At 54.0% G+C, this 69,177-nt stretch overlaps 3 protein-coding genes across 3 annotated transcripts in view; all 3 read right to left on the reverse strand.

The window, feature by feature from the left end:
• DTX1 (deltex E3 ubiquitin ligase 1) overlaps nucleotides 1–3,645 on the reverse strand; it is a 34,409-nt gene extending 30,764 nt beyond the window's left edge. The window contains exon 1 of the mRNA XM_049619583.1: nucleotides 2,736–3,645. Within this exon, the coding sequence (XP_049475540.1) occupies nucleotides 2,736–2,994 (259 nt within the window). The 5' untranslated portion in view covers nucleotides 2,995–3,645. The remainder of the gene's footprint in view (nucleotides 1–2,735) is intronic.
• A 17,812-nt stretch (nucleotides 3,646–21,457) lies between these two features.
• Nucleotides 21,458–43,820, reverse strand: OAS2 (2'-5'-oligoadenylate synthetase 2). The gene is made up of 11 exons (XM_049619315.1): nucleotides 43,597–43,820; nucleotides 41,431–41,701; nucleotides 38,281–38,459; nucleotides 37,035–37,270; nucleotides 36,177–36,318; nucleotides 34,473–34,646; nucleotides 31,529–31,811; nucleotides 28,934–29,121; nucleotides 27,629–27,867; nucleotides 26,093–26,246; nucleotides 21,458–25,192 (listed from the first exon to the last, which is right to left on the reverse strand). Exons 1-11 carry the CDS (start codon nucleotides 43,771–43,773, stop codon nucleotides 25,109–25,111), a joined length of 2,127 nt encoding a protein of 708 aa, XP_049475272.1. The 5' UTR covers nucleotides 43,774–43,820; the 3' UTR covers nucleotides 21,458–25,108.
• A 3,268-nt stretch (nucleotides 43,821–47,088) lies between these two features.
• On the reverse strand, nucleotides 47,089–68,437 carry OAS3 (2'-5'-oligoadenylate synthetase 3). The gene is made up of 16 exons (XM_049619313.1): nucleotides 67,926–68,437; nucleotides 64,728–65,010; nucleotides 62,956–63,131; nucleotides 61,420–61,658; nucleotides 59,981–60,134; nucleotides 59,214–59,558; nucleotides 57,829–58,111; nucleotides 57,317–57,492; nucleotides 56,250–56,500; nucleotides 55,698–55,842; nucleotides 54,798–54,971; nucleotides 53,191–53,476; nucleotides 51,965–52,140; nucleotides 51,423–51,661; nucleotides 50,514–50,661; nucleotides 47,089–50,338 (listed from the first exon to the last, which is right to left on the reverse strand). The coding sequence occupies exons 1-16, from the start codon at nucleotides 68,100–68,102 to the stop codon at nucleotides 50,327–50,329; spliced, it is 3,264 nt and encodes a 1,087-aa protein (XP_049475270.1). The 5' UTR covers nucleotides 68,103–68,437; the 3' UTR covers nucleotides 47,089–50,326.
• Between the last annotated feature and the right edge of the window lie 740 nt (nucleotides 68,438–69,177).

Here is a 69,177-nt window from a genome sequence, read left to right on the forward strand (position 1 = left end):
ATGGATACTGAGGCCTAGAGAGCTGAGGACACCTGCTTGGGGCTCTTTTCTGGGCCATCAACAGTGAGGACAAGATGTCCTTTCTTGACTTGTTTTACTTCTGGGAGAAGTGGGGAACACAGAATAATGTGTCTGCTGGGGAGGCATTTTGCCCCTCCCTCCAGCAGCTTTCCACAACCAAGGTGCCCCCCTCCACCCCACAGGTTTCCAGGCCTTCCTCCCTTACTGGGGGGTCTTGGCAGGCTCCCAGGAGCCTGCTGAGGGACGAGTGGTTTTTTCCCTTTTCCGGCAAACAGGGGGTAGGTGTGGGTGAACAGCCCTGGGGAGGAGGCGTAGGGAAGTAACTGAAGCTGCACTTCTGGGGGATTCAGCAAAGCTGAACCATAAACGGGCTGCCACTGAGACTAAGGGGCCTGCTGAAAGGGGGAATGGAGGGAGTTTGGGGAGCTAGGGGCCCAAGTGGGGGTGCTGGGATTAGGAAAGGAAAGGGGCCCGAAACAGCGGGCCAAGGACCAGGGGGCCAAAGTGGCAGCCTTGGGTGGGGTTATCCCTGCCTCCAAGTGCCCGTCCCCACCCCCAGCCAGGCCCTGGAAAATGTCCACACCCGGAGCTGGCTCTGAACCTGCAGAAAGCCAAACACCAAGCCAAGGAGAAAACCCACTTCCTCCTGATGTCAGACCCCTGCCCTCCAGCAGAGAAGGTTAGAGGATAAACCAGATGAATAGGGCAGGGAACGCCTAGCATTTCTCACTTCTCCATCTGGGGCTCGGCGCCTCTCTGGAAGAATGGGCGTGAGGGTTAATGGTGATTTTCTCTACCGTCAGGAGAAAATTCAAAGCCCTTTTCACGGCCGTCCAGGCTCTGCTCCAACCTCGGCTTGCACCACTTCTCCCTCACTTACTGCACTCTTAACACAGCGGACTTGAATGTACTCAGCTCCTTCCTGCCACAGGGCCTTTGCACGCACGGCTCCCTCTGCCTGGAACATTGCCCCACTCACTCATTCTTCATATTTCCGTTCAAACATCACTTCCTGAGGTTAATCTTCTGTCACCCCCCCGTACACGGGGTTCATCTCATGTTCTCAGACCTGCAACCGCTCATCTGTGCGTTACGTGACTGCTCGCTCCCTGGGACCTCCAGTGTGGGTCCTCCAGTGAACCTCTGCCCGGGACCCGGTCTGTCTTGCGCCATGTGTTTTTCTAGTGCTTAGCACAGGGTCTGACGCCCAGCGAGATCAATAAGTGATTGTACGACAGCATGAATGAATGCCTGGCACCACCAGTGACCACACTCAATGCCTGGAGCTGTGGAATCACAGATGTGCCGAAACCACGTATTATGAATTCATCTGCGTCCCCACACTCGGTTAGCACCACTCGGTTAGCACCAAGCGATGTTCTAGTGCGTAGCTACCCACTAGAACTTTCTGTGACAATGACGGTGCTCCGGACCTATGCTGTCTGTCCAATATGGTAGTTCTGAGACACACGTGGCCACGGAGCACTTGAAATGCGGCTGGTGGGACTGAGGAACTGAATTTTAAAGTTTAATTTTAATTAGCATACATTTAAATAGCCGCATGTAGTTAGCGGCTACCGTCTTGAACAGCTCTGGAGGGCAGGGAAGTGTCCTACTATCTCCACGGCTGTTACGTGCGGTTCTGTCACGCAGGGATTCGCAGGAACTCCCCCAAACCTCCCTCAGCCGGTCCCTGGGGTCAAAGGTGCCAAGGATTCTCTGGCAGCTTCCTTGAGGCAGGCACTCACCACCCCCCACTGCCCACCAAGCTTGTCGGAGACCAGCGAGCGACGACTCCCAGAGACCTCCACAGGGATGGCGTGCTTCCAGAACATGAATGCTGAGCGTGGACCTCACCATTTTTGTCACTATCATTACCTATCACACGACCACCAAGACGGCCACCAACCTCATTCTCTCCATCATTATTGCCCCATCACGCTACCCCTCCCCCCCCCAAGACAACCACCAAGTCCACAGTCAATACTATCATTGACATCGCCACCGACGCTGTCTCCATCACGGCCACCTCACCCCCTCCCTCCATCATTACCAACCGCCCTCACACCCATCCCAACACCACCAACACCTGCAGCCAGTACAGGAAACCAGCCAAGAGTGTTGGCTCTGGAACTCAATTGCCTGGGCTTAAATCCCCGCTCTAAATTTTTAAATCACTTGGTTTCTGTGAGACTCAGTTTCTTCATCTGTAAAATGGGACTAATAATAATAATAATAATAATAATAATAATTCAATAGTATTAGGATCTGTGATTGTTGGGAGAGAATCCAATGAGGAAGTGCATGGAAAGCCCTTTCCCGGAGTGCTAAGGTTTTCTAGGTTCTGGGCTCAGTGAGCGCGATTTTACTCGATCCTCACACAGCTGTGGGAGACACTGACCCACCAATTTTACAGGCGAGGAAACCAAGGCTAAGAGAGGAGCTGAAGCTCAGCCAAGGCCCTACCACGCATAGAAGAGGCTGGACTGGAACCCAAGTCTTGAGCTGGACTAGGCGAGACTATCCCTTTTTGGGGGGAGGTGAGCAAGGCTGGGTCAGCAGAGCAGTCTCCCAGGCTCCCTCCTCGGGGATGCTGAGGGGATTTTAGCATCCCACCACCACGAAAGGCGGTGTTTTGCAACAGTGATGGTGACACTGTCGGTCTCGGCCTGGCCAGCGGGGGGGGGGGGGGGGGGGGGGGTGGGGTTGCTCACCTGTGTCCTGGCGAAACTGGTGCATGGACTGCAGGTCGATGATGTAGGGCACCAGCTGGGTGTCCACCTGCCCCAGGACCACAGAACCACGGGAGTCCTCCTTGAGCACGTTCTCGATGTGGTGGCACACGGTGGCCGTGTAAGGCCGCCAGCGGCTGTGCTCATTTAGCCACTCCCACACCACCACCCGGGCCACATTCTGCGGTGGGAAGCCCAGCCCGTTCACGGGCATCATCACACCCTGGCCTGGCCTTGACATGGCCACTGCTGCAGCCGCAGGGGCCGGGACCCCGAAGGCCTCCTTGCGAACCCGGGGTCCTCTGTGAGGCCCAGAGGCCCCAGTTAAAGGAGCGTGGGGTGAGGTTCCAGGCCCCAAGGACCCCCGCCCCCAGCGCTGTCTCAGATAAAGGGTGCTGCTCTGGACAGCAATCGTCTTTTTCAGGATGGGGAAACGCTGCTCTAAATTCCTTGGTCCCCGGGGCTCAGCAAGGACAGCGAGGCAGCCGCCCCTCCTCTAGGTCCAGTCTCTTTCCTGCAGGTCTCCAGTCACTTCTTCCCAGCCAGCCACGCAGGGCCTGTCACCCAGGAGGCCCGGGCCAGCCTGCTGGCTCTGCGGCGCCCAGCCGGCCCTCTGCGCTCCCGACTGCGTCCCAGACCCTGAGCCTGGCTCCTGCGGGGCTGCTCGCCTGGTCTCGGGTCCGCCCCTCCGACGGCTCCTGCTGAAGGGGGCGTCCCTGTCCCCCCTGTTCCTGCTTCACACGGCGTCCTGGTAGGCCTGGCTGGCTGAAGAACGCAGCGGAGAGGGTGCGCCGCGGACCCCTGGCCCGCCGGCCCGGCTGCGGCTCCGGAGCTGGGCGGGGGGGACGAGGGGGGCGGGGGCCCGTGGGCACGCCCCACCCCACTCGTGCTCGCGACCTGCCGGGAGACAAGAAGGGGAGAGGGCCCTTTAAGAGGAGAGCGCAGCACCCCCTCCCCCTTCCCGGGAGAGCGATCGGCTGAGAACAATGGGGAACCGATGGGGGGGCTGGCAAGGGGGGCTCGAGGGGTCACCGCCCGCGTTCCCTCGGGGTCGGCCCGAAGGGAGGGCACGGGCTGCGGGCGCGATTTTCCGAGGCTCCACGCCTGCGGCGCCCCCTCCTCAGCTCCCCGAGCGCGCCCCTCCCCCGGGGCCCGCGCCGGGGCCGGGATGCAGGGCGCGCGGGGATGCGCGGGGATGCAGGCGCGGCCCAGGGCCCCTCGGGGGTCGCGTCGCCTCGCAGGCGAAGCCCGGGAGCCGGATGGTCGCGGCTTCCCGCCCTGGGGGTACCAGCGCCCCCCTTCCCCAGCCCAGCCCTCCCCCGAGCGCGCGGCCGGCCCCCCGCAGGAGCCGGGGGTGGGGTCCATAAGCGCCCCGCGCTCTCACCGCCTCTCCGCTGTGCTGCCTCCTTCTCCGCTGGCGCTTCAGCACCGCCGCCTCCTGGGCTCCCCCCGGAGTGGGAGGGAGCCGCGGTCCCGCCTCCGCGCCCTTTCCCTCCCAGGCCCCGCGGCCGCCGCACGCCGGGGCGCTGGGCTTTCCGCGCGGACAGACTACTCGGCCGACCGACGGACGCACGCGCCGGCTCTGGACGCCGGGATCCCGCGGGTGGGAGGTGGCCGCGGCGGAGCTCCGGGGAGGGGCGGGGAGGGGGCGGAGAAGGAGGAAGGGGAGGAGACAGGCCGGGCCCTAAGCGCCGAGGGCGCTGACAAGCGCAACCCGGGGGGGGGGGGGCCCAAATCCTTGGCTAGCCCCCCCTCACTTTGGGACCCCAGGGGGTCTCCTGACCCCATGCGCGAAGCCAGGCTGGGAGAGGGAGGTGTCTGTGGGTCGCCTGCTTGAATCCTAGTCGCCTTCACATTCCAACTGCCCAGTCCAGGGCCTGGCACCCAGTAGGTGCTCAATAAATGCTTGAATTAATGAATGCGGTCTGCCTGAAGGAAGATCTTTGCACATTCTAGGGCATAGCTTTCTCTTCTCCTCCCATTATTCTGGGGGAGGGGAGCGGGGAGGGCTAACAAGGCCCATTTCAGAGCCGAATGGAATCTTTGTGGAATGGGAAGTGTAGATGCGGGAAGACTGAGGGCCAGAGAGGACAAGGAACACGGCCAGGATCACACAGCCGGTTCAAGCAGTGCCCAGACACCAACCCGGAACTGACTCTTCTTTCCGCACCCATTAGCTGGTTCAGGGCTCACTTCCCCCAAACACCCACCTGCTCCGGGTGAGTGGGATAGCAACAGCATCTTGCCCCCAAGGGGGGTTTAGGGGCCCCAGGCCGGGAGGCAGAGACCTTGGAGGGAGGTAAGATGGGGCCCTCCACCATCTCCTTCACAGATGTCTGCAAACAATAGGTGCTTCACAAATGCTGGGTGAAGGTTGGCCGGCTGGAGAGGAAGGCCAGCTCTCCTTCCTCTGGCAGGCTGGATGCAGCTGAGGACACGCATTAGCGGCGAAGGGGGTGGACCACCCCTGTGGCCTGCGGGTGTTTAGATTAGGGAAGATAATGGATGTGTCCGGGAACTCCAGCCGGGGGGCGGCAGACGGGGGGGGGGGGGTCAGCGGCCTGTTTGGGAGCCTGCCCAGAGCGGCCCACACTCCTCTTCCTCCCCAGGGCTGATGGCGATAAACTAGGTGAGGTCAGGGGCCGGCTGCTCAGGGGCGCTTTCCCAGAATCAAAGGCCGCTTCCCCAGCCAGCTGGAGTGACCTCCCCTCCCCAGGCCCCTGCTCTGTCCTGCAGCCCAGTGTCTATGGACTTTCCCAGATCGAGTCAGTGACTGTCTGCTTGGGCCTGCCATAGACTAAAGGGAAAAAGCTCTCTGTGAGGTGCTGATGATCCAGGAGGATGACTGGGCTCTGGGATTTAGTCTAGGGTGGCTTTATGGGGGTCCATGAGGGCCCCCCTCCCCCGTCACAGACCGACCGATGTGTCTGTGCCTTTTTCTGGGAAGCAGGGCTCTGGCTTTCAGCGAGTTTTCTCAAAAGAGACTGTGACCCAAAAGATTCCGAGCCAGTGCTCAACAACCTTTCTGTTACAGAAGGGGATCTGGGGACCCCAGGGTGGGGAAGCAGCTAATTCAAGGTCATATGGAAATTTAGCAGCAAGTCAGTCGCATGACTCTGGGACTGTACAATGCTCTTTAAGATCTGATTGAATGCCACGTCCTCCGGGAAGCCTCTCCTGAACCCATCCTGTCTTCCTCTGTGTTCCTTTGCCCCTGCCTTGATGTGACCAGTCTCTATCGCAATTAGCCACTTCAGTGCTGTCAGGGAGACATCCATGAGATCAGGGGCCGTGTCTGATTCGTCGTGTGTGGTGTGGCTGGTGCCCATTACATAATGGTTAGCATTTATTGCGTGCCTATTATGTGTCCGGCACTTGCATAATGCTAGTCTTCATAATTGCCCCACAACGTAGGGAATATTGTCCTCCTGTTACAGATGGGGAAAAAAAAAAAACCTGAAGCTCAAAGAGGTTAAGTGATCTGCCCAGGTTCCCACAGGGAAGAAGTGGCAGAGCTGGGGTTTGAACCCCAAATCCTTTTGCAACTCCCACAGCACCGCGCTGCCTCTGTGTTTGTTGAGTGCCTAATGAATGGCATCCGGCTAAGGATCCGGTGCGGCACCGCCCTACAGGCCCCTCTCCACTGGGCTGTGGAAAACCCGAAGGTGCAAAAGCCCTGCTCCCAGGGAACCCTGGGAGAAAGGGATTTCAAGGAGGGGAAAGGAATTTGGCCTTCCGGGAGCCACCATCCACTGGGGAGGTGGCTCAGACACCAGTGGAGAAGCCAATAGGACAAAAGCAATTAATCACAAGCTCTTTCAGGAAAAAAAAATTTGTATGTATGTATTACATCCCTCGAAAAAGCATTCCAGCGTTTTCTCTTCTGCGTGTTTTTGTCTTGCGTGCTCACGGCCACGATCCTAGCCGAGGTTGTCAGCACAATGAGATCAAACTGATGAGTTGGAGGACGTTATTCTGCCACTTTTCTAGATCTCCGAGTTGTACATCAAGTTTCAGGCCAATCGCACTTAGTTTAACCTGCGCACGAGGTTCACCACGATTTCCTCCTTCTGTGATAACTAGGATTTCAAGTTCTCCGACACAACCGTGCTTCACCCTCACGGTTGGGAACCAGACGATGACTCTGGAGCATGGCAGGCAGGAACTTGTGCTTTGCCTTTCTTCTTCGCCTTGTTGGCGCTCTTGAGAGCACCATCCAGGATGTTCTTGCGCGCCATTATGGTGGCACGGGAGGGTGGCAGCTGGAGTTGAACTCAGTTTTTGTTCTTCCCGTCATCTGTTCATCCATTCACCCATCACTCTATCTATCTATCATCTATCTACTTATCTATCCCTCCATGCGTCCTATTCATCCATCATTTGTACATTCGTCCCTGCAAGTCTTCCTTCCTTCCTCCCATCTTTCTTTCCTCCCCTCCTCCCTTCCTTCCTTCCTTTCTTTCTTTCTTTCTTTCTTCCTTCCTTTCCTTCCTCCCTCCCTTCCTTCCTTCCTCCCTCCCTTCCTTCCTTCCTCCCTCCCTTCCTTCCTCCTTTCTTTCTTTCCTTCCTCCCTTCCTTTCCTTCCTTCCGTCCTTCCTTCCTTCCTCCCATCTTTCTTTCCTCCCCTCCTCCCTTCCTTCCTTCTTCTCTTCCTTCCTTCCTCCCTCCCTCCCTCTTTCTTTTTTCTTTCTTTCTTTCTTTCTTTCTTTCTTTCCTTCCTTCCTCCTTCCCTTCCTTCCTCCTTTCTTTCTTTCCTTCCTCCCTTCCTTTCCTTCATTCCGTCCTTCCTTCCTTCCTCCCTCCCATCTTTTCTTCCTTCCTCCCATCTTTCTTTCCTATCTTCCTCTCTCTTCCTTCCTCCCTTCCTCCCTCTTTTTCTTTCTTTCTTTCCTCCAATCTTTCCTCCCTCCCTCCCTTCCTTCCTCCCATCTTTCTTTCCTCCCTCCCTTCCTTCCTCCTTCCCTTCCTTCCTCCTTCCCTTCCTTCCTCCTTTCTTTCTTTCCTTCCTCCCTTCCTTTCCTTCGTTCCATCCTTCCTTCCTCCCTCCTTTCTTTCTTTCTTTCCTCCAATCTTTCCTCCCTCCCTCCCTTCCTTCCTTCCTCCCATCTTTCTTTCCTCCCTTCCTTCCTTCTCCCCTTCCTTCCTTCCTCCCATCTTTCCTTCCTTCCTCCCTTCCTCCCTCCCTCCCTTCCTTCTTTCTTCCCTTCTTTCTTTCCTTCCTTCCTTCCTCCTATCCACCTGTAACTCTATCCATCTATCCACTCTGTCCATCCATCTGTCCAAAAATATTCGCCCCTGCCTATGGGGCAGACACTGGGCTATGTGCTAAGACACAGGAATAACCAAAACAGAATTGGTTCCTGCTCTCTTGCATCTCGGAGTCTAGGGCAAGACTGAGACATGAAGCAGAGAATCATACAAAGTGTGATCACAAAATTTTGCAAGAGCCACGAAGGACAAGTTCAGGATATCATGAGGGTCTCTCACAGGGGTTCTACCAGGTCTCAGGAGCCAGGGAGGGCTTCTCAAAGGAGGTGACATTTTCAGCTACTCCCTGAAGGATTCAGAGTCTTAATGTGGTTAAGTGGGGTGGGAGGGGGAGCAGAGGGGACACGGTTGTGCAAAGACCCAGAGGTGAGAAAGAGCTTAGTGTGGGTGGGTTGCGATGTTATTTTAGACCAACAAGGGTGAGCGGGAGGCAAGAGGAAGTGGCAGGGCCATGATGTAGGGCCTTGTAAGCCCCAGCATGGGGAATTATGGGAGGGGAAGCCCCACCCTCAGAAGCTCTGACTTAGGTGGCCTGGGGGCCCAGGCATCAGTAGTTTTGGCCAATGGTCGTTTCCCTGGACTCAGGGGATTGAAGCAGAGAGATGAATCAGCCTATCTCCAGGAAATTAATAATAATAATAATAATAATCCAATAATATCTAATATTAGTCCTCAGATCTGATTTTGGGCCATCCATTTGTTCAATCAGAAAATATTTATTGAGCACCTCCTATGTGCCAGACACCGTTCTAGGCACTGGGGAAAGAATAGTGAAAAAAGAGACAAAAATCCCTGCTGACATGGGGGTGCAGGTGAAGAGAGCTAGGGAACAAACACGCAAGTAAAATACATAGTATATCATGAAGTGTAACTACTATGGGGAAAGAGAAACCCCTCTTAACACCGCTGGTGGGGATGTGAGTGAGTGTGAAAGCAGTCTGCTTTTATCTTTCAGAGTTGAGCGTGTGCAAATCATAATTATGACCCAGCCTCCTCCCGCGAAGTATGCACCCCGGGGAAATTCTTGCCCGTCTTCAACAGGAGACACACGGCAGAATATTTCTAAGGCCTCTGTTCACGGTGGCCCAAACGGAGAAACCTCCAAGCGCCCGTGTATGGGAGAGCAGACGAATAAATTCTCACAATGAACTATCACACGGCAGTCAAAACGAAGGGACCATCACCCCACATCGCGATATGAACGGATCTCTGAAACAGAACAGCCGGTGAAAAATGTCCCATCACATAAACGTGGTTTCCTTTTCATAAAGTTAAAAGCAACTCAAGTTCTCCACGCGTATTTGCAATACTACATTATGAAAAGGAAACGTGGGAAGAATAAATATGGGATTCAGGGTGAGGATTTGGGTGGCGGGATAGGACGCTGGGATGGGGGACGTGTGGTCAGATGTGGGTCGCCATCGAGATTCTAGTTTTTGTCTTGGGTGGTGAGTTCATGGGTGTTTGTTGCATTGTTAAAAAGGATCATTAAAAGCTGAGGAGAGTGGGTTATGAAGTCTTCTTGGATTTCGTGAAACACTCCAGTCTCCCTCGGGTGGTACCACATACACAGTGAGCAGCTGAGCCAGAGAAAGCCCAGGTCTGGTTGACCTTGAGGCCGTTGGTCTGGGATAAGGGGTCTCGACCCATTTCCGTTGTGGTGTCCTCTCGTCTTTGGATAACCTGGGGCAGGTGACTCCTGGCCACCTTTCCCTCTTCTCCAGCCCCTGGGCAGTCTGGAGGCAGGGCGGGCACACTCCACCCACCAGTCACTGTGTCCCCAGCACAGAAGGAAGGGACCCAGAGGAAGAACGAGGTCAGAGTCAAGGGTGAGCGGTTTGTGGTGGGAGGGCGGTGCAGCTCTGGGGCTGGTCCATCGGGGAAGGGAGCAGGGAAGAAAGAGCTCTAACTTTCTCCAAGACTCTAGTGTTCTTGGTTTTTTGGGTTTTTTTTTACCCCTCTAGAAACTGCCAGCTCCTTCTGTGGAGGAGAGAAGGGGAATGGCTACACAGCGCCCCCTGGCGGCCCGTTTTGGGCCGTTGCTCTCCTGCTGGAAGGACTCCCAGGGAATTCATTTTACCTGTTTTTAATGTATTATTATTGCGGTAAAAATGCACACCATAACATTTATAATCAATCATTTCTAAATTTTTTAAATGTTTATTTCTGAGGGAGAGAGAGAGAGAGAGCAAGCATGAGTGGGAGAGGGGCAGAGAGAGAGAGAGAGGCAGATACAGAATCCGAAGCAGGCTCCAGGCTCCCAGCTGTCAGCACAGAGCCGGGCGTGGGGCTCGAACCCATGAACCCCGAGATCATGACCTGAACCGAAGTCGGTTCCGGCCCTGGCAGCCCCCACTGTACTTCCTGTCTCCACGATTGTGACTGTTCTAGGCTATTTGTCCTTTCAAGACTGGCTTTTTATCACTTGGCATGATGTCCTCAAGGTTCATCCCCGTCGTAGCCTATGTCAAGCTTCCTTCCCTCTCAGGGCGGAAGAAGATTCCATCGAGTGTATACGTCGCCTTTGATGTATCCGTTGGGCCGTGGAGGGATCCTGGGGCAGCTTCTACCTCTGGGCCGTTGTGAATAAAGCTGCCCCGAGGGCAGGTGAGCCACTATCCCTGAGACCTGCTTTCAGTTCTTTCCAATATACACCCACAAGTGAACTTGCTGGATCATTTGTGCTACGACTGAACTGTGCTCACCCCCCTCCCAGGTCATGTGTTGAATCTCTCACCCCCCAGGAGAACGTATTTGAGACGTGGCATACCTAAAAAGGGGGTACTCAAGGTTAAATGGGGCCATGGGGGTGGGATCCTCATCAGACAGGACTGGTGGACGTTTATATAAAAAGAAGAAACAGGGGCACCTGGGGGGGCTCAGTCGGTTAGTCGTCAAGACCGGCTCAGGTCCTGATCTCACAGTTCACGGGTTCGAGCCCTGCGTCGGGCTCTGTGCTGACAGCTGGGAGCCTGAAGCCTGCTTTGGATTCTGTGTCTCCCTCTCTCTCTGCCCCTCCCCTGCTCGCCCTCTGTCTCTCTCTCTCTTTCTCAAAAATAAATAGGAACATTCCAAAACAGAGGAAGAAACAGGGTTCTGTTTCCTCCCCTGCCTTCAAGTGGAGGAAAGAACACGAGTGTACCCCGCGAGAAGGGGGCCATCTACAAACCAGGGGGAGACCCCTCGCCAGAACCCGGCCACGCCGGCACCCCAGTCTCAGACTTCCAGCCTCCAGGATGGCGAGATCAACGTCTGTCGTTTAAACCACCCAGCCTGTGGTATTTTCTTCTGGCGGCCTGGGCTGACCGATACGATATGGGGGTTCTGTCTTTAATTTTTCGGGGAGCTGCAGCTACACCCATTTCACATCCCCACCAACAGAGCACAAAGGTTCCCATTTCTCGGCACTCTCACCAACAATACTTGCTATTTTCTGTCTTTCGGTTTTTTCCTTTTTAAAAAAATAACTTTGTAAAAATGCTTATTTATTTATGGAGAGAGAGAACAGGGGAGGGGCAGAGAGAGAGAGGGAGAGAGAGAGAGAATCCCGAGCAGGCTCCCTGCGGTCAGCACCGAGCCCGATGTGGGGCTGGAACCCACAAACCGCGAGATCATGACCTGAGCCGAAATCAAGAGTCGGACACTTAACCGACTGAGCCACCCAGGCGTCCCAGGGGTTGTTTTTTTTTTTTTTTTTGATAGTAGCCATCCTGGTGGGTGTTCCAGGGAATTGTTTCTCCCGACCCTTCAGTGAGGGCCTACTGTGTGACCAGCACCGGGCTAAGTGCCTATGTCATTCTTGTCACGATCCAATCCTCACCGGACCCTGCTGGTGAAAGCGTTAGCGCTCGTCCACATTTACGGATGAGGACACCGCGGTTGGAAGGGACAAGTGACTGAGTGCTATCAGCCAGCAAATGCTAGGCACGTCGACGGTTCGAACTTGGGTCCGTGTGACTCTACAGCCCAGGGTCACGAGGACAGCTGGCGGTCACAGAGCATCACCCCTGTGTGGGCACCGCCCTCTGCTCCTCACAGACGTTCCTACGAGAGAGGTGCTATCATTAGCCTCGTCTTCCAGATAAGGAAACTGAGGCGCAGAAAACTCAAGGGCTGCCTCAGGGCCACGTGGCCACTAACTGGTCCAGCCGGGATTTGAATCTAGTGGCCCCTCTTGCGGTGACATGAGCGCACAGAGCTTCGCGAGTCTCACCTACAAAAATCCAGATTTTCCCGAAGGAAACACGAGGGAGGCTCCGATGTTGAGTAGGAGAGGGACTGTAACTGACCCGAGGTGGCTTCTGGGCTTCCAGGAGCTGGTACTCTGGTCCTGGGTTCCCAAGGAAAGCCCAGGCATTACATGAGATAAACCAGATTTGAACCTGTCTGCCTACCCCGCCCCCCCCCTTTTCGGGGGGGGTTAACTTTTTATTTTAAATTCATTTGGGGCATACAGAGAAATTGTGAACGATGTAATAAATTCTTGTATACCCTTCACCCAGATTCTTCAAATGTTAACATTTTTACCATATTTGCCTTCCCCCCCTCTCTCCCCCCCCCACACCTTCAGCTGATTGGATCAGGCCCACCCTCATTATGGAGGGCAATCTGCTTAGTCAGTCTACTTATGTCAATGCTAATCACATCTAAAAACGCCTTCACAGCCACGTCTAGACTGGGGGATCCAAACATCTGGGCATCATAGCTCCAGAAATCACAACCTCAGACAACAGTGTCCAGAGCAGGAGGGGAGAAAGAGGATTAAAAAACTCTTTTCCCGGCCCGTCTCTCTCTTAATAAGAGGAAGACAGTCTTCCCAGAGTCCCTCAGCAGACTTCCCTTGCTGTTTAATTGGCCAAGCCTGGGTCACATGCCCACCTCCAGACCAATCACTGGCAAGAGGGCACTGGCTTAGACCAATCAAGACGTATCCCCTGGGACTGGGTGGATGGTTTGGGGAGCAAGGAAGAAGGGGGAAGTGACTGCCGGGTGGGCAACCAACAGTGTTGTGAACTTAATGCTGTGAACTTCATCACGTACTTGGGGGGCGAACAACGGATGACGGCTGAACTTGGTAGAGGCAAGGGTCCCACAAAGGAAGACAAGCATGGAGAGGGCTGGCTTGGGTCTCCTCAGCGGGATTAGTTTTCCTGGCTTGCCCAGTGCCCTTGGTGGTTACCAGGATATCTGGAGGTCTCCACCTGGTCGGGGAGGCGGGGCAGCCCAGCTGCAGACAAGGAAGTGGCCGCCACCGGCTGTCGTCCTCTCTGGCGTGACAATCTGATTCTGACCCACGGCCGCCCCGCCTGGGCTCTGGCCAACCCGCTGGCACCTGGCCGGCCACCTGCTATTCATCTAGAAGCTGAGTCTGCAGGGGGAGACCATGGAAGACAGATCGGGAGACTTTCCCAGCACGGAAGCGGGGGTGGAAGGAGAGAGGAGAAGGGGCTTTTGACCCCAAAGCTACCAGCCAGAGAGAGAGAGGTCGAGGATACACCGAAATGGCGTGAAAAATCCGATTCTCATTTACAGGACACTTTCCTTTAGGTGTCCCCCTCCCCCCCCCCACCCCTTCTCAAGAGCCCTGACCGCATCACAGGGTCCCTTCCACCGTGTAAGGTTGCATATTCATAGATCGTGGGGATCAGGATGCGGACAACTTGGCCCCACTATTCAGCCTATCACCGTCACCCGGTGAGGAGCGGCGGAGACCTCTGAGCCCCCACGCTGCCCCCTTTTCCTTCCCAGCAGGGCCACCGCAGTTTCCGTCACTGACAGATCCCACGTGGCCTTGCTCACGCCAGCGGCAGCGTGTCCGTGGATCCCGCACTTGCCATCTTTAGGGGAGGGATGGGCCCGCGGGTCTCACAGTCTGGGGTCTGCGTTGAAGTCCTGGCTTCCACCCTTCCTCGCTGTGTGACCCGGGGCAAGTTACTGCACCTCTCTGTGCCTCTGTTTTCTCACCCGTAAAGTGAAAACACCTGTCCCATCGGTGGGGCGCGTGAGGACCAGGTGGCTGAATGAATGTAGGGTTCTCGGGACAATGTCTGGTTCACAGTAACTGCCGTAGGTGTTGGCCAGCTTTATGCACGCGGGCACTTACTCATTCAGTCACAAAAGCATGACCTCCTGTCACTCCCCGTCTGCCTCTGGGGTGGGCAAGTGTCAGGGTATTCAACCCCAGCTGCCACAACAGACAAACCTGGAATCACGGGGGCTGAACACACTCACGGCTTGCCTCTCGCTCACCTGAAGGCCGCTGAGGGCGCGCACCCCTCCTCCCTCCGTGGACAGCACGCGTCCTCCGTGCTGGGGGCGGTGCGGGGAAGAGAGACACCGGACAGCTTTCCTCCATCGTGACCGGCTCTCATCTTGGAAGCGACACGTGGCGGGGGGGGTGGAGCCTGGGAGGGACAGAGGAGGCACCTGATGCAGCCCGAGGGGACAGGAGGCTTCAGGGAGGGGGGGACTAGCAACCGCAGCCTTGGACAGAGACGCGTCTGTGATGATCCCGGGCGTGGCCAGGGAGAAACCTTGTAGGGCGCCCAGGTTTCTTCAACTTTCAGGCTGGGATATGGAATCGAGGTTTCGTCTGGAGAAAGAAGGATGGGGCAGAAGTGGGGCGATTCGTTGAGGTTTGGTCGACCTGGAGACCCTGGCGACCGGGTCCACTGACCCCTTGAACTTGGATCGGAAAACACATCTTTACTCTCATTTACCGCTAACTGCAGTGTGGCGTTTCTGTCCGCTACGGGCGACATAGCACAGACGTAAGTATAGCGGGTTAAGACTGTGGCATCAGGGGAGATGGCAGATGGTTTATAGCACATTTCGCCTGTCGGAGCCACGTCAAAAAAATACCGCGTTTACTCATCACTACGTTCAAATCATGAGAGTCATGAGGCTAGAATCTTCACTTTAGCCAACAACGCCCGATGGTGGGGTGAATCGGCGGGGGCCCTGGGAGCTGCAGCTGAGGGAATCTGCCGGGCTCTTGGGTGGCATTGGTGACCCCTGTGGGTGGGCGTCTTTCCCCGGGACCTGGGTCATTGTAGCTGCGGAGGCGGCCACCCGGCCCAGGTCGAGTGGGGGCTGCAGCCTGGGTTCAAAGCTCAGCTGGGAAGTGAGTTTGTTACCACTCGAGGAGAATCTTTGGCTTTTGATCACCCGTGGCCGTTGGAACCTTTGCTCTGTGCGAGCGGAGATCCACAGTGGTTCGCTAGCCCCCCAAAGCGGGGTTTTCAGGAGTTCCTGCGATCAAGGGGTTGAAAGCTTAACATCTGGAGGCAGACTGGCCCCGGGGTAACATCCCACCAGCCCACCTACTGGCTGCAGGCCCTTGGGCCAGGGAAGTGACTTCCCTGGGCCTCAGTTTCCTTGTTTTATTTTATTTTTTTTAATTTTTTAAATGTTTATTTATTTATTTTGAGAGACAGAGACAGAGCATGAGCAGGGGAGCAGAGAGAGAGACACAGAATCCGAAACAGGCTCCAGGCTCCGAGCTGTCAGCACAGAGCCCGACGCGGGGCTCGAACTCCCAAACCGTGAGATCATGACCTGAGCCGAAGCCGGACGCTCAGCCGACTGAGCCACCCAGGCGCCCCGGGCCTCAGTTTCCTTATTTGTAAAATGGGAACGGCAGTATCCAGCCCAGAAGGCAGTGCTGAAGCCTTAGGGTGACAAGGCGCTTACCTCATTTCTTGGCCCGAGGAGAGCGGTGCTCAGTACATGGTGGCCGGTGGTTGAGAATGTCCTTTCCCCCGGGGGCCAGACAGAGCCAGCAGCAGGGTCCCTTCCCCTCCTGCCCTCTTTGCTCAGGCTTCATACTGCAGCAACAGAGCCTCCTTCTCCAGGCTCCTAAATCAAGCTGAGCGGTGAAGCGAGTCTGGCCCATCAGCAGGGACATTTCCACTCGGAGCAGCTTTGAGATAGCGGGGTTTGCCGATGGCGTTTCTGCTTGGGCACTGGGCCTGTCTGGGCTGTTTACTGCAGGACGCCTGGAGGATGTGAGCAGGGAGCGGGGAGAAGGACGTGGAGCCTTCTGTTGCCTTCAGGAGCCCCGCAAAGGCAAGGGGACGGCAGGGCTCCGGGAGTAGAGAGTCCCCACCTGTGGGGCCCTGGGTGTGAGCCTGAGAATGCCTCCTGGCCACGACCTGGGCGGGGGCCTCCGGCAAGAGAGCGGTTCTGAGCCTCGGTTTCCCCCTCTGTCGGACGGAGGGAAAGTAGGCAAGAGTCCAATGAAATGGCCAAGGAAGAGCTCCGTGCCAGGCACACAGAACACAGGAACGTTGGGCAGCTTCCTTAGCAGACAGGATGCACAGAGCTGAGCCCCGCGTGGCCTCGGCCGAATGCAGACTGGGGACGGGGGTGCGGTGCGGTGCGGTGCGTTTGGTCCATTTGGCCTGCCTTGGCTAGGCCGCCCCCGCTGGCACCTGGGGGCCACCCACCTGCGTCTTCTTCTCTCTTCTGTACTTCCGGCCGCAACCCGAGATTCTCAGCAGCTGTTGGCCACCTGCTGGTTCCCAGCTATAGACGGGGCCGGCCGCGGGGGCCCCTCGCTCGGAACTGTACGTGGTTCAATGCTCTGATGTTCTAGTCTTGAAACTCTTCATGTGTTTTGGGCAAGGGGTCTTGCATTTTTATTTTGCGCCGGCCTCTGCAGATCATGAGGCTAAGGTGAGGCTAAGGTGACCGCTCACCACGAGCAGAGCTAAGGTGACCGTTCCTTTGAGTCCACGGCTTCTTCCGCTCTCCATGTATTTACGATCTTATCGGAGCAGAAGCTTCTAGATGGAAGAGCATTCGCCAGTGACTGGAGTCTTAAGGAATTAGTCTGTATTCAAATATGCCCCCAGGCCTAACACTAGGATGTAACCGTGTGTTCAGGCTTACATGTCTCTCTCTCTCTCTATTTTTTTTTTTTTATCATTTTTTAAAATGTTTATTCATTTTTGAGAGACGGGGGCAGGGGGGTGGCAAGTGGGAGAGGGGCAGAGAGAGAGAGAGACACAGAACCCGAAGCAGGCTCCAGGCTCTGAGCTGTCAGCCCAGAGCCCGACACGGGGCTCGAACTCACGGACCGCGAGATCATGACCTGAGCCGAAGTCGGACGCTCAACCCACTGAGCCACCCCGGGCGCCCCCAGGCTTACCTGTCTCTAAGTGGGAGAGAATTTTATTGGGAACATGGAGGAAAGAACACTTGATCCTGCCTCTCTTTAAGAGTTAGCGATGAACTGGGACACAACGTGGGGCGCGTTAAATGTCACGTAAGCTCGTCTTCATTCTTGTTTTTCAAGAGAGCCTCACAATCAGGCCTGTCCTCTCCTCCCCAGTCAGTACAAGAGTTTGGGTTCTTGTTTCAAGGGGCTCCGTCGAAACGGTCTTTTTCCCAGTTGTGTTTGCATCTATTTATTATGTTCTCAGGGCGGGAAAACAGACATTTCAGCCGCTTTCAAGTGCACAGCTACTCGTCACGGCTCACACCATCCTCTGCAACCATCGCCTTGATTTCCAAAACGTTCTCGTCGTCCCGGACGTGCGCTCTGGCCCCCTCAAGTTATAACCCTCCTCTGTGGCTTCCCCCCAGCTCCTGCCAACCCCGTATCTACTTCCTGTCTCCGAACTTGCCTTTTGTAGGTATTGCGCGTAAGTGAAACCGCGCCACGGTCGGCCTTCTGGCCTATTCTGGCTTCTCCCACCTGGCGGACTGTTTTCGAGGTCCGCCTGCCGATGTCGCACGGCGCCGCGCTTCCTTCCTCTTCCGGCTGACGACGATTCCTCTGCGTGGCGAGCCCACGGTGCGCTCATCGGTTTGTCTGTTGGTGGACACGTGGCTCGTTTCCACTTTTGGGCTGCCGGGAACCACGCTGCTGGGGATATTTCTGTGCGTGAAGCGTCTGCCTGGATGCCCGTTGCCGATCCTTTGGGGTGTATGCCGAGGGGCGGAACCGCTGGGTCATGGGGTGATTCTGTGTGTCGCTTTTTGGAGAACGTGTCAAACGGTTTCCCCAGCGGCCGGGCCACGTTACAATCCTGCCAGCCGGTGCATGGTTTCCGGTTCTCCACATCCTCCCCTACACGTGTGTTTTGTTTTTGTTTGTTTCCTTGTGTTTTTTTTTTGTTTTGTTTTGTTTTGGTTTGTTTTTGGGGTTTTTTAATGATAGGAGCGTGCACTTCCCTAGTGACGTGGGGCATCTTTTCATGTATTTATTAGCCATTTGCAGTATATCTTCTTCGGAAAGATGTTCAAGTCCTTTGCCTGTCTTAAAATTGTTTTTTTTGGGGGGGGGGGCGCCTGGGTGGCTCCGTCGGTTGAACGTCCAACTTCGGCTCGGGTCATGATCTCACAGTGCGTAGGTTCAAGCCCCGCGTCTGACTCTGCGCTGACAGCTCAGAGCCTGGAGCCCGCTTCGGATGCTGCGTCTCTGTCTCCCTCTGCCCCTCCCCCACCCGTGCTTTGTCTCTCTCTCTCTCTCTCTCTCTCTCTCTCAAAAATAAATGAAAACTTTTAATAAAAATAAATTGAGGGGCGCCTGGGTGGCTCAGTCGGTTGGGCGTCTGACTTCGGCTCGGGTCATGATCTCACGGTCCTTGGGTTTGAGCCCCGTGTCGGGCTCTGTGCTGACAGCTCTGAGCCCGGAGCCTGCTTCGGATTCTGTGTCTTTCTCTCTCTCTGACCCTCCCCTGTTCATGCTCTGTCTCAAAAATAAATAAACACTTAAAAAAATTTTTTTTAAATAAAATAAAATAAATTGAAAAAATGCAATTGGGTTTTTGTCTTTTGTTGTTGAGTTGTTGAAGTTCTTTATATATTGTGGGTATGCAACCCTCACTGATAGGATTTGCGAATGTTTGCTTCCGTTCTGTGGGCAGCCCTTCCACTCTCTGATAGCGTCCTTTGATGCACGAAAATTTTTAAATGTACTGAAGTCCGACGTATCTATTTTTTCTTCGGTTGCCTCTGTTTGGGTGTCACATTTAAAGAAAACCATTGCAAAATACGAGATCGTGCATGCTTTCATCTGACAGCTTTATAGTTTTAGCTCCTAAAATCTGGGCCTTGGGCCAGTTCTGTTAATTTTCGTCGATGGTATAAGATAAGGGCCCAGCTTCCTCGTGGTATGCATGCATCTGGTTTGCTCAGCACCCTGTGCTGAAGGGACCGACTTCCACAGAATGACCTTGGCACCCTTGTTGAAACCACTGGACCAGGGACCTGAGGGCTTATTTCTGGGCTCTCAATTCTATTCTATTGGTCTGAATGTCTATTCTTAGGCAAATACCACACTGTTCTGATTACCGTAGCTTTGTGTCAAGTTTTGAAATCGGGAAATACGAATCCTCCAACTTTGTTCTTATTTTTAAAGATTCTTTGGGCTATTCTGGGTCCCTTGAAATGCTGTGTGAAGCTTAAGACGAGTTTTTCCCATTTCTGTAAAATGTACCATGAGGATTTTGATAGAGATTGCTTTGAATCTGTATACTGCCTCGGGTAGTATTGTCATCTGAACAATGTATATATATTTTAAAAGGTGGCCTGGGGGCGCCTGGGTGGCTCAGTCGGTTAAGCGGCCGACTTCAGCTCAGGTCACCATCTCGCGGTCTGTGAGTTCGAGCCCCTCGTCGGGCTCTGGGCTGATGGCTCAGAGCCTGGAGCCTGCTTCGGATTCTGTGTCTCCCTCTCTCGCTGCCCCTCCCTCGTTCATGCTCTGTCTCTCTCTGTCTCAAAAATAAATAAAACGTTAAAAAAAAATTTTTTTTTAAATAAAAAAAAAAATAAAAGGTGGCCTGTCTTTTTTTTTAAAGTTTATTTATTTATTTTTGAGAGAGACGGCGAGAGAGCACAAACAGGGGAGGAGCAGAGAGAGGTGGGGACAGAGGATCCAAAGCAGGCTCTGTGCCGACAGCAGAGAGCCGGATGGGGGGCTCAAACCCACAGACTGTGAGATCATGACCTGAGCCAAAGTAGGATGCTTAACCGACTGAGCCACCCAGGCTCCCCTGTCTATTTTTTGAGAGAGAGAGAGAGTGAGCAAGGGAGGGACAGAGAGACAGAGAGAGAGAGAGAGAGAGAGAGTGTGCATGAATGGGGGAGGGGCAGAGAGAGAGGGAGAGAATCCCATGCAGGCTCCACGCTGTCAACACAGAGCCCCCCCTTCACCGGGCTCAAACTGGTAAACTGCGAGATCCTGACCTGAGCCAAAATCAAGACTCGGACGCTTAACTGATGGCACCACCCAGGCGCCCCTGTCATCTGAACGGCATTCAGCCTCCCAATCCATGAATACAGTTCCAGCAGTGTTTTAGGATCTCCTGCATTAATCTTTTAATAGGGAATTCTTAAAAGTGGGAAAGCCGACCAGCCTCGAAGACTTGCATCCCTGTTGGTCACACTCGAGGTCAATGGGAAAGGCGTGTTTCTCGCTCGAATGCACTGCACAGAATGATTGCAGAAATACCTCAGCGGATTAATTCAGTAGCGTCCGTCCAGTGTCCCCAGGCCTGTTTTGGAGCCATTGGTCGCCTTTCCCTTCTCTGCTCCTCGTGAGTAGTTAACGAACGGGATGTGGAAATAACAGATTGTTTAAAGAGGCCTTATTGCCTGGATCGAGGTTCAAAACGAACCTCCCTCCCCAGGCACTTTCACTGACTTTACGTAAAGCACACCTAACCGGTTTCTGGGACTTTCCTGCTTCCCGCCCGCGCGAGGTTAATTCTCCCGATCACCACACGATGGCAGCAAAGAGCAAAGGGTGCGGGAGCCGCGAAAGAAAAAGGCGCGGGAGGAAGGAGAAGGAGGGGTGGGGGTGTGAGCGGGACCCCGGACGCCGCTCAGGGCGGATGGCGCCCCCGTCCCCGCCCCGAGTCCCACACCCTGCAGGCCTGCGATATTGACCGGGAGTGTGAAACCGCCCCGTGCAAGTGGGTTGACACGCTCCAAGTGAGATCACAGAGACAACTGTAAGAAAACCAGTATTTTCCTTTCGCAGGGGGAGCGGAGGGAGCACGAAGAAATGAGGCGCACATAGCAAGCCGCTCTCCCTCCCCGCCCTGGTGCGGGAGCTCCCCCACATCTGGTGTGGAGGGCGGAGGAGGAAACCAGAGGGGTGCCTCTCCCACGTGACCTGCCTTCCGGGGCTGCAGGCTGGGCAGATACAGCCCCCAGGGCGCCCGGTCCCCGGCTGCTTACCTGTCCGCCACCTGAGATGGCTTCGACCAAAACAAATTCCCGCAGATTCAGTGGCTTAAAGCCATGTGAGTTCATTATCTCACCGTCTGTAGGTCAGAAGGCCAGCAGGCCTGGCTGGTCTCTGCACTGGGTCTCCTAAGGCCGTGTCCCTACCTGCCGGAGAACCCGCTTCCAGACGCCCTCAGGTTGCCTGCTTGCAGGACTGAGGTCCCCGTTTCCTTGCCGGCTGTCAGCGGGGCTCACTGGCGGCATCTAGAGGCCATCCGCCTTCGCTGACTCAGGATTCTGCATCTCCAAACCGGCCACAGTCACTCCTGTCCTGCTGCTGCTGCTTTAGCCGAATCGCTCCAACTTGGGTGGGAAAGGTGCTCTGCCTTTTATCTTTTGATTTGGAGAGAGAGAGAATGGGCAGGGGAAGGGCAGGGAGAGAGAGAATCCCAAGCAGGCTCCGTGCTCTCAGTGCAAGCCTGACCCGAGGCTCGAACCCGTGAACCGTGAGATCATGACCTGAACGGAAATCAAGAGTCAGACACTATGGGCCCCTCAAGGCTCTGCTTGTAGGGGCTCCCGTGATGAGACTGGGCCCACCTGAGCACCCAGAAACCTCTCCTCCTCTCAAGACCTTTACTCAGTCACATCTGCGGGGGCCCTTTTGGCAGGCCAGGTTATGTATTCACAGGCTCCAGGAAGGAGGGTGCGGACATCTTGGGGGGGCTCGTGTTCTGCCTGCCACATGCATGCTGGCTTTCCCAGGCCTCCCGTGGTTTGGGTGGGGTCTGCTCTTCCCTCTGTCAGAGCTCACAGTGGCCCCTGCTGGCTCTCCCATTATTCTGGCCATCGCCGTGGCCAGGCCTTGGGGAAGGGTCCCCTTGCCTGACCCCGCCACCCCCAGCCCGCATACGCTCTCACAACAACTGAGCCCTTCCCCTCCTCCTGGCCATGACTCCCTGCTCTGGCAGCTGGAACCTTGTCCCTCAGAACACCAGAGGTTCTCCCTTGGAAGCCCCATCCCGGTCCCACAGCGAAGGGAAAGGGAAGAGAGAGGCCTCGGATCCAGCACATCTCTGAGGAACTCCCTCCGAGGCACGCGTGCCGGGTTGGGTTACTGGAGTCCTCCTATTCTGCTCCCAGGGCTTCTCTCCCGGTCTACACCCCACTCTGGGCGGACCCAGGCTAGCTCTCACGGGTCTACACCCCACTCTGGGTGGATCTAGGCCAGCTCCCCCAGGGCAGCCCCAGCAAAGACAGAGAGTAAGTTTTCTTCATCTTCTCCTTGTATGAGATTCACCGCGGGCACTGATATCAAGAAACAGAACGAGAGTGATAAGTTTTACCTACTCCGACCCGACCAAGCTTAGCCGGAGAAGCCTTGGTTCAGAGCAGCTGAAACCCTCCGGCAGACAAGGCCCCAGACAGTCCTTTCATCTGCAAATTCTCCCCATTGGTGGCCTGACTTGTGGTCTGCCTTTCACACTCTTCCCAAACACTTCCTGGGCCTTTGGCCATTTTCCCTGCTTGTCAACATCGCTTACTTCCTTTGGGGTATGTGGGGGGCCTCGTTGCCAGGGAAACTGAGAGCGGATGACGGGCCTGGGATCTTGACCTTGCACTGTGCCTAACTGGATTCTTGCTATGTTCTTGGCTCATTTCCCTTTCACTTGTTTTTTTTTTAAACTTTTAATGTTTATTTTTTAAGAGAGAGAGAGACAGAGAGACAGAGCACGAGCGGGGGAGGGGCAGAGAGAGAGGGAGACACAGAACCGGAAGCAGGTTCCAGGCTCCGAGCCTGGAACCCCTGACGCGGGGCTCGAACTCACGAACCGCGAGATCGTGACCTGAGCCGAAGTCGGACGCTTCACCGACTGAGCCACCCAGGCGCCCCCGTTAGTTGCCAATTTCTGAAAAAAGACTTGGTGCCCTCGTTCCTCCCAGTGCTGACCCATGGCCGTCGGTTTCTTGATGGTGACGAATGAATGCTCTCTTTGCTCTTAATGAACTTAAATGTCTGCTGAATGCTGAGAAGACATTGGCAGAAAAGGACCAGGGTGGTTCCTTCCTTTGGGACTCTGCGAGTCGCTTGCCTTATGGCTACAGGCCTTAATCCGCTCCATGCTGACCGCTTAGCCCGAGGTTGTCAATAGTTCTTCATCTTTATTTGAGGGATTTACGAGATGTACCTCTAACTACGTCATAAGCTCTGTGAGGAATGCAGCAGGGTCTTATGGTCTCCTGTCTATGTCTCCAGTGCAAGTTCGGGCGTCTAGAAGGGTCTGGTAACTAGCTGTAGACTGCGTAGATGGGAACTCAGCGGTCGTTCTTTCTTCAACCTCGGTCATCGCTCGTTCCTTTGCCCTTGTCCTGGGACAAGAACGGTGGTATATCCCGACACCGGCTCACTGGCATGACCGTCCTGCGGGTCGGTCCAACTCTGACGTTACCTGGAGCTGGTGCAGACCCCATGGGGTAGAGGGCCAGGTCCCGGCAAGACCGCCCCCTCCTCAGATGCCAGCTGCAAGAGGCGGCCTCAGACTACTCGCGCTCCTGTCGGACTTGGCCACAAATTCAGGGCTTTCCCATGACCCCCTGTAGGTTCAATAACCTGCTAGAATGACTCACAGGACTCAGGGGGAACGCCAGACTTAAATCACCATCTTATTATAAAGGATACAGACGGACAGCCACAGGAAGTGAGGGCTGGAAGGGTCCCCAGTGCAGAAACTCCCTTCCCCACGGAGTCAGGATGCACCGTCTTCACCACACCCTGATATGTTCACCAACCAGGAAGCTTTCCAAGCCTTGTTGTCCAGAGTCTGGACTGGAAGTTTCATTACAGAGCCACGATTAATTAAATCGTTCGCCATGTGCTTGAACTCAATCTCCAGCCCCCTCTCCTCTTGGGAGGTTGGGGGGGGGACGCGGCTGGGGGTTGCAACCCTCTAATCACACGCCTGGCATTTCTGGGGCATGGCCAGTCCTTCCCATGAAGCTGTTACCTAAGGGCCCAAACCTAGTTAGCATAAACTCAGGGATGGTTGGAAGGGGCTCCTTATGAATGGAAAAGACTCTCCTATCAGATAATTCCAAGGGGTTCTGAAGCTCTGTGCCAGGATCTGGGGACAAAGACTAGATACATTCCTTATTATGTGACAGTTACTATATGTGGTAGTAATAAAACTTTAAGTGGATGGATGAGGTTAAAACGCTTAGACATTCAAGTATCTCTGAAGCTAAAGCCAGAGCATAAAGCCTTTAGATTTGGCAAGAAGGCACTCATGGATGGGGGGAAATGTAGGCTCAGAAGGAAAAGACAACATGTATTATATTATACATGTAACGCATTATTATATTATATATATGTATTATATATGTAACGCAACAGTTATAATCCAAGCCTTTGGAGGGTTTAAAGGGCCAGAGAAGACATTGGCTCACTACTGGCTGGGGAGACCTTCAATTCAGCAGGTGCAGCAGGGGTGGAGGGAAACAGACAAGAGGCGGGCAATGGGGAGGAGCGTGAGAGCACGGTCATGGAATTATAGGAACCGAGCGGCCGGTGAAGGGCTTCCTTTTGGGAACACGGAGAGATCCCTGTGCTAAGGCCTGAAAGAAAAGGAAGGAGCGACTTGGAAAACATATAACGGTTGACAGAAATATGGTGCCCATGAAACACAATGGCTGAGAGAAATATGGCGCCCACGAAGCTGGATGAGAGCAGGTATTTTTGTTAAGGTGGGTCACTTACAGAGCAAGAGTTCAGCAGGGTGACGCTATGAAGGACTGAGTGGTCTTGATTTCAAGAGGAGCCGAAGAAGCGAGAGACGGAGTGGTGGAGATTGCCAAGGATTGCGATTCTACGCAGCGAACTGGTTCTTTGAAAAGCAGCTGCCAGATGACCTCTAGAAGTTTCTTCTAGCATTAGCATTCCAGGATCCTAGGACTTCTGAGTGAGAACATCCACAACTTCCTGGAGTCTGCACTGTCTAGAAAGAAAGAAATACACGTGCGAGAATAACACATAGGCTAAGCCGTTACAAGCGTTGGTTAAAAAAGTCAGAAAAAAAAAGAAGGAAGTGTATCTGAGAAGGTCAGTATGCCCAGGGACAATTTTTGCGGACTGGCCGTAGTGGGGATCTTGATCACTGAAGCAAACTCCAGAGTTAGCTTCTAAAGCTGGGTTCTCACCCGGGGGGTGGGCATTTTGCTCCCCGCACGGCATGAGGCAAATGTCCAGAGACATTTTTAATTGTGGCGTCGAGTGGGTAGAGATCTGGCATGTAGCTCACTGTCCTACAATATACAGCCATGAGATGTGAGAGAATTTACTGGATGAGGCTTCTAATAAGATACCCTGAGCGGTTATTATCTTCCCTTTGGCTGTTCTTCCTGTTGGGATGGGACCTGCCACCTGCCGGTGCGGCACTAACAGAATTAAACTCGACAAATAAAGAGGGTGGAGCCTGAAAGAGCTGGTGATGCCCCAGGGGACATTTGGCAATGTCTGGAGACATTTTTGGTGGTCGCAATGGCGGGTGAGGCTACTGGCCTCTAGTGGGTAGAGATCAGGAATTCTGCTCAGCACCTTACACAGCCCAGGACAAGTCCCAGTGCCAAGAACCGTCGGACCCTTAAATGCCAACAGTGCCGTGGGGAGGAGACCCGCTCGTAGGAAAGCACCGTGGGGCTGCTGCATGAGCCCTGGATGCCCTGCCTTAGGATTTCTTGTAACGGGAAGGAAAAAGCCAAACTGTGTCAGCTCCTGTGTTGGGCTCTCTGTTACTTGTGGCCGAATGAATTCCAAGTTGCTATGGCAGGAGAAGCTCTTTGATTTAAGCTTGTCACAGGGTAATCTCTGGATGACACTCCCTTTAGATTATTCTTACTGGCACTTTCCACGATCGTACAGGATATCCAGTCCCATCTTTGAAGCAGAAAGAGGACAGCCATTCAGTAGCTTCTTTTGCCAGAAGATGCCAACACCATCGGTCCCCTCCACCTACGTCACCAGTGGGGTCAGCCGGGTCCAAGATCACGGGCCTGAAGAAGACGCAGGAGCATTACACGCATACTTTTTAAAACCAGTGGCCTCAGGGGCGCCTGGGTGGCTCACTGGCCCAAGCATCTGACTTTGGCTCAGGACGTTATCTCACGGTTCATGAGTTCAAGCCCCACTCTGTTCAAGGCTCTGTATTGACAGCTCAGAGCCTGGAGCCTGCTTGGGATTCTGTGTCTCCCTCTCTCACTGCCCCTCTCCTGCTTGCCCTCTCTCTCTCTCTCTCTCTCTCTCAAAACTAAATAAATATTTAAAAAATGTTTTTAAACCGGTGGCCTCAGAACGGGGGCCCCATTCTACTCTTAGCTGTAAAATAATGTGTCCTATGTTTTAGACGCCAGTAACTCAAATATTCTGATATAGCTCAAAGTAATTTTCTAGAATTCAACTACATTTGTCGGAAGTGTTTTTGAAAGGTGTCGCTTAGTATACACAGTATACACAGGATGGCATAATATACACATTTCCTTCACGTTAGGGCAGTTGAAAAATGACGCGGAATCGAATCAATTATGATGTCATGTGGGCCACACCCACAGGAGGCAGCCCATGGTATCTTGCTCTCTCCTTCTTCCCCTCTATTCCTTCTCAAAGCTTTTTTTTTCTCTTCTTTCTTTTTGCATCCTCTGTTTTTGTGCTCTGCTGGGGGCACTGAATGGATACACTAAGGTTCCCCGCTATTCTTGAAGGATAGCGGTCTTGTGGGGTACAGATCTGAAAGGGTAGGTAGAATCTGATGTAATAAAACTCCCTCTGGTAGAATGAATCGGCCATGAAGGAATGACAGCATTATTTCTCAGGGATGCATTTCCACTTCCACACCTCTAAGATCTGCTAACGAATCCACACTTTCCCTTCGACCTGGAAAGATGGACGCATCCCAGGCTCCTGGTACCTTGGTCCTTCCTTCTCTGCTCCTCCTGGATGACATTTTCTCCCATCCCCAAGCCCCGAGGAGTTTCTCCCCAGAGACTATGGCAAGTTCTGTTGGTCGGCGCCTTTCCACCCCCACCAAACTCCCTCTTCTGCTTCAAACATGGGGAATCACGAATCACGACCCCAGGGAGGAGAATCCGGGTCGCTGAAATAGCATTGGAGGGAGTCAGGTTAAGAAAAGGAAGGGGCAGGGGGCGCCTGGGTGGCTTAGTTGAGCGACCGACTTCGGCTCAGGTCATGATCTCACGGTTTGTGAGTTCAAGCCCCGCGTCAGGTTCTGTGCTGACAGCACAGAGCCCGGAGCCTGCTTCAGATTCTGTGCCTCCCTCTCTCTCTTCCCCTCCCCTGCTCATGCTTTGTCTCTCTCTCTCTCTTTCTCTCAAAAATAAAGATTTAAAAAAAAAAAAGGAAGGGGTAGGGTTTGGAGCACCTGGTTCTCTGGATCTGGGTCAGTAGGAAGTTCCTCACGGTCTCATCCTCAAAGTTGTAATTGACTGTCCAGAAGACACAGAGCTGCTGGTATTTTGTGACCAATTCCAGGACCGTCCGGAATCCCTCGGCGGTGTCGAAATTCTCTGCCCCGCTCCCGTGCTCCCAGGCGTAGATGGTGAGCAGCTCCAAGGCGTACTTCGGGGGCAGAGACCCCTTTTGCTTCAGTTTCCTTTCACACTGAGGGAAGAGGGGGACGTCAGACGATACTGGCGAGAGCAGGGAGGTGCAGTGAGCTCAGCCAGCCTGCCGGAGACCGCACGCTGATGACCGCTGGGGCCCCAGCAGGGCAACTGGGTCAGGAGCCGCAGGGCCCACGGGATGGTCTGGGGGAGGTCTGAGCAGGGTAGCTTTGCAGGGGCTCCCTCAGCAGCACATGCAGGTTTCTGCCTTGTGCTCCGACCATCTAGAACTCCCTGGAGTTGTAATACAGCTACCGTTGAGAAAACCCCTGCCGTGTGCTGGCTGTGGGCCGGACATTCTACGGGTCATCCCTAACCCTCTGGCCACCCCACCAAGCAGGCACAGATGGACGTTTCTGATGAAGACAAGCAGGTGAGGGAGGGGAAGGGACTTGCTCAAGGTCACAGCGCAGCCTCAAGCCCTCTGAGCACCCCGGGGCTGGGGGTGTGGCCATTTCTCTGAGCTTCTGGGATGGAAACCACGGGGCCCAGCGTCCGCCTCAGGCTTCAGGGAGCTGGACGCAGGCAGGAGGCGTCTCAGGAAAGAGCCGGCACTGTGCCGGAGGTCTGCTGTCATGGAAAATCTCGGACACTCCCTTGTGTGCGAGACAGGTGACGGAAGCGAAGGCAGGCTAACGGTTAGAGAAAATGCAGCCCCTGGTCCCGCCTGTCTTCCAAGGATGGCATCTGTGCCTCTTATGGGCGCGGAGCAGAAGGTCAGCCGTGCCGCTGACCTGTAGGCACGCAAATCCCAACTTCATCCGCCCTTTGTACGCAGAGTAACCTGGGGTCCTGCGGAGTTGTCTGGGTGTCAAAGCAAAGGTAACATAAACCACCCGCGGCAGTGTTGATGGGAGGGGGTGCTCCCTACCTCGCCCCACTTAATGGGGGTTGGTGACGGGACGCACAGAGACAGTCAGGATCAGTGGACAGATTCCCGAAAGTGGCTCAGCCCCCCAGTGTGGGAGAGCGTGGGCACACAGAGCACTGGTTACGTACTGATGTGAAGGTCACAGAGCATGATGAAAATGATAACCGGATCGCTGGAATGCGAGCAGTCGTACCTGTTTGTACCAATGCTTCACCAGACGAATTAAACCCTTCAGCTTGGTGGGTCGGAAGGCCACGAAGTTGCACTGCAGCTCCGTGAAACAGGTGGAAAATTCTCCCCCCTCGGCGTCTGAGGATTTATACAGGTCAATGAGCTCCGCGTAGACCTTGGGGCTGGGTATAGAGCCGGAGTTCAGCTGACCTAGCACGGGGGAGATATTGAGATTGTGCCTTCCCATGTGGATGCACAACATCACTCGTCATCAGGGAAACACAAATCAAAACCACAATGAGATACCACCTCACACCTGTCCGATGGCTAAAATTAACTCAGGAAACGACCGATGTTGGCGAGGATGCGGAGAAAGGGGGAACGCTTATGCGCTGCGGGTGGGAGTGCAAACGGGTGCAGCCGCTCTGGAAAACAGTGGGGAGGTTCCTCAAAAAGTTAAAAATAGAACTCCCCTACGACCCAGCAATTGCACGAGTAGGAATTTATCCAAGGGATACAGGTGTGCTGTTTCGAAGGGACGCGTGCACCCCCATATTTATCGCAGTCCTATCGACAATAGCCAAAGTATGGAAAGACCCCAAATACCCATCGACTGATGAATGGATAAAGAAGGTAGGATATATATATTCTACTCGGCCATGAACAAGAATGAAATCTTGCCATTTGCCACAACATGGATGGAACTGGAGGGTATTATGCTGAGTGAAATACGTCAAAGAAAGACAGATATCCTATGATTTCACTCCTATGTGGAATGTGAGAAACTTAACAGAAGAACATAGGGCAAGGGAAGGAAAAATAAGATAAAGACAGAGAGGGAGGTAAACCATAAGAGACTCTTAAATACAGAGAACAAACTGAGGGTTGCTGGAGGGGGGTAGAGTGGGGGAGTGGGTTAAATGGGTGACGGGCATTAAGGAGGACACTTTTTGGGATGAGCACCGGGTGTCCTTTGTAAGACATGAATCAGTGGGTTCTATTCCTGAAGCCAAGACTATACTGTATGTTAACTAACTTGAATTTAAGTTTTAAAAAGTAACCATTTTCAAACATTTTTCACCAATATAATTAATCCTGGGAAATGACTTGGAACTCTATTAGTATATTTGAATGACTGATGTCTAAGATACTGGGAGCATCTCCAGAGTAATGAGATATTTTTAAAAATTATACAGTCTATATGAATGCAGCTGCTATTACTAAAGTATTATCTAGAATTGCACTGTCCAATGTGGTTATATGCATCCAAATTAATTAAGGGGAAACAAAACTAAAAATTTAGTTCCTCAGTCCTACTGGCCACATTTCAAGCTCTCAGTAGGTATATAACATTCTCATCACCCCAGAAAGATCTTCCAGACTGAGCCGATGGGCAGTTTGCTAGCTATGGCCTGTAGGCCAAATCTGGCCCACTTCTTGTTTTTGCAAATAAAGTTTTATTGGAACGCTGCCATGCACTTTGTTAACGTCTTGTCCCTGACTGCTCTCAGGGTACAGTGGCCGAGTTGAGTAATTGTGACAGATACTGTATGGTCCTCAAAGCTGAAAATACTTGCCACCTTGCTTTCACTAAAACAACAACAACAAAAAATTTAGCCAAACCCTAATCTATATTGTTATTTCCTCTCTAGAGACACTAAGAACCATTCAGAGGGAAGGTACCAGAGTCTTCTTGATTCTGATTTGAAGAATGTCTGAAATAGCCTTTCTTTTTTTTTCTTAAAAAATTTTTTTTGAGATTTATTTATTTTTGAGAGAGAGAGCATACGCAAGCTGGAGAGGGACAGAGAGAGGGGGACAGAGGATCCAAAGCAGGCTCTATGCTGACAACAGCGAGCCCGATGTGGAGCTCAAACTCGCGAACTGTGAGATCGTGACCTGAGCCGAAGTTGGACGTTCAACCGACTGAGCCACCCAGGCGCCTCACCTTGGTTTCTGTTAATACAAAGTGATGTATCTGTCATTCATGAATTGGATTTCCAAAGTAGATTTTTTTCCTAAGATTGACGGCACTCAGATTTCTTGCCTTTGCTTCAGAATTCTTCCCACAGTCTGTTTGTTAATTTCCTTCACTAATACCTGAAGCGTTTTATCTATAAATGTGTACAGAACGCCTCTGTACCCCATTCTTTGATAGGTATTATGAGTCATACCGCAGGACCCATATAAGATGTGGGTGCTGGACATCCTCGGGATACTTAAGTGACCAAGGAGAATGAAAATGTCCATGATGGGGATGGGGGTGCTTGAGTGGCTCAGTCAGTTAAGCGTCCAACTTCGGCTCAGGTCACAATCTCACAGTTTGTGGGTTCGGGCCCCGCGTCGGGCTCTGTGCTGACAGCTCAGAGCCTGGAGCCTGCGCTCTCTCTCTTTCTCTCTCAAAATAAACATTAAAAATTTTTTTTAAAAAGAAAAGAAAAAAAAAAAAGATGTCCACAGGGGTAAGGTGTTGTTGCTATGACTCCTGCTACCTGCTGGGGGCACTAGACCCGTGAGTCATCATCACTAAGTCACCTGGCTTTCCCTCCACCCGCCTGGCCCCATCACCCCAGACCCCATCGTCCTCCTCCAGAAGCTGAGGTCTGGGGGGTCTCACCTAACGCATTAAATGCAGGCAGCACATCAAAGTCAACCCTTTCGTTGAGCACTCTGGATTTTAGAGAGAAGCTCAGCACCCTGGGAGCCTTCCATTTTGAAATCTCAAACTTCACTTCGAGCTTTTTCTCCTGCTGACAGGCTTCTAGCTGTTTACGGATTTCCTTGATGATCCTGCACCTCTCACTTTTTTGGGAGGTGTAGCTTTTAAGCGAGTCTGGGAACACCACGAGGTCGGCATCGGAGCCCGTCTTCAGAGCTGTGCCTTTGCCGGTCGACCCTCCCTAGTGAAGAAAGGCAAGCTGAGTTAGAGCATTTTCTAGACCCTGAGCCCCTTGCCCCCGTGGGCCGGTGCCAGTGAGGTTGCCAAGGGGGTAGTTCCAGGTTAGGGTCCAGTCAGGGCTGAGTTCAAAGCAGGATGTTCACCTTTTCCTGGGATAGTTTGGCTCCAAAGGTTTTCTCATGCCCTTCGATATACTTATTTGCACACAAACAACGGATGGGCTAGTTGCAAATTACCTGCTGCTCAAGTCAACTTTCTAGAGATGCCTCCTAAAGGGTATTTAGCTTTGTCTGGATTCCTGTGACCTGAGAGAAATCAAACTGGATGCAATCAGTACGCTAAAAGTTCTCATTTGTTCCCTCATTCGTGTTTCCTCTGGGGATCTGGGGATCCCGGGATGAATATTCATGATTTAGGTACAAGGGTCTGCAAACTTTCTGTACGGGGTCAGATAGTTAAGTGTGGGGTATGTATGTCCCTGCCACAGAGGCTTCTCCACTTCCTCCTCCCTCCTCCTCCTCTTCCTCCTCCCCTCCCTCCTCCTCTTCCTCCCTCCTTCCTCCTCCTTCCTCCTCTTTTTCTTCCTCCTCCTTCCTCTCCCTTCCTCCTCCTCCCTCCTCCTCCTCTTCCTCCTCCTCCTCCTCCCTCCTTTCTCCTCCTCCTCCCTCCTCTCTTTCTTCCTCCTCCTTCCCCCCTCCCTCCTCTCACTTCCTCCTCCTCCCTCGTCCTCCTCTTCCTCCTCCCCTCCCTCCTCCTCTTCCTCCCTCCTTCCTCCTCTTTTTCTTCCTCCTCCTTCCCCCCTCCCTCCTCTCCCTTTCTCCTCCTCCCTCCTCCTCCTCTTCCTCCCTCCTTCCTCCTCCTCCTTCTCCTCCCTCCTCTTTTTCTTCCTCCTCCTTCCCCCTCCCTCCTCTCCCTTCCTCCTCCTCTTCCTCCTCCCCTCCCTCCTCTTCTTCCTCCCTCCTTCCTCCTCCTCCCTCTTCTTTTTCTTCCTCCTCCTTCCCCCCTCCCTCCTCTCCCTTCCTCCTCCTCCCTCCTCCTCACTCCTTCTCCCTCCCTCTCTCTCCCTCCTCCTCTTCCTCCTTCCCTTTCTACTCTAACAACTCTGTAAAACTGTCAGTTCATTTTTTAGCTCCCTGGCCCTGGTTTGGCCACCCCTGCACGAGGCAGCCTAGGCAGTATGCCGGCTCAGCCTATTTGGAAGGGCTCAGCCTGTGGGCACAGCTCTTTAGCTTATCGGCATCTTTGAGGGCGAGTTGGAGAGAAGCCAGCTGCCTCACGGAGAACCATCCTAGTGCACGTGTGGTGGGGTCTGCTCAGGGCACCAACCTCCACACTTGCTGCCCTGGTTGTCCCCAGAAAGTTCACCTGACATTTGCAGGGAAAACGTTTGTTTTACCCACGATTAGTAAATGCTCGGCAGCGGGTTAGGGGTGAGGGGAGGGTGTTCGGTTTCCTGTATCAGATGCTCGAGCCTGCTTCATTCACGCAACTGGTCTGCAGGTGTTGGCCTCGGCCGGCCTCTCCCGGGTCACAGCCCCCTCCTCACCTTCTCCAGGTGACACCTTCCTTCCCTGTCACCCAGCAGACAACACTTTCCAGCTCGCAACCAGCTTCAGGAAGAAAGCAAGCACCTTCCTGTGTGCCCGTGGTTCTCTCTTCTTCTTTTTTAGAGTTTATTTTTGAGAGACAGAGTGCATGCAGGGGAGGGGCAGAGAGAGGGGTAGACACAGAATCTGAAGCAGGCCGCAGGCTCCGAGCCGTCAGCCCAGAGCCCGACGCGGGGCTCGAACTCACAGACCGCGAGATCGTGACCTGAGCTGAAGTCAGACGCTTAACCGACCGAGCCACCCAGGCACCCTCCTATGTTCTTCTCCTTCAGTGTGCCATCGTACCTTTTCTTATTTTCTACCATTGTGTTAATGGGGATCTCGGGAAGGAAGGGAAGAACAGGCCTTGACAATTCTAACGTTGCCCATGAACTCAGCCTGTTTTCACCCCGATGAGCCTCTGTGAGACATCTGACTGACTCCACGTTTGGCTTATGGGATATTAGACCTGTCTCGGGGCAGCAAGCACCCAGGTCTGTCTGGCAGCATATGGGCGCTTCCCTGCTCCCTTCGGGTGGGACGGAGGGGGCGCCTGGGTGGCTCGGTTGGTTATCTGGTCGCTGACGCACAGACGGAGGGAAGCGTGTTAGCCCGTGGCCTTCGAGCCATGGACAAGAATGACCCAGTCTGCTGAATCTCTAGCTCAGTTGACAGGATGAATCAGACTCGGGTGATCAAGGCAAGAAAGAGGTTACTCTTCGGTTCAGCGTACACGGAGCTTGGGACCTGCCGGGGTTTGAATTGTAGCCCCTGTGCTGGGAAGGTGAGAACGTGACAGAAGAGGAGACCCACGGAGAAGGTGATGGGGAGGCAGGGGCAGGAGACGGGCAGGTACCCAAGAGCAGGGGCGGCCCAGGAAACCCAACGGAGTGCTGTCAATGACGTACGCAGCGCACGGGCGCCCCCTACTGACAGCCAGCGTCCTAGGTGCCCACCTCCCCGGCTTGCCTCCCGCGTCCCTTGCCCTCCAGCCGCTGGCAGGGCGGGCCTGCCGGGCTCCGGAACCGCTTCGCTCCCTGCCGGTCAGACCCCGTGGGAAAGAGGCCAGTACTCACCTTGACAGTTTTCTGAACTCTTGTAGCTGAATGTGGAAAGCAATTTTTTTGAAGGAATCTACAGATGATGTCAACAGCTGTCGCAATCTGGTCCAGGAAATTTCTGTCGGGCTGGAGAAAGTCCTTGATGAACTTATCCAGAAGGTGGCCCGGTGTCGCATACAGTGGTGCTGGCTGGGAATGGGGAAGAACGCTCAGTGCTTGCATCCACACACCCCAAGAACGTTCTGGAGAGTTTGGGGTGGCAGCCAGCCCCCAGCCCCCGGGAGCTGCGTGCGGTGAGCTAAGAGCACGTCCTTCTCTGGCAGCAAACTCAGAGGGCTCAGTGGAAACAACAAATACAACACCGATGATGGGGATCACTGGGACGTAGCTAAAGGGGTAAAAAGTTAAACATTTGGGCGTCTACATAGACACAGGGGTTCCCTGAACCATTTCTGCAACTTTCTATACGTTTGAAAGTTTTCAGAATAAAAGCTGGGAGGGGGGGATGGTTTTTTAAAAGCTGTTTTAGGAAGCCGGGAAAATCGAGGTCGGAGAGCAAAGACCAGAGTCCAGTGAACGTCGGGACAAGGACTGGGCATACGACATCCCTTCTGGATCCAGGCAGGGAGCTCCCCGTCCGCCGGGTCCTTCCTGTCCAGGGGCCCTGGAATTTGGGAATCTCACTTATATCCTACTTCCTTGCTCAGGTGGCTCTCAACTTCCTGTGCCAAACGCAGTGGTAGGTTCACGCCTACCGGACTTTGGGTGTAAATCAGTCCCGCGTCTGTGAAATGTGGAATTTGGTTGGCCTCTAGCCGGCCTCATGGGCACCCCGTGACCCCCAGAAAACTGAGTGGATTCCGTGGCCTAGACTGACAACGTTCTCGTTGGACTGTCCTTCTCCGACGAGCTCTGAGAGCGCAGGGGCATCCCGTGTTGGTAGATGTGCTTCCCTTTGGGGGATGGGAGGGGAAGCCAGTGTGTCTGCCCCACAGTCGGCCGCTTGACCAGCTCTCCAGTTTCTGCCGGGGCGGCTGCCGTATATCTGCCTGGGGCTCCGCTCCGTTACGTCCTAAACAACCTAACCACCTGCTCTCTCACCTGCAGCCATCGATTGAGATCTCTAACCTGCAGGGGGGCCCAGGGGGGCTCCGTTGGTTAAGCATCTGACTTCGGCTCGGGTCACGATCTCACGGTTCGTGAGTTCGAGCCCCGCGTCGGGCTCTGTGCTGACCGCTCGGAGCCTGGAGCCTGCTTTGGATTCTGTGTCTGTGTCTCTCTCTGCCCCTCCCTGGCTCACGCTCTGTCTCTCTCTCTCTCTCAAAAGTGAATAAACATCAAAGGAAAAAGAAGAAGACAAGGAGGGAGACGCAGAGACAGGCTGTGAAGACACAGCAGAGGAGGCCGTGTGAAAATGAAGGCGGGGACGGGAGGCATAGGGCCACAGGCCCAGGAGCACCAGCAGCCACCAGGAGCTGGAAGAGGCAAGGAAGGACCCTCCTCTGGAGCCTTCGGAGGGAGCACAGCCCTGCCCCCACCTTGACCTTGGACTTCTAGCCTCCAGATCTGTGAGAGAATGAATTTCTGCCGCTGTAAGCCCCTTTGTCACAGCAGCACGAGGACATCCACATGTGGTGCTCTTGGGGTCCGACTCCAGTCTGGGTGTCGGGCCGCCCTCCCTGCGGCGCGACGCGAGCTGCCTTTGCGAAGCCCCCTCACCAGAACATTCCACGACGGCCCAGGTGGCTCGTTCGGGCTGAGACACGACAACCAGATGTGAGCTTCCTGTTGCAGCATTTGCCAGCACGCCTTATCTTTGCCCACGTTGTTGGTCGGGTCGGCTGGGTCCAAGATGACCGGCCTAGGAATTCCGTTAGATGAAAAAAAAAATCAGTTGGGCTGCACGCAGAAGAAGAAACCCGTGTTGGGGAACGAGGCCTGGACGGGGCGTCCGGGAACCTGGACTCAAGTAGTCAAGCTTCCTTTCGTCTCCTGACGTGCTTCGTCTGAGAGTTTCGACCCTCAGCTCCTGCCGTCTCTGCTTGGCAGAGATGTTCTACGAATAACATAGTAAAACGGGGGCGCCCGGGTGGCTCAGTCCGTTAAGCGTCCGACTCTCAACTTCAGCTCAGGTCACGATCGATCTCACGGTTCGTGAGATCGAGCCCCGTGTTGGGCTCTGTGCTGGCAGCGAGGGAGCCTGCTTGGGATTCTCTCTCTCCCTCTCTCTGCCCCTCCCCTGCTCATGCCCACACACACACACTGTCTCTCAATAAACAAATAAACTTTAAAAAATAACATAATAAAGGGGTTAGTCCCTTCCTTCTATATGGGAACCCCCTCTTGAGCGTTTGTTTTGGGGACAAGACAAAATAGGACGATGGTTTGGAATGCGAAAAAACGTTGGTCAGGCTCCCCCTTTCGGACAGACCCTGCTTTGCCTCCCTACCCACAGCTGCCGGCATTCTTCTGGTGCATCTTTGGCCAGGAAGAATGGGGCTGAGCCCTCACTCTAAAGGACACAGCCTGACGTGCAGGCCAACAGGCAGAGAGAGAGGGTGGAGGCACGCTTGGTACCTTGATGACCGGAGCTGGCTCAGCAGAATGTTCCGGACCGTGTCATTCTCAAAGTTGTAGTTGACAATCCAGTAGACACACAGCTGCTCCTGCTGTTTGATTAGCCCCAGGACGGTTCTGAGGCCTTCCACGATGTCAAAGTTTTCTGCTCCGCACCCCTGTTCCCAGGCGTAGACTGTCAGCAACTCCAGAACATACATGGGCAGCGGGGGTGACTCTTTCAGCTTCGCCTGGCACTGTGGGAGAAGAGAGGGGGCAGTGGCTCATCTGGGGATCCAGGCCCCCCATGCTGGGGGCCTGAAATCAAGGAGTCGAACATCTATGGGAAGTCGCCATCCCCCCCAGTGACGAACATGACGCCATGCCTAAAATGTGGTGGAGGGACAGTGTCACGTCCTGGCAAGGATAAGGGACACCTGAAGCTGTCATACGTTGCCGATGGGGGTGTCATTAGGTACAGCCATTTGGGAAAACTCACGTTGGCCATGCTTACTAAAGTGAAATGTATATGTTATTACATACGTATTTAATATTATATAACGTTACGTATTGCATATGATATACTTATGTAAATGCTATGTGTTTTATATACTATGTAATAATATATAATATAGCCTACGTATGTGTTTATTATATACACACGTACATCTACAAATACGTCGTGTGTACGTGTATCTATCTACACATACGTATCCATACATATAGCTTATACCCTGTGTGTTTATTCAAGAGAAATGAGTGCTGAAACTCACGAAAAGACGTGCAAGGGACCATCTGTGGCAACCTGATTCGTAATAGCCCCGATGTGGACGCGGCCCAAACGCCCACTAGCTGGGCGGATACAAGCGCTGTGGACCAAGAGAACAGAATCCCACGAGACGGCGAGCGAGCGCGAGTATAGGCAACCGCGGAGACGAACCTCTCGGGCATCACGTCGACCCCAAAGTGGCAGACACAGAGCGCCCGTGGTGCCATTCCATTGATATCAAGCTCAAAAAAGAGCCCAACTGATTTGTGGGGACGGACGTCAGGACGGTGGCCGTGGGGGGGGGTGGCATTCACTGGGAGAGGGCTTCAAGCGGCTGCTGGGACGCAGGGAACGCGTCCTATGTCGATCTGGATGCTGCTTACGGGGACATAAAGACGCAGTGGGCTGTATACCTGGGGGTCCTACTTCGCTGGACGGGAGTGCTCTCACTTGAAAGGAAACGGATGCCGGCAGTAGATGACGTAATTGGAAAGTTACCTGTTGGTACCAGTACTTTACCAAGAGGATCAAATCTGTCAGTTTTCTGGGACGGTTGTGAAAAAACTTCTGCTGGAGTTCTGTGAAGCAGAAGGAGAATTCGCCGGGGAGGGCTTTTGTCATATCCAGGGCTCTTTTGAGCTCTCGGTAGATCTGGGGGCTGGGCTTCTCACTTAAGCCTGGAGCGACAGAGAAGCACAGACCTTCCGGTGTTCAGGGAGCCAACCGCGGGGTCTGTCGTGAATCGACAGCACACGTCCGTCGCCTCATCTGTAAGGGAACTGGTGTGTTCCCCCCAAAAGGCGAGGGGCGGCTTGCCTCGCTAGGTAACAAAACGTGGTCTAGCATTCACCGTCGTGAAAACCGCTGGCCCAAGACAAGGTCAGCAGAAACAGAGGGATCGAAAGCACGGTTATAAATGAGGAAGGGAGAATTCCAAACTAGCAGGGAACGACGGCTTCTTTAACAAGTGCTCTTGGAGCCGCTGGCATTCACCTGGAAGAAAAGAGGGTTCCTGTATCGCAGACAATATATTCTGCTGTTGAGCCCAGCCAGGGAATGTTCTGTTTCAGAGAGCCAAGCGTGCGGGGACTCTGAGGACGCAGGCGAGGTGAAGGCAGGGTACTGGAGGCTGGGGTCAGAGGCCAACAGGCAGGCACACTCCCCTCAGAAGCAGATCCCATGATGCCAGAGAGTGGCTCTCAAACCAGCCGGAATTCTGCCGCACAGCTTCTCTGGAATAGGGCCCAGGAGCCTCCTGAGTCAATGAATATGGGTCTCTCGATCCCCAATTAGCTCTGCGGGAGGTCTGCAGTAGAGACAGCTCGGGACTCTGGTTTGTTTTGTTTTGTTTTGTTTTTTGTTTTTAACTAAGTTTCAGGTGATTCTGACACCCACTGAAGTTTGAGAACCACTGGTGTGGGGTGAGGAAGGAAATGCAGTGGGAGGGGAATGTCAGTAGGTCCCAGGATTTCCTCAGGGTCTCCACTCTTGCTACATCGAGCCCTACTGCTTACAAGCACTTTGTACAAACACGTAAACAAGGGGAGCCAGTAGCCAGCTTGTTCCTTTCATTCGCTCTGACAGATAGTTACTGACTTCCTACTTTTAGCCACACGTGGTTCGGGGCTCTTGGCACCCGAGGGGGTCAAGGGAGAGAGCATTCTACGCTCCTCGATGATGGCAATAATGTAGCTGACACTCGCTGAGGGCCTACTCTATGCCAGACACAGTTTAAGCCTTTTCAGGTAGCGGGAAATATGCCAGGGCCACAAAAGTCCACGTGGTTGGCGCGATTAACCACTAACTTAACAGGTGAGGAAATGCAAACACTAGGAAGTCACGTAAGAGGAAGAGTTCGCCTTTGGGTTCGAAACCCTGGGGAGACAGCCGTGGAGCCGGACAGCAGTGGAAGTTGGCCTGGAGCTGGTGTGCAGAACAGGCCACGTTAGTTGGGCAACTATTTAGCAAAGAAAGGAATTTAAGAATTCACCCCTAAGTTACTTTTCTCAGAAAGCAATCATGGTTTCCTTTCCCAAAAGGATCTCGGTTTGCAAGATGTAAGTCTAGCGCCATCTGGTGGCAGCCTCTGGACACCACATACAAGGAAGAGCGTATTTCTCGTTTTCACACCATCCTTGCAGGTTGGGGTGAACCCAGCAGAGGGCGCTCTGGCCCAGTCCCCAGCCACCATGCTCTGAACAAGAGGAGAGCAGAGGATTTCCTAAGAATTCTGAGTTACAATGGGTCTCTTCACGACTGCAGCCCTTGTTTGAGGTAGGCACGTCCTCTCAACTCTTGCCATCCTATAAAGGCCCCGTAAACTAGCCATTTCTAGTCTGATCTTATAGTGGGCAAAAATGGGTAAGGGGTGGGACCTGGATAGGAACTGAGAGCTGCCTACCTTCCAAATATTTTTCTCTAATTTGGTTGCCTTTCTGTGAATATGAGTCACCGAAGTGTGTGTGTGTGTGTGTGTGTGTGTGTGTCCATCCTAAAAGCATCCTGGCTTGGTGTTTAGAAGATCTGGGCGTTTATTCTAGTTCTGTCAGTAACTGGCTGTGTGTCCCTGGGACATTCCTTTCCTTCGGTTTTCCTATTTGCTTAAAGAGGGTTTAATTTCAGCTGTGGCATTTAAGTTTGTGATTATATGTACCTGTGCTTGAGACTAAGTGGAAACCATGCTGAGCTTTTTCTTTCCTTCCTTCTTTCCCTTCTTTCCTTCCATTCATCCATCCAATCTATCATCCATCCATTTGTCCATCTGTCCATCTGCCTGTACATCTATCCATCCATTCATCCATCCCATCTATTATCCATCCGTCTGTCCATCTGTCCATCTGCCTGTACATCTATCCATCCATCCATTCATCCATCCATCCATCCATCCCATCTATTATCCATCCATCTGTCTGTCCATCTGTCCATATGCCTGTACATCTATTCACCCATTCATCCATCCATTCACCCATCCATCCATCCATCCATCCAATCTATCATCCATCCATCCGTCCGTCCATCTGTTCATCCATCCATCCATCCATATGCCTGTACCTCTATTCACCCATCCATCCATCCATCCATCCAACCAAACAACCAACCATCCATTCATCCAACCAGTTGCCTTTGCCTCGATGTTGACCTGGTCAGAAAGCAGACTCCAAATGCTGCCCCAGCTGAACTTTTCCCAGATGTTTGCCCCGTCCTCTCCTCTAACCAACATTTACTCCACCCAAATCCCCAAGCATGGTTGTGCAGACCAGCAGCATGGCCCTGGTTAGAAATAGAGTCCTGGGTCCTGCCCCAATCTCTTGGATCGGAACCTGCATTTTTCACAAGGTTCCCTGCTGATTTGTGCGCTTGTCACGGTTTGAGAAACTCTGCTCTAGATTCTAGAGTCTAGGACATTCTCTCCAAACTCAATTAGGAGATGGGGGCGGGGGGGGGACGTTCTAGAGAAGAGAGGAAGCCTAGGGCAGGAGGGACCTCCTCTCTTGAAGGTATGTGGTCCCCCACTTTGGAGCATACCAGTGGTATCTATCTCATCCCCAGCCTAGAGGACCCACATGGCTGTCTGCCACCCCTTTCTTTGGCTTCGCTTTCTCAACACACCCCTCCCGACCAGTGCCCTCCATACCCAGGAGCACTCACCCAGAGCGTTGTAAGCAGGGAGCACCTTAAAAGTGATGCTCTGCCATTTTGTGGACAGCTGGAAGATGAGCCTACCATGGAGCTTCTGGATCTCCATTCTGGCCTCCAGCTTCGTTGTGAGCTGACAGGTTTTCAGCCCCTGCCAGATCTTGCTGAGGATTTCATCTTGGCTTTTTTTCTGATCCTGAAACTGCTCAAGGTCACTCACAAAGATGACAATCGTACCATCGGAGTTGCCCCTCAACACCGTTTTCCTGCCATAGGAACCACCCTGCCAATGATGGAGAAGCAGACGTGAGAATCTGGACCCTTGGGCGTCACAGGGCGCCCCCGTAGGCGATAACACTTCTCAAATCAGGCAAAAGCCACAAATGTCACCATAGTCCTAAAATTGAGTGGCTGGCCACCATCTGACCACCCGGAGACCTGAATAGGATGCTCACAGCAGCACTTTTCACACGAGCCTCTGACTGGAGGCCATTCAAACGGCCATTGATGATAGAACGAACCAATGTGATGTATTCGCACCTTGGAATACTGTTCAGCAACGAAATGATAAACACATGCCTACATACAACATCAATTTTGTAAACAGGATGGGTCAGAGAAGCCACATGCTAAAGCCCCACCGTGCGTGATTTCATTTATATCAGGCAACCTGATACAGAGGAGGGTCGGGGGGTAGGTGTAGGTTACACAGGTTATGTTGTTTGTGGCAATCCACCGGACTGGGCACTCAGCTCTGTGCACTTTGGTTTTCTTACATTTTATGTTAATTAGAAAAAAAGTTAACAACACCGAGAGGCAGGATGCATAGCGGTTCAGGGGGCATGCTCCCGGGGCGCCTGGGTGGCTCAGTCGGTTAAGCGTCCGACTTCGGCTCAGGTCATGATCTCATGGCTTGTGGGTTTGAGCCCCGCGCCAGGCTCTGTGCTGACCGCTCAGAGCCTGGGGCCTGCTTCAAATTCTGTGTGTCCCTCGCTCTCTCTCTCTCTCTCTGCCCCTCCCCCTCTCATACTCTGTCTCTCTCTCAAAGTCTCAGAGTCTCTCTCTCAAAACTAAACATTAGGGGCGCCTGGGTGGCGCAGTCGGTTAAGCGTCCGACTTCAGCCAGGTCACGATCTCGCGGTCCGTGAGTTCGAGCCCCGCGTCAGGCTCTGGGCTGATGGCTCGGAGCCTGGAGCCTGTTTCCGATTCTGTGTCTCCCTCTCTCTCTGCCCCTCCCCCGTTCATGCTCTGTCTCTCTCTGTCCCAAAAATAAATAAAAAAATAAAAATAAAAATAAAAAATAAAAAATAAAAAAAAAAGGTTCATGCTCCCAACACTATCTGGGCTTAAAGTCCAGCTTTGCCTCCAGCTAGTAAATAACTTCCTCGTGCCTCAGTTTCCTCATCTGGGCCAGGGCGAAAGGACACCGAGTGTCCAGGTATCTTTCCTGCTGGGGCTGTTGGGCATGCGTAAGGCAGAGGCCAGAAATCACTGTGACTGAAGAGAAGCGGGGCTCCAGGGCTAGTGAGCGTGAGGGGGTTGCTGGGGGATCTCTAACTCCCTCCCACCCTAGGGTCCCAGCACCTTCCCAGCACCTTCCCAGCACCTTTTCCTCCCCAGAGGCCCGGAATCTCCAGCCTCAGCCCTGGGATTTACGCCCATAGCACCAAACATTTCTACCCGCTGAGAGACGCCCCCTGTTGCCCTTGAGAAACCACAGAGCCACCTTCGGGTAGCTTTACCGAACTCAACCGGCCTCTGTTTACTCCTCTGTAACATGGGGAGGATAGAAACGATAACAGTGGGTAATCACAGCTCATTTATTGACCACCAACTATGTACCAGACCCTGTACTAAGAACATTATATACTTAAGCCTCATTACAGTTTGAGGTGCGTATTATTCCTCTCCCATTTTACAGATTCAGAGACTGAAACAGAGAGGTTAAGCAACCTGCTGCGGGGCGCGCAGGAGTAAAGGCAGAGCTGGACCGTAAAGCTGTGCCCCTAGGCGCCACACCCTATCCATCACCCCCACTCGAGGGCGCAGAGGACAAGGCAAAGCCCGCCTCACCCAAGGCCTGTCACCCAGAAGGTGCTCAGCCCCATGTCTCTCTTCCTTCCGGTGGCCACGGCACCTCCTGGCTCCCAGAAGCCCTGACCCCAGCCTTCCTCTCACTTTAGCCACACATATCACTTGGGGGATCTGCCTGGTGTCCTCTAGGAAGGCACAGACGGCGTTCACCGTGTCATCGATCTGTTTCTGACATTCTCCATAGGGCCTCAGGGAGTTCTGAATCAACTCCTCCAGCTTCTCCGGCTCCACAGAGTACAGATGCGACCCCCAGATGCCCATCGCTCCCGCCGGCTGCTAACCGTAGATCTCAGATCAGCAGAGAGGAGAATGCGCCACTCCCTTGCCTAGAGCCAGGAAACGGCAAAACACCGGAAGAGAGTCTAGAAACCGAAACTCACAGGGTGAGTTTCCAGCTGACTTCCTCAATCCAGATTTCTGCCCACCCCCACAGCGTGGACGTCGGCCGGCGGGCTCCTCGGGAGGCAACCCTATGGTCAAACAGGCAGACTGATACGTGCTACGTCATCTGCCCGATTTGTGCCTCAGTTTCCCCATCTGTGAAATGGCGATGACAACGGTACCTCTCCGGTAGGGTTCGTGTTAGAATGGGTGGCCACTTGGCAAATGCTGTTTGAGAAGCTGTTAAGGAAATAATACTTTACAGGTGATAGAGGTCATCCTTGGAGGCTCTTTTCCTTTTCCCCTTGTTAAAAAACAAATTCAATGCTTGTAAATTTGAAGAGCGAATTGGCTTTATGAAGTGATTCACACATTGGGCAGTATCCCACCTAGCAAGTAGAAAGAGCTCCCGGGGTTGTGCTCAATGGAAGGTTTTTCTAGGAAGGAGGGCGGGGCAAGAAGCTTGAGCAGGAAAGAAAGGACTGTCTCAGGCCAGGACATCTGCTTCGGGCAAAGAGACCGGGCTGGCAGGGTGTTTATCCTGCAGATGATGTCACCAGCGCTGATCGGGAAATTTCAGACTGACTTTTCAAAGGTCACATTCCTAGTATAGGTTAAAAGTTTAATTCAGTCTTGGTTTGCTGTCACGGGGCGGGGGGGGGGGGGGCAAGTGACTCCATCTGGGGCTTGGGTTTTCCTTTTTAACACCTTTGTCTCCATGGCCTGGGAAGTCAGAGTCAACGAGGGCAGCAAGGAGAAAGAGACCCAGAGAGGGGATTTATTTGCTCAGGGACACACAGCAAGGCAAGGGCTGAGCCAGAGTCAGGTTTTAGTTCTACCACTGGGCACATTCCAGAGTGTTCAGCAGGCATATGCATGTGGATACCTGTAGGTCCTCAGCAGGTACGTCCCCGGCCGAGCAAGGATGGGACACCGGCCCAGGAGTGCAGAGGCCAGGGGGAAGACAGACGCACAACTCCATCCAGAGCTGTGCAAAATGAAAACCCCAGAGGGCTCCCACTGGCTGCCTCTGTCTAGCAATAATAAATCATACAGAAGGCAAAAAAAAAAAAAAGTCCCTGAGATGGGGAAAGAACGGGGCCCTTCTCTGCTGTGATGATTAGCTTCGTAGGTCAACCTGGCTGGGCCATGGTACACAGATACTCGGTCAAACGTTATTCTAGATCTTTCTGTGAAGGCTTTTTTTTTTTTTTTTTTTTTAAGATGAGATTAACATTTCAATTAGTAGACTCTCAATAAAGCAGAATACTCTTCCTAGCACGGGTGGGCCTCATCCAATCAGTTGAAGGTCTTAATAGGAAAAAAGGCCGACCTTTCCTTAGGAAGAAAGAATACCACCAGCAGAAGGCCTTCAGACTCAAGCTCCAACATCAGCTTTTTTTTCCGGGTCTCCAGCCTCTCAGCTTACCCTACAGACTTTGGACCTGCTAGCCTCCACAAATAGCATGAGCCAATTCCCTACTTGGATCTATCTATCCTATGGGTTCTGTTTCTCTGGAGAATCTTAACTACTACACCTGCCCAATAAGGGTCTTTCCTCGTCCTTATGACTGTTCCTACCACATCTAGAGGTAGGCTGGCCAGGGGTCAGAAGGCTCCTTCTCTAGATGAGAACACGAGGGCTCAGTGCGAAGGTTCACACAGCTCGTAGTTTGTCTGGATCGGTTCTACCTCCGAATGACCTGATTCCAAAGTCCCTGCTTTATGATTGTTTTTAAAACATTGCATTTTGCAATAACTCGGAACACATTGCATTTGCAATAACTCGGAGAAAATGTGCAAGATGAGTACAAAGGAATCCCCATACCCTTCCCCCAGAGTATTTTACCACATTGGTTCTTTATTCTCTGCATGGGCATCCCACCATATAATTAGTACGGTATTGCCATTTGAGGTCATGTTGAAGACATTAGTCTCCTTTACTCCTTTTTTTTTTTTTTTAAATAGACTTTATATTTTAAAGCAGAATTAAGCAGAAAGCCCAGAGATTTCCCAGATACCCCCTGCCCTCCCATGCACAGCCTCCTCCATTAGCAACATTCCCCTCCCCCACCCCTGCCTCCAAGACTGTAGCATTTGTTGGAACTGATGATCCTACGTTGACATGACCTAATCATCCAGACCCCTTTCCTCTTAAATACTCCAATATGTATCCTCTAAGAACACGGATGTCTTGTTACATAAACACAAAGCAATAACGTGATTTAGAATTTTCACATTGATATAATGCTATCATTTCTTATAGCACATATAATGAATAGATTCTTATATTCAGATTTTTAAATTTTTTTTAACGTTTATTTATTTTGAAAGACAGAGCATGAGCGGGGGAGGGGCAGAGAGAGAGGGAGACACAGAATCCAAAGCAGGCTCCAGGCTCCGAGCTGTCAGCACAGAGCCCGATGCGGGGCTCGAACCCATGAACCGTGAGATCCTGACCTGAGCCAAAGTTGGACACTTAACCAACTGAGCCACCCAGACGCCCCTGAATTATACACTTTAAAAGTTATAATTCATGGCATGTGAATTATATCTCATATTTTTAACTTAAAAAAGTTAAGTTAAATTGAAAATATAGCCCGTCCCCCCCCCCCCACTTTCTTTGGACTCCTACATTGGATGGGGCCCATTTCTTGACTGGGTCCTCATTTTCCTCTGCCTCCAGGAGATGGAACCCCTTTGTGTGTTACCCAGGAGGCCCTCTGGCCCTTGGTTTAGCTTTTAATTGCTGACTGATCACATTTAGCTTTTTGTTATTTTCGTCCCCTTAGGCTGTGGTTTCCTAGTAAGTTTGTTTGGTTTTCATGTTTATTTCTGAAAGCATGCCAGTGGGGGAGGGGCAGAGAGAGAGGGGGACAGAGGATCAGAAGCGGGCTCATTGCGACAGCCACAGCCGAGTGCCCCATGCAGGGCTGGAACTCAGGAACCTGTGAGGTCATGACCTGAGCTGAAGTCAGATGCTTAACTGACCCTAGTAAGTTCTAATGTTGGTTGGGGCTAATCCCCCCTCCGAGCTCTTTTTTTCTGCATTTTCCAAGCTTTCCTTGCACACATGTGTGTCCATAGAACTTTAGTATCAATTTGTCTCTTCCAGAGAAAAGTGCACGTGGACATTTTTGTGGTTATCCTTGTTGCATCCACACGACTCCTGAAACAGAATGCGACGGGCACCAGTGACAGTCACCACAAGGTTTATTGCAACGAGAGGCAAGGCCGACCGATCGGGACCAACACTTTTGATCAGAGTGCGGCCTTGAACAGCCGGGGTACAGAGTTTTTATAGCCAACCACATCGTTTTATCATCACCTGGGAACAGAACAAGGAAATAGTTCCCAGATGAGGTGGAAACAGTTCCCGGATGGGGTGATTATTCTAGACTTTCTGCCGTAAGTCCAGTTGATCTCCTTGACCCTGCCTCCGATGCTCTTTTCTTTGAACTTTTGTTTCCTTAATTGGTGAGGCCTAATTTACGAGAGTAAAGCAAGGCTGCTATCTCTTAACCTTCAGGTCAAAACAAAGCTGTTGTTTCTCAAGCTATAGGTTAGCCCTACACCACAATTTAACCCTTACATCCTTAGGGTCACTGCATGTAAGAAATCAACTTAAAATCGCCACCTATTAAGGGTGTGGCTAGATCAGGAAGCCCTCAAACGGGACAGTGGGGCTATGATGCCAATACCAGAGTGGCCGTTGTCAAGGACGCAGGAGCCAGAATAGAATAAATCCGTGCCCCGCCCCTCAGGTCAGCCCGGACCAGGTGACAGGTCCTTCTCACCTCCAACCTACTGGAGCTACCCCATTTCTCACCATCTCACAATTATCCTAATTCAAGAGCCATTTTGGGGGGTGTGGGGTGCATAGAGTCCGCGTCATGACGATGGGAGTTATCGAGTTGAGACCCTGCTGCTGGTCCCACCTGGGCCAAGAACCACCAGCTTGCAACGCCCAGGCCAGGTCCCCACCTGCTGTTGCACACGTGGTGGGACGGGTCTCTGCTGCCCACCGGTGTCAGCTCTGAGCTCCTGGAGCCTCACCAACGCAAAAGGTGTACCTTGGGGTCCTGCGAACCCCAGCCCCAGCTTCACAGTCAGTGAAGTGAGTTTAAGAAGGCTTTATTAACACCACGTGCCCTCAGTAGCAGTCCCAGCTGCCAGAGCGAGTGGCACAGGGATGGGAGGCACCCACGCGGCCCCGGAATCCGGGGGCTCTGCCCCCGAGCCTCGGCCGCTGTGGCCCCAGGGGGAGCAGAGGGCCTCCTCTCTGGCACTTTCTAAGAATGGCATGGACAGGGGAAGGCTCTTCCCCACCCCCGGTCTGCATCCCCGCCAGGGTGTATGTCCCCCCGGTTCCTATGTTGAAACCCCAATCCCGATGGGATGGTATGAGAAGGTGGGGGTCTGTGGGAGGTGGTGAGGTCTCGAGGGGGAGCCCTCACGAATGGGATCAGTGCCCTTGTTAGAAGAGTCTGGAGAGCTGGCCGGCTCTCTGCCATGTGAGGACACAAGAGGTTTGCAGCCTGGAAGGGGCTCTTCCCAGAACCCGACGGTGCTGACTTCCAGCCTCCAGAGCTGCCGGAAATACATTGCCGTTGTTGATGAGCCACCAGTCTGTGGTGCTTCGTTACAGCAGCCCGAACGGACTCAGCGCCCGACCGGCAGTACCCAGCAGTGGGCCACGGAGAGCCAGGCCATCTGAGACACTCGGGGTTGGGGCGGGGGGCAGGGAGGGGATGCATGGTGGCTCCTTCCCCTCTGTCTCCTCCTGGTCCTCCCTCTGGGAGGACCTCACCACCCCCTCACCCGCCCAACAGACATTCGCAATTCACAGCGCATCTGCTGGGGATGCCGTCCCGGACGCCGGCTGTCAGCGCTGGGCATCCCTCCTTCCCTGCGCTGCACGGAGTGGGAGGTGAACCATTCGCTTCCGATGGCCCTGTCGCCAGACTTCTGGCCGTAATTTCGACTGTGCTCCAGGAGGGAGACAGAAGGCATCTTCCTGCAGAGCTGGTGGCTGGCAAGTCCCGAGCGACCCCTGTGACTGCTGGAGCCCACATCCCGGGTCCGGCCCCAGCTAGGTGGGTGTGAGGCAGTGGCCTGGTGACAGGCAGGGGCAGCTTCCTGACCTCTGATTTGGCCACGGGGGTCTAACCTTGAGACCACCAGTCCCACCACGGTCCTTGCCTTCCGCTCCTCCCGACTGTCCAGGGACTTTGGATGGAATCCCTTCCTGCTAAGGATTCCTGGACTACTTCCTGTTTTCTGTGCTGAGCCTTGACTAAGAGGGACACAGCTGTTGGCCTGGAGGGCAGGAGCCCCGCCTGCAAATCACACAGTGGATTTGCCCTGGAGGGCGGAGGGAAGCAGGCTGAGCACTGTTGTTTGGGCACTGGCTCGCTCTGGGGATGGAGAATCCCACCGGCGATGTTCTAGCACATCAGGAGAGAAGACAGGAGCCCAGAAAAAAATTCAAGAAGGCAAACAGGCCGTGGTCTCAAGATGTGCGAAGGAGGTAGAAAACAAGGCTCCAGCGAAAAGGCATTCAGTCAGGGGTCCCATGAGAGGGACTGCATGGTACACACGTCCCCACGCCTTCTGTCTGTGGCAGACAAGACCGGCCCATCCGGGCAGGCTCTTCCTGCCGGTGGCTGAGCTCAGAGAGCTGCTCAATAACACCGTTAGCCTGTGAGCCCATATTCCTGCCTTGGGGCCAGACATCGTTAATCAATCACAGCACTCGTGCCACCACGTTCCCCTACCGCATCCATGGCAGACATCACTAGTTGATTACATCACTCTTCCCAGGTATGCATCCATTCTTTAGAATCCTCCAGAACCCAGGCCTCCAGGCGGCCACTGCCAATGGCCTGTGGCTGACAAATGGCACGAAGACTGCCATCTCTGCGAAAGTCTCTGGGCTGGGGAAGGAGGAGAGGCCACTGGGCAGACAGGGATGGGCTTCAGCGGAAGATGTGAACCGGTGCGGACGGGCAGAGAAGGCAGGAAGGAGGAGGACATTCTCGGCAGGGGCGGGACGCAGTGTGGTACGCGACAGTGGCTGTCTGAGAGTGGAGTCATGGCGGCGACAGGCCGCTGCCAGCCCACCGAGTCTGGTGCGTGGCCTCAGGGGGCAGGGGAGCAGGGGAGCCTTGTGGTGGCCAGTGCCCGTCTGACGCAAGGGGGTATTTGATAAAACTCAGCTGGGCTGGGTACGCAGAGCAGGAGGAGGGCAGAGAGTGGGAAGGCAGGGATAGGAGTCGGGAGGCTGGACGGAGGAGGAGTGGATTCACTGAATCGAGGTCTCTCTGTCTCTCACAAGCACACACACACGCACACGCACATCTGGTAGGTGACCCGAAGTCTCTCCACGCCAACGGCTGGTGTCCATCCCTCCATCTGGTACAAATTCCGGCCTTCACACGGCAGCCTGGCGGAAGGTGACAGGAGAAGTTGGTTTGTCCTAACCTTCCTGGAGAAGCAGAGACCAAGGGACAGCCGGGACGTGGAGGCACGGGGGCCCCTTTGGCAGGAGTCAGGCCCCTCCCCTGAGCACACTGTCCCCAGGGAAGGGTGCGCCCTGCTGCGCCATACAGCTCTCTTACCTTCGCTGGCCATGGCTGGATGGGGGTGCCGTCCCTGCCCACGCAGCACAGGGCAGACATGCAGGCCACGGCTTCCTCGGCCAGCAGGTCCCAGCGGGCGTTGTGGCCCAGGTTGCCCGTCGGGTCAGCTGGATCCAGGATGATGGGCCTGCAATTCCCATCAGGGTCAGTCCGATCCCTGGCAACATCTGGGTGCCCTTCTGTGGGACTGGTTGGACTAGTCTCCATCACCCAACACTCTGCACAGACCACTTCTCCCTTCTGTGCCCCGGGCAGACATTACTAATCAATCACCACGTTCGTTTGGGCCACTCTTACCCCTTCAGCATGTAGCGGGCATTGTTAAGTAATCTCGGGACTCGTTCTACCACTCTCCCTTCCTACATCTGTGGTAGATGTCACCACGTCAGAGTCTTTTTCAACACATTGTTCTAGCTGCCATCACCCACTGACTGGAGATGCATCGTGAGTTTGTGCAAGAGTCTCTGTTATCTTTGCACCATTTCAGAAGGAGGCAAAATCCCAAAGAAGCAGACCTGCTCCTGTTACCCGGTGGGTTCCCAGGTAGGGTTGGCACATTTAACAAATATAAACAGGGGATGCCCAGTGAAATTTGAGCTCTGGAAAACCGTCAGTATGTCCTAAGGACCGCGTGGGGGCACACACATACTAAAAAGCCACTCATTCTTTTTCTGAAATTCAAACTTGACTTGCAGTCTTACATTTCACCTGGCAACCAGGGGACCAGGAAACGGAGTGCCTGTCCCTCAGGTGCTAAGGCTGTCCCTGTTAGAAAGGAGCTCCGTTCCAGGAAGAGGAGTTTGCTGTCCCTGCTCTGTGCCCTGCGGAAGTGGGAAGGGCGAGGGACCCCAGATCTGAGACACTGCAACGCTGAGGGTGGGCCAGAACCTGGGCTTCTGAAGCTGCTGGCTCAGGAAGTCCCTGACGGTCTTGTCCCGGTTGTCGTAGTTGACGGTCCAGTAGACACAGAGCTCACGGTACCGGCTGACCAGCTCCAGGACGGTGCGGAAGCCTTGCGCCATGTTGAACTGGGGGTCCCGGCCGCCCTGCTCCCAGGCATGCACCGTCAGGAGCTCTAGCCCGTGCTGGGGGGGCAGGGAGCCTTTCCCCTTGGGCATCTTGTTGCACTGGGGAATAAAGGGAAAGTGTGGGTTCACACTGGCAACGAAGAGGCACAGGAGGGACCCTTCCAGAGCTGGCAAGACCACCCCAAACCTTTACTGGGCACTTTCATGTGTCAGATGCCCGGCCATGCACCATGCCCTCAAATGCTGCGATGTGGCGACACCAGCCCCAGGTCACCGATGAGCAAACCAAGGTCCCACAGCTACGAAATCTCTCTCCGGCCGCTCGGCCAACCCAGGGTCGCGCCCCGCCTCCTCCCAGGACAGCGCTCAGGGGCCCGGGCGGGGGGCGTCCTCGGGCCGAACCTGCTGGTACCAGTGCTTGACCAGTCGGATCAGACTCTTCAGCTTGGTGGGGCGAGAGACGATGAAGTCCCTCTGCAGCTCCGTGAAACAGGTGGAGTACTCGCCCGCGTTGTTGTAGCTGTGGATGAGGTCGACGTAGACTTGAGACGTGGGCCTCCTGCCGGAGCTCAGCTGGCCTGGAGACAGGGAGGAGGCCACCGTCGGCTCGTTTCCCAGAACCCCGCTGGGGCCAACGGAGACAGGCCTTCCAGGATCTCCTACTCGGGCACCTCCCTCACCGCCGGTGGTCTGGACCCACGGCGGCGGCGGGGAGGGGGCACAGGGGATCTTAGACGGAACACGGACGTGGCGTGACCCAGCCTTAAATCCCCGGTGAGAATCTCGCGGCCCTTCCTGCCCCCTTTCAGCCCCTCCGGTTGGCTGTCAGCAAGAAGTCTCAGCTGGGAGCTGACACATGTTTAGCGGCTCCTGGACACTTGTTCAGCCCTCTCTAACAAAGGCAGAGCCTCAGTCTTAGAGCCTCCTGTAAGGAACAGGACCGTATCACTCTCCGGCTTCACTGCCCTTAAAGGCATTCCTTGACATTCAAGCATTCCTGCTTTCCGAACTGAGGAACTGTGTAGATTCAGACACATTTCTGGATGAGTCCCTCCCTTGTGGCTTGTTTCCCAAACCTCAGGAGCCAAGTACATTCCAATACACGGGACGTCCTCGCTCTGCGAACTTTCCAGTGCAAGCTCAGAACTGAATAGATAGAGAGGATTTGTGTTTGTTTTGTGCAGGGATGTACCCTTGGTGCCACGGAGAATACTGGACACGTACTCGGTGCATGTGTTGAACGAACGGGTCCTCCGGGTCCGTGGAAGGTGGAGAAGGTAGCACACAGATCCTCGAAGCTGGGAGTGCACGGAGACACTCGAATACAGTGTCAGGGGAAGACACTGCGGCTCAAGGCAGGGAATTCCCTTGCTCAAGGTCATCTGTCATGCTGAGACTGGGGCCCAGCCCAGGGCCACTGTTAGATCGCATAGAACTGTTGTGTGAATTAGAAAAACGTGTCCTTTTCTCCAGACACCTTGCAGGAAAGTGGCGAGAAACACCCATGTGTACAATGCCTGCCCTGTGAACATGTGTGGTCTGGTTGTGCAGTGCACAACCTCGACTGCTGTCCCTGGCAGCCCTGCCTCTGCTTTCCCCCTTCTCGGGAGTATGCTTGGGTACCTCACCTAAGGCGTTAAAGGCTGGCAGCACGTCAAAGTCCACGCTCTGATCCAGCATCGTCTGGGACATCAGAGAGAAGCTCAAAACGCGGGGATTCTCCCACTTGGGGATCTCGAACTTCACCTCGAACTGCATCTCCTGCTGACATGCCTCCAGCTGGGCTCGGATCTCTGAGATGATCTCAGCCCGCTTGTTCCCTTGTTCGGTGAACTGGCTGAAGCAGCTGAGGAACACCACTATATCAGCATCTGAGCGGCCTCGCAGAGCTGTGCCTTTGGCTAAAGAGCCACCCTGGGGAGGACACGGAGGCGGCTTGACCCTTGCAGGACTGCATGACATCCTCCTGCTGGAGCCTGTGGGTCAGGAACTTGCTGTGTGACCTTGGGCAAGTCACCTAACCTCTCTGTCTTACCTCTTTAATATGCGGTTAAGACGTAGTATGGTTGCAAGAAAAAGAAATGTGCGAGATGTTAAGTTTAAACCCTTCAACAAATGCAAACGTTCTCATTCCATCAAGTTTGGGGACTGGGAGGGATTTGAGAGATTTATTTATTTTTTTGACCTGTGGTTCTCAAGCCTGCTTGTACCAGGAGAGCTTTAAAAACTGACTGATGTACGTATGGCTCCTATGCCCCTGTGACTGTGATTTAATTGGCCTGGGAGGGGGACAGGGCATCAGTCTAATTTTTAAAAGTCACCTCGTGATTCTAAGTGAAGCCACGGTTGACAACCATTGAGCCAGGTTATCATCTTTAAGTGTTATGGACAAAGAAGGTAAGGATCAGAGAGGGGAAGGTATTTGCCTGGGGCCACACAGCAAATCATCAGGCCTGGGACTTTTCATTGGCTGATTCTATGCTGATAATCTTCCAGGGCTAACCTGGGTCTCACTCGTGACTTCAGTTGTGGACAGAGGTTGTATCTGGTGCAGTGGATAATGTGACTTTTTATACACCCCCAGCATCCCTTCTACTTCGATGACCAGCACCCTGGTTTTCTTTGGGGGAATCGCTCCTCCCCCACAATTCGGGTCCACGTGGGACTGACTCAATAATATGAACCAGGCTTGGCCAGTCAGAGCATGGTGTCTCCCTAGCCCCAGTGATGAGTTTGGGGAGGGGTATATAACCCGAGTCAGGACAATAAGGCTCAATTCCAAGACTTATTTGAATTTTGAGAAAAAAGAATCCCCCTTTCTGGAAGCTTAGAGATGCTAAGAACCATCACATGGAAAGGGCTTGTCCGAAACAGAAGACAGCAGAGCCAAGAGCTGGGATGAAAAGCTGAGTCCTGATGACCCCGCATGGGCTCCTGGATCTAGCTGTACCTGATGGTAGATCTACTCCAGGGCTTTCCATTTACATCAGCCAATATACTCCTTTCGTTCCTCCTTTTGAGTTGGCTGTCACAAGCGACCAGAAGAGATTTGTTGGACACCTCTGAGCCCTCCTGCCGCCACCCACCTATAACAACTGCGTTCTGGTTTCCCTTCTGTGTTTGGCCTTGTGCCGATTGTTGTAAGGACCACAGAGGTGGGTCAGGCCTGGCCCTGGCCTGGGAGAGATCCCCAGCCTGCAGGGCCCTCCTTGCCCAGGGCCCTCTGGGGACTTACCTTGACCACCTTGAGCACTTTGATGGGAGAATTCCGGAAGCAGTTTTCCCTCAGGAATGAGCAGATGGCATTGACGGCCTTGTTCACCTGAGCCAAGAACTGGCGGCTGGGCTGGAGAAATTCACTGATGAACTTGTCAAGGTCCCCAGCTGGTGTTTGGTAAAGGAGAGCAGGCTACAGAAAGAACCCAGGTACGCCGGCTCGAGCCAGGATTCCCTAGGAGCGCGCAGGCCCTGCCTCTTGCCAGTCTATGAGGATGAGACTCCCGCTACCTCCCACAGCCCTTTTCTTTCTCAGCTGGTTGGCAGGTCTGTGTGGGAGCATCAGAAGGACCCGAGTTCACGTTCTGGTTCCACCGCCAACACGCAGCCTTGGTTTCGCCATCTTTAAATGGGGGCAATAACAAGGCCCGTGCCTCACTGGATTGTCGTGAGTTTTAAGCCCTGGTTATGAGATCCGGCTGACAAAAGCAAGGGCAATAAACTCATATCCCTTCGGGGGCTGGCTATCGCCCTAAGCGGGGGTCCCCTAGAAGCAGAGCCTGCGATGGGGGTTCTCGTGCGTGGATTAACGGGGGGCAGTGCTTGCAGGAAAAGGGGAGTGGGGGAAGCAGGAGAAGGAGCTAAGCAAGGCTCCAGCTCGAGAAAGCTTTCTCTCGATCCCACGGGGAACTCTGGACTCAGAATTGCATCACTGAGCCGGTCTCGCCTTAAAAACGAGGGTGGGCTTTTTGTCCCCCGTGTCACTGAAGCGCTGGCTGGGACAGAACAGCAGGTGTCTCAGCTGTAAGCCGGCAGAAACACATACTCCTGGCAGCTGGGGAATGCGCGCACCGGCAGGGAAAGGGGGTCTGGAAGGGGGCACCAACGGCATCCGCCGCCCCAGGGGCTCCCCTCTTACCATCACATCCCAGGGCTGCACAGACGTCCCCTGTCTATTCCTAAAGCAGGCCTGTGTCTCCAGAGCTGCTGCTTCCTGGGCCAACAGCTCCCAGCTGCCCTGGCCCACATTCCAGGTGGGGTCAGCAGGATCCAGGAGCAGGGGCCTGGGGGGCAGAGTGGATGGGCAGGCGGGTGGGGAAGGTGGGAATCAGTGAAGAGCAGGGGGCTGGGAGGGACCGGGAAAGGGTGTGGGGGCTGGGGAGAAGGAGAAGAGTGTCAGCACCTTAGGGCTGGCCCAGTCTGTCCCAAGCACAGTAGGGTTCCCACCTGGCTGCCTCAGTCAGGGATTGGGTGAGCCCTTCATTTCAGAAATGATATTTTATTGTGTTAATGAACCTGGCTCTGGCTTCTTTGGGGGCTCCCTGTGTCCGTGCTTGTTCAGCAAAGAGTCCAGAGCGAGGAGTGGGGTTGAGGCACCCAGATCCCAGCCTGGATCCCTCCTGGGTGCAGTGACTCCAGGGTGACCGTGGGGGGAGGAGAAAGGATGATGCAGTGCATCGTGGGTCCGCACCTGGGTTTCTGAAGCTGGCCAAGAAGGTATGTTCTGATAGCTGGGTCCTCAAAGCTGTAGTTGACCGTCCAGTAGACACAAAGCTGCTGGTGCTGCTGGACGAGCCCTAGGACCGTCTTGAGGCCTTCGGCCGTGTTGAAAGACTCGTTCCCGCAGCCCTGCTCCCAGGCGAAGATGGTCAGGAGCTCCAGGGCATAGACTGGGGGCAGGGAGGCACAGGCTGGCTGCTGTCCTCTGTTCCGAGCTGCGACCTAGATCACCCAAGGCCAGGCAAAGAATGAGTGGAGTTGAGCACCCAAGGTGTGCCAAGCATGGCCCTAGGTACTCGGAGAGGGAGGGGAATATAAAAAAATAAAGCCCTTTTCATTTTGCAGGACAAAATGAAACCCTTCTTATTTCACAGGTGGACACACAGAGGTCTGGGAACGGGCGTGGGTAGTGACTTGTCCAAGGTCACACAGCGAGGCTAAGAATCTCAGACTTGGGTCTTTGCCCAGAGTCTCTCCATCAAGGGTGTACGGGACAGTTGTACAGGAATGGGGGCTGCGATATATTCAGCTTGCTATCCCAACATCTGGCACGATCGTGACGTTAGTGGCAGTGGGTGCTCAGTATGTTTGCTGAATGAGTACACGAATGCGAGTGCATTCAGATGAGTGTTTTTGGTGAAGGAGCTCTGGAGGAAGCTCGGGGTTTATTTAGTACACCTTGCACACAAGACAGTGATGGTGGCACAGCATAAGCTAGGGCTTGGGGGTGGGCAAGAACAGGGAATCCATTAGCAGCCTGGGGAGTGGAGGGAAACAGATGAGCTAGAGGTGGATGGTGAACCCCAACTACAAGACACGGGCATTCGGAGCTTGACGGACAAAGAGACTTTCTTTCAGCCAGGGACTTCCGGTCTGTACCGGAAATGGAGGATGGAGGAGGTGGACCTTCTACTTGGGATGGCCAATAAGAAGTGAAGGAAGGGAGAGGGCTGCCTGGGGGGGGCGCTGATTGGCTGAGGCAGTTGCCATGACAGCAGCTACTTCCTGGGAGGAGGGAGGCGGGTATGGAGGCCTCACCTGGTAATACCAGTGCTTCACGAGCAGGATCAGGTTCTTCAGCTTGGGTGGGCGAGTGTTCACGAAGCTCCTCCTCAGCTCTGCGAAGCAGGCCACGTGCTCGCCCCCCTGGCAGCCGCTGTCGAGGAGGCTGGAGTAGATCTGGGGCTCAGGTCTGGCGCCCGCACAGAGCTGCCCTGCGAAATGTGAAGTACTCTGAGTGCCTAGCTCTGACGCAGACAGCAGCATGTCCCCGCCCAGCCACTCCCCAGCCTTTATTAATATTTTAACGTTAATTACATAGCATAGCACTGCAACCCATAATACACGGTCTACGACATGGAATAGCAATCAGAACTTTTTTTTTTTTTTTTTTTTTTTTAAGCACCAAATACGTGCTGGGTGCTTTTCAGTAATTTTCGCTCATCCACCCAGTAACTCCGCAAGGTGGGTGATCTCGACCCCAGGCAAGCTGTGTAGCCTAGCGGGCGAGGGAATTGGTCTCCAAGGCACAGGCTGGAGGCAGCCCTCACCCGCGGCATCAAAGACGGGCAGCAGGCTCACGTCCATCCAGCTTCCTGGGGCCCGGGACACCAGCTGGAACTGTAAAGCCTCGCGCACGGTCTGCTCAGGAAAACGCAGGCTCAGGCCGGGGACTGGGTCTTGCCACCAGGATTCCAACCGTGCCCGCATCTCATCAAGGATCTCCAGGCGGTGGGCCCTTTGGTCCCCGTAGTCCTCGAAGCAGTTGAGGAAGATGACGAGTTCGGCATCACCGTAGCCCCTCAGGTCTGTGCCCCGGCCAAATGAGCCCCCCTGCAGAGGATGGGCCATCTGAGACCCGTGACTGTCCCTGAGCTCAGGAGTCCGACTATGACCCCACCCGCTGTACCCCCACTGCAGTCCCAACACTACCCTGTCGCTGGTGTCGGGTCTGGGGACACCGTGACAGAGGCGGGCTGCACAAGCCCCGTGACCTCTGACTCTTAGAAGCCTGGCAGAGTCAGATTATGTCCGCCTGCACCTGCCTTCTGACCCTCGGGGCCTGCGCAAAGTCAGACCAACATGTAGCAACAGAAAACGGGGGGTGCGGTGAAGGGGGCAGGGATTAATGATTTTAGCCGAACATCCGCAGCACCTATTGACTGCCCATCTGGACCACACATGGCACGTTGAGGTCCCGGGGCCAAATGGGCCCTGTGGATGTGCTCTGCTGGCCTGCTTCCATCCATCCATCCGTTTATTGGGCACTCACATGTGGCAAGGTATGGGAGTACATAAAAGTTACCTGTTCTCCTGGAACTTACATTCTAGCAGGGGGAGAGGAGGGAGGGACAGTCAGCAAACCAACAGCTCCCAGAAGCGCTAAGGGCTGTGTGCAGGCAAATAAAGCAGTAAGGGGACGGGGTGGGGCTGTGGAAGGGAGGTTGCAGTTGTGAACTGAGCAATCAGGCCTCCGTGAGACTCTAGAGGGCTGGGACCCTAGACTTAAAGGAGAGTGGGGGAAGCCAAGTGGATGGGGCGGGGGGGTGGGGTGGTGAGGGATTCCAGAAAGAGAAACCAGCCAGTGCAGACTCTGGCCGGTGAGTTCAAGAAGCAGCCAGGCGGCCAGTGTGGAGTAAGTGAAGTTCCGAGAAAGACCAGGGCCAGATTCTATGGGCCTCGAAGCCACTGTGCTCTGTGAACCCGGGGAGGGTTTTGAGCAGAGAGGAGACGTGCTCTGTTAGTGGTTTAAAAAACTTTCATTAAAAAAGATCCCCCCAAAAAGCTGGTACTTAGATACATACCTCCGGCCAGCAAACCACCCCTCCACGGATGCCCACTTGCCCTGCCCGCCCTCAGCCGCGCTGTGGCTCCTCCCCCTCCTCGCTGTGGTGCCCCAGGAGGGTCCCATCGGTGTCCCCACCCACCGACTTACCTTGCTGACTGTGGACGCCCTGTAGAAACGCTTCTCGCAGAGGCAACGCAAGATGACATCGATGGCCTTGCTGACCTGCTTCTGGAACTGGGGGTTCGGTTTCAGGTGGTCCTGGATGAAGCGGTCCAGGTCCTTGGTGCTGATGCGAGACAGATCCAAGGCCGTCCCCAGAGTACAGGGGATGGTGCTGGCTGTCCCTGAGGGGCCGGGAGCTGGGCGTGAAGGCTGCCTGCTCCCTGCACTTGGGTCCACGGCATCGAGACTGCTACTCTCCTGCGGCGTCCTCTGGGCAGAGTCTCGCTGGATGGGGTGATCCAAACCTGAGCACCCAGGACGTGGAAGGCCCTGGAAGTTTGTTGAAGGAGCTGTCTTACAAGCGAAGAGGCTTCTCCCTCCCTTCTCTCGCCAGCCCCCTCCCATTGTACGGTCAGGGTGACTGAGACTCAGAGAGAGAAAGCGAGAGGGTCACCGCTAGCCCCTAAGGCACCTTCGTGCAGATTAGATAGAGGCGCCCTTCCAGACGGGATAAATTACAAAAAGGTCCCCGGTGCCGGGCGGACACAGCGCGGTAAGCAGACGATAACAGCGTCACCGGAAAGGTTCCTCCAAGCAGGCTCAGCTTGGTGATCAGGTTGTGTTACATGCCTGCAGCCCCCACTTTTCAAGCCTGTCCCACACCCCAGGGCCCCAGCACACAGCAGATGCTCAGGAAACACCGAGTACACGAATTGCGTGCGTAACAAGGATCCTGGGAGCCCCTCACTCACGGGCCCCTCCCAGGGCTGCACAGCGCCCCCCGCCGCCTGCAGAAAACACGGGTGCTCATAGCAAGACTCTGCCTCTCGGGCCAGGAGATCCCAGTGCCATGCTGCTCCGTTCCCCACGTCCCACGTGGGGTCAGCCGGGTCCAGGATCACGGGCCTGCAAATCCAGAGGGACAAGAAGGTTCTGGTTAGCGAGATGGTCAGGATCAGGGGCTCCGAGGTCAAGCAGGCCTGGCTCCAATTCCAGCTCTTCTCCTTTCCAGCTGTGTGACCTAGGGCGGATGACTTACCTTCTCTGAGCCTCAGTTACCTTGTGGGGGGGCTGCCGTGGAGATTACGTCAGAGTCATGAGCCTCCACTCCGCACATTAGAATCATCAGACAGGAGCATCCACCCCCGGGGACTCAGAGTTACCCCCGCGACCAAGCAGTTTCATTCCCATGTGTCTAACGGTGCGGGCACACCGAAATGCGCGTGCAAGGCTGTTTAGAACAGCCTCATGGTAACAGCCCCGGAGTGGAAACCACCAAACCGTCCATGAGGAACAGGACGGAAAGCATATTGTGATAAATTCACACAATGCAAGTACTCTGCTCGGCAACAGAACGCAGTAAGCAACAGTAAGAACGCCCCACGGTTGGCGGTCTTTTCACAGATGGGTTCACTTTATAGAACGGCATCAAAATGTGCCCTTGGTACCTGTATGCTACGTGTCGCATAAAATGTTCACGTGTAAAATATGTTCACGCAAAAATCTTTTTTTTTTTAAAGGTTTACTTATTTTTGAGAGAGAGAGAGGGCGGAGGGGTGGGGGGGAGCGCTAGCAGGGGGAGGGGCAGAGAGAGAGGGGGAGACACAGAATCCCAAGCAGGCTCCAGGCTCTGAGCTGTCCTCACAGAGCCCGCGACATGGGTTTCCAGCTCACAAACGGAGAGATCATGACCTGAGCCGAAGGTGTCGCTTAACGGACTGAGCCACCCAGGTGCCCCTAGAAAAATCTTTTTTTTTTTTTTTTTTAATTTTTTTTTTTTCAACGTTTATTTATTTATTTTTGGGACAGAGAGAGACAGAGCATGAACGGGGGAGGGGCAGAGACAGAGGGAGACACAGAATCGGAAACAGGCTCCAGGCTCCGAGCCATCAGCCCAGAGCCTGACGCGGGGCTCGAACTCACAGACCGCGAGATCGTGACCTGGCTGAAGTCGGACGCTTAACCGACTGCGCCACCCAGGCGCCCCTAGAAAAATCTTTTTAAAAACGCCCCCTAGTGACTGTCATTTCCCTCTGGGGCTGAATCCACTGAATTAGTAAGCGCACAGCGTGTGGCTTTGGCCCCCACGCAGGCCTCCGGGAGAGGAGACCTGTTGAATCATTGATCATTGTTAATTATCTCCTGCGGCCCAAGCCCAGGAGAGTGGGGACAGGGGGGTGATGGGAGGTACCTGGGTCTCTTGAGCTGGTACCGCAAGAACCACCTGACCGCAGGGTCCTCGAAGCCGTAGTTGAGGGTCCAGAAAACACACAGGTGCTGATACTGACCGATCAGGCCCAGGACGGTGCGGAGGCCTTGGGCCAGGCTGAAGGTCTCCTTCCCACAGCCCTGCTCCCAGGCGAAGATGGTCAGCAGCTCCAGGGCATAGGCTGGAGGCAGCTCCTCCCTCCTCACCTCCCCCTGGCACACCTGTAAGAGGGGAAGGGGAGGGGAAAGAGAGCGCTCCCTGGAGAACTTCGCCGGAGCTCTCAGTCTGGGGGGTGCAGAGCCCGCCCACCGGGACGCAGGCGAAGCCTGAGACGAGATGCCGTGTTCCAGGAACAACCTGCCGCGTCTCAGCTGCCCTCGCTCCTGGGGCTTCGGCCAAGCCTCGGGCGTATGCGATGCGAGCCTCTGGGACTGGGGAGCAGTCAGAGAGAGGCCGGCGGGTGGGCAGTCCGAGGCTGCTGCTCATCCTCCAAATGAGCGAATGGCAGAACTTTCCAGGGCCATACAGCGAGTCGTTGGCTGAACGAGATCCGGAATCCAGGATCTCCTCCCCCCAGACTTGCTTTATGATGAGTGGTCCACCAGAAAGACCAAGCCGTGTGCCCAAAGATCTTGGGGGGGAGGGGGCCTGTTCCCTCATCTCCAGGCACAGGCTGGGCACCCCTTCTTCAATACACAACAGTCTGTCGACAGACATGAATGTTTCGGGGGTGGGGGTCATTCCTGAGGCTGAGGCGGGAAGCGTACAAACTCCGCGTTACTTCATACCATAGATAAAATATTCCAGAGAGTTCAAAGCCCTGAACCCACATGAAAAGAAAACTTTAGAACCTTCAGGAAGGAAATATGGGAGAAGAATTTTAGAAAGTCAGGATAGGGGCGTCTGGGTGGCTCAGTCGGTGAAGCGCCCGACTTCGGCCCAGGTCACGATCTCGCGGTTCGTGAGTTCGAGCCCCGCGTCAGGGGCTCGGGGCTGACAGCTCGGAGCCCGGAGCCTGCTTCGGATTCTGGGTCTCCCTCTCTCTCTGCCCCTCCCCCGCTCACGCTCTGTCTCTGTCTCTCTCAAAAATAAATAAACATTAAAAAAAATTAAAAAAAAAAAAAGTCAGGATAGGCAAAGCCTACTTACACAAGACGCACCAAGTACAAATCACACACGAAAAAGATGAACACACCTGATTACATTAAAATCCCGACATTTTCCGTGACAAAAGACCTAAGAACAAAACGGAAGTCCCAGCCTCGTCCTGGGAGAACAGATTGCATTATGTTAACTCAGTAAGAATTAGCACCCAGAATATGTAAAGAGCTCCAACAAGCCAACAAGGAGAAAACAGCTAGCCCAGAAGAAAATAATAAACCAATGATATGAACAGGCATATCTCCCTAAAGAGAAACACGAGTGGCCACGAAACATAAGAAAATATTCTCGCCATCGCGAAATCGCAAATTCCAACAGTCCTATGCCTGGGGGGAGGACCCTCCGAAGCCACCTTACCTGGCGGAACCAGTGCTTCACCAGCAGGATCAGGTTCTTCAGCTTGGCCGGGCGAACGTTCACGAAGTTCCTCCGCAGCTCCGCGAAGCAGGCCGAGTGCTCGCCCCCCTGGCAGCCGCTGTCGAGGAGGCTGGAGTAGATCTGGGGCTTGGGTTTGACATCGGAACTGAGCTGTCCTGTGGGAGTGAAGTGCTGTGCGTCAGGAAGGGTTCCGAGGCACAGGATGGAGAGCCGGGGTCGGGGGGAGGAGGGTAGTTTGGTGGAGGCGGGTATCCATGAGCATGGGGGCTGGAGGATGAGGAAGAGAGCCTCGAGCTTCTCAGGGGGCAGGGAGGAAAGCTCTAGACCCGAAGGAAGAGCCCCTTCCTTCCAAATGGCCAGGCAGCCCCCAGGCCCGGCTGCATTCCAAGCCAGCTACATAGGAAGGATGCTTCCAGCTGAATCAGGAGTACCTAGAACCTGGTAGTTCTTCCCTCCCTGAGGTTCCCTCAGGCAGTACAAAAATGCCACTGCACATACCTTTAATTGGTGCCAGAGGGGAAAGGCACGGTGCTGGGGAAACTGTAAGGCAAAGGATTCTGAGCCCTTGGCAATGATTGTTAATATTTTTTTAGTGCTTGCGACACTAACGTTTCACACCGAGTGCCGCGTCTCCCCACCAAAACCCCATCGGGCAACTTGCCTTCACTTCATCTTACAGCTGCGGACACTGAGGCACAGAGAAATTCAGGGCTCTGCCCCTGGTCACAGAGCTGGCAAGTGACGGACACAGGACTGGAAGTTAAAGCTGGCTGCCTTTGCGGCGTGGGCCTTTCCCGCCACCGCTTCCTGTGGGCCTGGCCTGGGAAAAGGAAACGCGCTCCATAATTTCCCAGGTTCCCCCGACATCGCTTACTTGCTGTGCGGCTTTGGGTGAGTTACCGTCCATCTCTGTGCCTCAGTGCCCCTCTTAGGAAAAGGGAAGACAAGACAGTACAGACCTCATAGGTTTGTTCTGAGGAATTAATGAGATGAAACAGGTCAAGTGCTTGTTGGAGTCGAGCATTGAGTAAGCAGTAGCCGTTATGATTAATATACGTGTACCGAGCGTGGGAGAGTGTGGCTGTCCGTCAGGACGTTGTAACCTGGATAAGTTCAAGAGAGCTGTCTCCCAGGACATCATGGTTAATAAGAAGAACACTGATAATGGGAAATAGTAATAATAATAATAATAATAATAATAATAGAAAGAAGGACAGCAAGCACTCATACAGCCCCATCATGTGTCAAGTTCATCACAGGTATTCACGGACACAGTCTTTCCAAACACTCTGCAAGATGGATTACTACGGTCCCATTATATTTAACCTCATTTTACAGATGTGAGCACAGGGGCACATTATATATACTATATCATAAATCAAGCATGGATATACTATCAAGGGGAGCGCAAAAATCATATTAATGCTTTTCAGATGAAATACAAGATTTTGCAGAATGCTGGCCTTGTCCCCAAGCCCCCTGAGGCCAGGCGGCTGTGCCTTCCCCCTGGGGTATTTCTGGAAGGGCCGAGCAGCACTGTTCTCGGCAGTGGCTGAAGGAACGTCTCCCCGGCTGATCCAGGAGGAACCGGGCTTTCTTGGCCCACACTCAATGCGTGTAGTCAGGAAACGAGAGCCCAGAGAGGGATGCTCAGGCCACACAGCAGGCTGGTGGCAGGGTTAGGACTGGAAGTCCGGTCCTACTCCTAAGGATCTTGCCCCCGACCCTGGAATGGGTCAGGCACCCCTCACCCAGAGCGTCGAAGGCGGGCACCAGGCTGACATCCATCCAGTTTTCGAGGTCCGTGGATGCCAGTCGGAACCGTAGGACCCTGGCCGCGTCCTGCTCGGGAAACTCAAAGCTCAGACCGGGGATGGGTTTCTGCCACCAGGATTCTAGCAGGACCCGCATCTCGTTGAGGATCTCTGCACGGCGAACGCCCTGGTCCTCGTAGCTCTTGAAGCAGTTGAGGAAGAGGACAAGTTCAGAATCACAGCCACCCCTCAGAGCTGTGCCCCGGCCAGAGGAGCCTCCCTGTGAAGCAAAAAACAATTCAGAATTCTGCACTCTTCGATTCTGGTGACCGAGTGGGCTGGTAGGCAACCTGAGCGAACCACGCGGGTGTGGGGGGAGACGGTGGCCACACAGCCCCTGGCATTTGAAGCCATGCAGAAATGCAGGCCGAGGAAAGCCAGGCCTGAGTTTTCAAGAAAGGCATGTTTTATTTGTAAATCCATATATCTCTAAGTGTTGGCCACTAACTTCAAAAAGGTTTTGTTAATTTATAATTTAAAAAAAAAAAGTTTTTTTAGGGGCGCCTAGGTGGTTCAGTAGGTTAACTGTCCGCCTTCAGCTCAGGTCATGATCTCACGGTTTGTGGGTTCAAGCCCCGCATCAGGCTCTCCGCTGTCAGCACAGAACCTGCTTCGGATCCCCCGTCTCCCTCTCTCTCTGCCCCTCCGCTCCTCTCTTTCCCTCTCAAACATAAACAAACATTGAACAAAAGCTTTCATTAAAAATGCTGGTGAAACAAATTCTGCTTTGCAGAACACATGTTCTCGGCTTTTGCCTGGGATCAGTTCAAAACCATGATATGACTTGCTGAATGTCCGGGACCTTTCTGACGGGTGTTTCTTTCTGCAAAGCCGTCAGCGAAGGACCTGCGAAGGAAACTCCCATGGTGAGAGTCTCTACCCTGTGCCTGGAGCTCTGTCAAATGTCTGACACCTGTAATCTCACTTCCAGGCAGTCCCTGTGATGTGGTTACACGTGGTTACATGAGCCTCGGGGCTGTGAAGTGAGTTAACACGACCTGGATAAGCCAAGAACCAGATTAGCCTTCCAGAGGGCATCTCCCCCACCGAGCTGGGATGGCGAATTATCCCAATGGCATCCCAGGTTTTTTTTTTTTTTTTTACTGCCAGCTCCTCACATGGGGGGGGGTGCCAACAAAGGGGGAACAGGGCAGAGCACGGAGGAATATTGTAAACCGAGCATTTCCTGCCTGTTTTGCAGCTGATCATCTCATGGAAGCTCCCTAACAAGCCTGAGAGGAAGGTACTGTTACCGCTCCCACTTTACAAACGAGGAGATGAGGAAACGAAAGTCCAGAGAGGTTGCTCACCGACACCTGACTCAGAGAAGGCACCGTACTGGAACCTGGGAGGTCAGCTCAGAAGACTGGGCTCCAAGCCTCCATTCTTCCTGCACCCCTCCCCATCGATGAATTCCCTTAAAAATACTTATTTTATTGTGCACGTTTCTAAACCTACACAAAAGAAGAGCGGGGTTTTTAAGGAAGTCTGTTGCCACATGTGCTCCATGTATGTTTTTATTTTAGACAATTTTTTGATGTTTACTTATTTTTGAGAGAGAGAGAAAGAGCATGAGCAGGGGAGGGGCAGAGAGAGAGAGGAAGACACAGGATCCAAAGCAGGCTCCAGGCTCTGGGCCGTCAGCACGGAGCCCGATGTGGGACTTGAACCCACAAACTGTGAGATCATGACCTGAGACACTTAACCAGAGCCACCCAGGCGCCCCATCTCCTTCTGGGATTTGTAAAGAAATTTCAGCCTTTGGCCACGCCACCGGGAGACGGAGACGTTTTTGGTGGTCACAGCTGGGGCAGGAGAGCCCCTTCCTGTTGGCCCTGGGCAGGGGTGGAGACGGGAGAGGGCGGTCCTTCTGACAGGACTACAGAGGTCAGCCACCCCTTCTTTGCGTTCTGGTCCAACTAGAAGCCCCAGGCTCATCTTGCACATTATTCCAGCCCTGGAATTGGCCGTTCTCCAAGGAGTCTTTTCCGCAGGGAGTAGCATCGGAAGACTGGAAAGGTAGCTCATGGCCCTATACCCACCTTATCACTGCCTCTTCAAAGCTTTGAATGATCCGAAGCCATAAGCTAAAGTCAACCACAAGAACTGTCCCAGGCTTTCCAAGAAAGCTGAGGATTGCCAGAGCTTTAGAGACTCTTAAACTATTGCTCCAAAGAAATTCGTCCTTTCCACCTCAAAGGCAGAAATCTGCCTCCACGTTTCCTAGGCTGCAAGCCTCTCCTTCTTTCCCACCTCCCAAGCTAAGACTCAGCCCCAGGAAACCACCAGCTGCTCTGGGGCCGTCCCTTGCCCTGTGTCTCCATCCCTTCCCTGAGAAGCTCCAAGTCCCCTCTACCCCAGCCAAGTTCCTTCGTTGCAGCCCTAGAGCCCCTGAGTTTGTGCTGAGGACACAGAAGCTGATGCCTGTCCCCTGCCTGAGCCTGTGGGCATCCTGAGGTCACAGCAGCAGGAAGGCATTTAAGTGACAAAACGTGGCCTGGGGCAGTGGCTCACCCACCCACAGTCCCAGTTTCCCCAGTCGTAAAACAGGAGTAATAATCCCTACCTCGTTGAATGTGAGGATTCAGCGGGATGACTCATTTAATGAGACAATGTTCATTGTTACTGGGCGGTTTCGCAGTAAATTAGGCTCCGTGGCTATTGGAGAAATACTAGGGTTTCTGCATCTTTAGGGTCAGGCATAGTGTGAGGACTGGAGTCCGTTTGGACTGGGTAAACGACTGAGTGAGTGAGCGAGTGAACGAATGAATGACTGAATGGAGGCAGCCTGTAAGAGCACAGATGCAAGAATCAGACGACCTGGCCTTGAATCTTGCCGGGCCTCTTACAAGCTTTGGACACATCATTTCGTCGCTCCGTGCCTCAGTTTCCCATGCGCCAGGTGGGGTTAATAGTACCCACTTGGCCGGGCTGTGGCGTGCAGTGTATTTTCAGGGCGCTTAGATCAGCGCTGGCGCACCGCAAGCGTGCCTCCAAAGTGTCAAAGAAACGAATGGAAAGAGCTGATACAAACCGTCCGGGGCCACATGGCCCGCGGCAATGGGTTGTTCCCGTTTACAGGTGAGCTCTCCCCCCTGCCCCTGCCCCTGCCCCTGCCCCCTGCGCGGCGCCTACCTTGGCGGTTTTCAGCACCCTCCAAGGCTGGGCAGCGGCGCGGCCCCCGCGCTCCCGCAGGAAGGCCCCCAGGGCGCCCAGGGCGCGCCGCGCAGCCGCCACGAATTCGGCGGACGGCTGCAGTCTGCGGGCCACCAGGTTGTCCAGCGCGGCGGCGGGGGTGCGGTACACGTCCATGTCCACGGCCGGCTGCCCTCCCGCGCCGTCCGCGCGCGCTCCCCGCTGCCCGCGGCGCCCCGACCTGGGCTCTGCGCGGGGCGGGAGGGCAGGGGGTGGGGCTGCCGCCCCAGCCTCCCCGCCGCCGCCGCGCCCCGCGTCCCTGCTCCCCAGCCTCGCAAGCGTTCCGCCCCTCTCCCGCTTTCGGTTTCGGTTTCGTTTCTCTCCAGCAGCTCTGGGCTCTCGCACCCATTTCCGGGTTCCCTTCCCAGCCGAGTTTCGTTTTTCGGCCTCCCGGCTCCCAGCACTGGGTCCGCCTTCCCTGCACCCCCCCCCCCCCAGCTCCGATGCACTGAACACACCTGAACAAAAAGCCTCGGCAGCAGCGGGTCCACAGAGCACCGTCGCGTACCCTGGAAGCATTGAAGAAACGTGCAGGATTTACACGCGAGGACACGGTCACGCCTGGTGGCCTGGAGGAGGTTCACCCAGAGAGCACCCCGCTAGCTCTCTGCCTGAAGGGGGCGTTCTGAGCACCGCTAGTAATGGAGGACCTTTTGCACAACGCTTGTCCCTCGCTGCTTTACACGTCCACCCATGGCGTTCCATCCTCCCGACAGCCAGGCGCTATTATTACCACACCCGTTTGATGGACGGAGTTAAGGTACAGAGAATCTAGGCACCTCGGCCAAGGTCACATACGTAGCTGGAAAATTGTCAGACTGGATTCGAACCCAGCACACGCTGTCAGTACTGCGCTGTGTTCTTACAGGAGCGCCTGTTCTTACAGGAGTATACAAATAATTTACACGTTTAATGCAATTCCAAAATGTTTAGAATCCCAATTTTTAAAACTTCAGACATACTCTGAAGTCCTGCCTGGAAGAAGAATTCTTTTAAAAAGGAGAAACGGGGAAGGAAGATCAGTATACCATGGCATCTCACGCAACGTTGCATAGCAAGGTGTTATAAAGCTCCCAGAGTTAGATCCCTTTGGGACCGGCGCAAAACTAGGCGGAGAGTAAGCAGCAGAGTGGAGACCTGAAGCTACCGGGGGTTTCTATTGTAAGGGTTAAATTGTAGTGTAGGGCTAATG

This window comes from Panthera uncia (genome assembly GCF_023721935.1).
Source record: "Panthera uncia isolate 11264 chromosome D3 unlocalized genomic scaffold, Puncia_PCG_1.0 HiC_scaffold_8, whole genome shotgun sequence".
Classification (NCBI taxonomy): domain Eukaryota; kingdom Metazoa; phylum Chordata; class Mammalia; order Carnivora; family Felidae; genus Panthera; species Panthera uncia.

What these genes read in the sequence shown, in the direction of transcription:
- OAS2 (XM_049619315.1), bottom strand. Translation starts at nt 43,773, where the DNA reads ATGGGCATCTGGGGGTCGCATCTGTACTCTGTGGAGCCGGAGAAGCTG. An exon ending in CCCTGCTTACAACGCTCTGG is followed by an intron (nt 38,460 to 41,430) that starts GTGAGTGCTCCT and finishes CTGTCGCTCCAG; the next exon opens with GCTTAAGTGAGAAGCCCAGC. An exon ending in GGCCGTCGTGGAATGTTCTG is followed by an intron (nt 34,647 to 36,176) that starts GTGAGGGGGCTT and finishes CCCCATTCCCAG; the next exon opens with CCAGCACCACTGTATGCGAC.
- OAS3 (XM_049619313.1), bottom strand. Translation starts at nt 68,102, where the DNA reads ATGGACGTGTACCGCACCCCCGCCGCCGCGCTGGACAACCTGGTGGCC. An exon ending in GCCAGCCTTTAACGCCTTAG is followed by an intron (nt 52,141 to 53,190) that starts GTGAGGTACCCA and finishes CCCTGTCTCCAG; the next exon opens with GCCAGCTGAGCTCCGGCAGG. An exon ending in TCAAGCACTGGTACCAGCAG is followed by an intron (nt 51,662 to 51,964) that starts GTTCGGCCCGAG and finishes TTTATTCCCCAG; the next exon opens with TGCAACAAGATGCCCAAGGG.